Source organism: Amblyomma maculatum, chromosome 3, assembly GCF_055883805.1.
Source record: "Amblyomma maculatum isolate TAMU_Amacu chromosome 3, ASM5588380v1, whole genome shotgun sequence".
NCBI lineage: Eukaryota > Metazoa > Arthropoda > Arachnida > Ixodida > Ixodidae > Amblyomma > Amblyomma maculatum.
This window is the reverse complement of record NC_139346.1, coordinates 4,235,494-4,306,643: the sequence shown is the minus strand read 5'-3', so window position 1 is coordinate 4,306,643 and position 71,150 is coordinate 4,235,494. Positions and strand designations below refer to the sequence as shown.

The 71,150-nt window shown below is 49.0% G+C and overlaps 2 protein-coding genes and 1 long non-coding RNA gene across 3 annotated transcripts; all 3 read left to right on the top strand.

Moving 5' to 3' along the window:
- Positions 1-38,096: 38,096 nt before the first annotated feature.
- On the top strand, positions 38,097-49,271 carry LOC146194137 (uncharacterized). The gene is made up of 3 exons (XR_014705428.1): positions 38,097-38,326; positions 40,638-40,723; positions 49,153-49,271. It is a non-coding gene; the product is annotated as an uncharacterized LOC146194137 (long non-coding RNA).
- Positions 49,272-51,145: 1,874 nt separating this feature from the next.
- Positions 51,146-55,119, top strand: LOC146194136 (uncharacterized). Its single transcript, XM_084597258.1, has 3 exons — positions 51,146-51,454; positions 52,116-52,209; positions 52,694-55,119. The coding sequence occupies exons 1-3, from the start codon at positions 51,302-51,304 to the stop codon at positions 55,105-55,107; spliced, it is 2,661 nt and encodes an 886-aa protein (XP_084453384.1). The 5' UTR covers positions 51,146-51,301; the 3' UTR covers positions 55,108-55,119.
- Positions 55,120-59,232: 4,113 nt separating this feature from the next.
- On the top strand, positions 59,233-60,438 carry LOC146194135 (uncharacterized). The gene has a single exon (XM_084596011.1). The coding sequence runs from the start codon at positions 59,233-59,235 to the stop codon at positions 60,436-60,438; it is 1,206 nt and encodes a 401-aa protein (XP_084452137.1).
- The last annotated feature ends 10,712 nt before the right edge of the window (positions 60,439-71,150 follow it).

The window sequence follows — 71,150 nt, the reverse complement described above, 5'->3', positions numbered from 1 at the left end:
AGCAGTTGTTTTGCGATGGCTCGTGTGACTCAGCTCAAATACGTTGTGCATAAGTTGTGCCGTAAACGCCGTGCCTCGATCGGTGATTACTTGGGACGGTGCGCCATGGCGCAACACGATCTGCTGCATAAAAAACTGGGCGATCTCAGATGACGTGCCACGCTTCCCCGCCTTGGTTTCCGCATACCGTGTGAGATAGTCGGTAGCGACTATAATCCATTTGTTACCGACCGATGTCAGCGGAAATGGGCCCAGAAGGTCGATGCCGATTTGGTCAAACGATGTTCGGGGAGGCTCAATAGGTTGGAGCAAACCCGCTGGCTTGAGAGGTGGCGCCTTTCGACGTTGGCACTCACGACAGCCTCTGACGTAGCGATGAACGGCGTCAGCAAGTTTAGGCCAATAATAGGCTTGACGAACTCGGGCGAGTGTGCGTGTAAAGCCCAAGTGGCCGGAGGTGGGCTCATCATGGCAGGCAAAAAGGATATCGGCACGGAGGTCCGCTGGCACTACGAGGAGGAACGCTCGGTCAACAGTGCTGGAGTTCTGTTTGTATAGAACGCCATTCCGGACACAGAAAGCAGACAGGTTTCGAGCAGATTGCCGAGGGATATCAGCAGCGCGACCCTGCAGGTGGTCAATGACAGGTCGAAGGTCCGGGTCAGCCCGCTGTCGGGTCATTATGTCTGAAGCACTCACCAGTGCAAGAAAACTGCTCTCATCGTCCGTGCTCTTATCGACTAAACCGACGGGTGCGCGCGACAGCGCGTCAGAATCTTCGTGCTTCTGGCCAGATTTATACACAATGGTGTACTCAAATTCTTGGAGGCGAAGACTCCATCGGGCTAGGCGCCCCGATGGGTCGCGGAGGTTAGCCAGCCAGCACAAGGAATGATGATCGGTGACAACTTTAAACTGGCGGCCGTAGAGGTAAGGCCTAAATTTCATGGTTGCCCACACAACCGCAAGGCATTCCTTTTCCGTAGTGGAGTAGTTTGTCTCGGCGCGGGAGAGCGTGCGGCTGGCATACGCTATTACCTTTTCGACGCCAGCTTGGTGTTGAACGAGTACAGCGCCAAGGCCGATATTGCTGGCGTCGGTGTGGACTTCGGTGTCAGCGTCTTCATGAAAGTGCGCAAGAACAGGGCTTGTTTGCAGTCGGCTGCGCAGCTCCGCAAAAGCCTCTTGTTGCTCGGCGCCCCACACGAACTGTGTATCATCGCGCGTGAGGCAAGTCAGGGGGGCGGCAACTTTGGAAAAATCGGCGATGAAGCGGCGGTAGTACGTGCAGAGACCCAGGAAGCGTTTCAGACTTCTCTTGTTTGCAGGAACGGGAAATTTGGCGACAGCAGCAGTCTTGTCGGGGTCTGTCCTAACGCCTGCGGCACTCACAAGGTGACCAAGAAACTTCAACTCTTTGTAGCCAAAGTGGCACTTCTCGGGCTTGAGCGTCAAGTCAGCTGACCGGAGGGCATCTAATACTGCGCGCAGGCGTTCGAGGTGGTCTTCAAAGGTTTCAGAGAATACGACAACGTCGTCGAGATAGACTAAGCAGATTTGCCATTTGAGGCCGGCGAGGACGGTGTCCATCATGCGCTGAAAAGTTGCCGGCGCTGAACATCGGCCAAAAGGCAGCACTTTTAACTCGTACAGTCCATCTGGGGTGACAAAAGCTGTTTTTTCGTGGTACCGCTCATCAACCTCAATCTGCCAGTACCCACTCTTCAAGTCAATGGAGGAGAAGTACTGGGCGCGACGAAGCTTGTCGAGCGAATCGTCGATACGGGGCAGCGGGTAGACGTCTTTTTTAGTGATGGCATTCAGCTTTCGATAATCGACACAGAAGCGAAGGGTCCCATCTTTTTTCTTTACCAGCACGACAGGGGATGACCACGGGCTGTTGGATGGTTGTATGACACCATCACAAAGCATCTCCTGAACTTGTGTCTGAATCGCTTCACGTTCTGTCATTGAGATACGGTACAGCTGCTGGCGGATAGGGCGGGCGTCGTCAGGAGTAATGATGCGGTGCTTCACGAGAGGCGTTTGCCGTACTTTCGATGAGGAAGCAATGCAAGAGCTGAACTCTAGTAGGAGGGCACGTAGCTCACGATTCTGTGTGTCCGAGAGATCCGGACTAATATTGTCACGTAGTGGTGACGAGGTTGGCGACACAAATGAAGGGGGGTCGATGATTGCACTAAAGAAACTCTTTATTTGGGCTGACTTGCGCCCGCAAAATAACTAAGCAACTCGGCGGCGGCGATAGAAACAAACGTGCTCGTCGATCGTCGAACAAAGAATGCCCGTCACACTCGGCAGCGCTCAATTTAAAGGCTGCACAGAACAATCTAGATAACGTCGCAAACAGCTACCAGCACGGGCTGGAACATAGTGGAAAGACACCCGAGCGGCCGGAACCTTCGAGACAGATCTCGGTGCGTCTTGCGCTACAACTAAACTGATAAAGGTGTGACTCGCGACATCGAGCTGTAACAAACAAAGATTACCGAACTGATACGCGGTCCAGAATCAGAGTGATAAGCCTGTATCCCGGCGGCTGTTAAAAAACAGCTGTTTTGAAGCTTTCGCGGCATTACTCCCCCCTTAAAAAAACATCGCCTCGATGTTTCAAAACAAAGAAACTTAAACATAAACACTGCAAATTTTAACACCACAGATTCTTTAACGCGCGTAATATGGCTTCAGTCGTACAACATGTACAATTTCTGGGCGTGCGCGTCGCCGTTGTGATGCTGACGTTCCGTCGGGAATGACTTCATAGTCCAGTGGCCCGACGCGGCGAAGGATTTTGTATGGCCCAAAGTATCGACGCAACAACTTTTCACTTAATCCGCGACAACAATCCGTCGTAAATTGTATCGTCGGCTGTCGGTGCGCTGTTGGTCTTTAATACGCAGCCGTGCGAGTCGTCGGGCTTCCTCAGCACGCTGCAGATAGGCGGCAACGTCAAGGTTGTCTTCGCTGGTTACGTGCGGCAGCATTGCGTCGAGCGTCGTCGTGGGCTCCCTGCCGTACACAAGCTTAAACGGGGTCGCTCTGGTCGTCTCCTGGACTGCCGTGTTATACGCAAAGATCACGTACGGCAAGATGGCGTCCCAGGTCTTGTGTTCAGCGTCGACGTACATAGCGATCATGTCCGCGATCGTTTTGTTCAGGCGCTCCGTAAGGCCATTGGTCTGGCGATGGTACGCAGTTGTTCGTCGATGGCTTGTGTGACTGTATTCCAGGATGGCTTGCGTCAACTCTGCCGTAAACGCCGTTCCCCTGTCCGTGATGAGCACTTCTGGGGCGCCGTGTCGCAAGAGAATTTGTTCGACAAAAAATTTGGCAACTTCTGCCGCGGTACCATTTGGTAGTGCTCTTGCTTCGGCGTAACGGGTAAGGTAGTCAGTGGCCACGATGATCCACTTGTTACCCATAGACGAAGATGGAAAGGGGCCGAGGAGATCCATCCCAATTTGTTGAAAGGGCAGGATTCGGGGCGGAATCGGGTTTAGTAGTCCTGCTGGTCTGTTCGGCGGCGTCTTGCGTCGTTGGCACTCACGACACGTCTTCACGTAGTGGGCAACTTCGGCAGGCAGTCGCGGCCAGTAATACTTCTCCTGGATTCGACGCAACGTGCGCGCAAATCCGAGGTGGCCTGCTGTGGGCTCATCGTGCAACGCCTGCAGAATTTCTTGCCGAAGGGTTTTAGGCACTACGAGAAGCTGCGCGGTCTTGTTGGGTGCGAAGTTCTTCTTCACGAGGAGGCCATTGCTTAACGTGAAGGATGATAAATGTCGCCTGAACACACCAGGAGGGGAAGCGGTCTTTCCTTCCAAGTAATCGGCTAGCGCTTTCAGCTCAGGGTCTGATTGCTGTTGTTCTGCGAAACTGCTGGCGCTTACCGGTCCCAAAAAGGCGTCGTCGTCATCGTCCTTCGGGGGAGCATCGACCGGAGCGCGGGATAAGCAGTCCGCGTCGGAATGCTTCCGGCCCGACTTATAGACTACAGTCATGTCAAATTCTTGAAGTCGTAGGCTCCATCTGGCAAGGCGGCCGGAAGGATCTTTTAAATTAGCCAGCCAGCAGAGCGCGTGATGGTCGCTTACTACCTTGAATGGTCGGCCGTATAGGTATGGACGAAACTTAGAAGTGGCCCAGATGATTGCAAGGCACTCCTCGGTCGTCGAGTAATTGACTTCGGCTTTTGTGAGGGATCTGCTAGCGTAGGCGATTACTTTCTCCTGTCCGGCACTCTTCTGGACAAGAACGGCTCCAAGGCCCACACTGCTCGCGTCGGTGTGAATTTCGGTCTCGGCGTTTTCATCAAAGTGGCCAAGTACAGGAGGGCATTGCAGGCGGCGCTTAAGTTCGTCGAAGGCTTCTCCTTGCGGCGCTTCCCATTTAAAAGGTACGTCAGCCTTTGTAAGCTGCGTCAACGGTTCGGCGATCCGCGAAAAGTTTCTGACAAATCGTCAATAATAAGCACACAGCCCAAGGAATCGGCGCACAGCTTTCTTGTCGTCAGGCGGTGGGAATTGTGCGATTGGAGCTGTTTTCTCCGGGTCTGGGCGAATACCGTCCTTGCTAACGATGTGACCTAGGAACCGGAGTTCTTCGTAGGCGAAGTGACACTTATCTGCTTTTAGCGTTAGTCCCGATGACTTGATGGCTTCCAGCACTGTCTGTAGTCGTTTTAGGTGGTCTTCAAAGTTTGACGAGAAGACAACAACGTCGTCCAAATATACCAAACAAATTTGCCACTTCAAGCCTGCCAGGACTGTGTCCATTACTCGTTGAAACGTGGCTGGTGCGGAGCAGAGGCCAAATGGCATCACCTTGAACTCATAAAGGCCGTCCGGTGTGATGAATGCGGTCTTCTCGCGGTCTCTTTCGTCGACCTCAATTTGACAATATCCGCTCTTCAGGTCCATCGATGAGAAGTACCTTGCATTGCAGAGCCGGTCGAGAGTGTCGTCGATGCGGGGAAGCGGGTAGACATCCTTCTTCGTTATGCTATTCAAGCGGCGGTAATCAACGCAGAAGCGAAGTGTGCTGTCTTTCTTCTTGACCAAAACGACTGGTGCCGCCCAGGGGCTGTTCGAGGGCTGGATTACGTCATCACGCAGCATTTCCTCAACTTGATCGCGAATGGCCTGGCGTTCTCGCGGCGATACACGGTAAGGGCTTTGGCGCAGTGGTCGGGCGTGTTCGTCCGTTATAATGCGGTGCTTGGCCAGTGGTGTTTGTCGTACCTTCGATGATGACGAGAAGCACTCCCCGTAACTTCGAAGAAGACTGAGAATCTGGTCTTTCCTGCTGTTTGTCAATGCCGGGTTGATGTCAAATTTGGGTTGACGGAATTGGTCCGGTGCGTCTTGCAGCGTTTGGTCGTGGAGGGCGAATACATCATTGAGGTCGGCTAATTCGTCGAGAAAAGCGATCGTCGTGCCCTTGTTGAGATGCCGGTATTCTTCGGTGAAGTTTGTTACCAGCACCTGAGCTCGACTTCTCCGGAATTTCGCGATGCCTCTTGCGATGCCGACACCTCGTTCTAAGAGCAATTGGGTATTTCCTTCGACGATGCCTTCAGCGGTTTCGATGTTGGCGCTACCTACGCAGACTGTGATGCTTGATCGGGGCGGGACGGTCAATTTTTCATCGTGGACGTTTAGAGCGATGTGTTGCATCGACGTCGTCGTAGCAGGAATGGCTTTGTCTGCAGAGAGCTTGATGAGCTTGGATCGCAGGTCGATGATAGCCCTAAGTTCATTTAGGAAGTCCATGCCTAAAATCACGTCGCGGGAGCACTGCTGCAAGACCACAAAGCTGGTGAGGTAAGTACGTCCATTTACGGTTATTCTTGCAGTGCATCGTCCCGAAGGAGTAATCAGGTTGCCACCTGCGGTGCGAATCAGCGGGCCATCCCAAGCGGTGGTAACTTTTCTTAGCTGAGAGGCTAACGGTCCGCTGATGACTGAATAGTCAGCTCCGGTGTCTACTAGGGCAGTGACTCTGCGACCGTCGATATCAACTTCAAGGTCACTTGTTCGCGTCCTCGCATTGCACGTGGGCCTTAGTGTCCGATCTCGGCTCCTCGTTTCTTCAGGTCATTGCCGGGGCATACCGTAGTTACTGTGCTGGGCGGCGTGGTCTGCTTGCAGTATGGTCGTGATGTCGTCGACGACGTCGTGTGGAGCGGCGGTGAAATGGCTGCGTCTTCGTTAGTGGTCGTCGGCGGCGGAGGATCTTCGTCTTTTCGCCGTTGAGCAACCTCACCTCCAAAGGTTGCTCTGTTTAGTTTCCCCTGCGCGGGCTTGGGGACCTTCCGCGCATACTCTCATCATAGGTACGGCCTGGCGACGCAAAGCGGGCCCTGTACGGCGATGGAGACCTGAATCGACGGATTGGTGGCGCAATCTCACCGCTACGCAGATAGTTGTCAATTTCTTGTGGTCGTTCACCTGGGCGTGGTCGTGGAGCGTCGACTGCAAATCCGCGGAGACGGGCAGTGGCGCAGAATGTGGCCGGCCTCACCGCAGTGGAAGCATAATGGCCGGTTGTTTGCAGTCCTCCAGGCGTCGCACTTCCTGGGGTTTGGGAGTCGTTGGTAGGCTTGGCGGGCGGGGGCCAAGGGGCGGTTTTCAGGAACAGGACGGTTGCGGCGAGGGCTCGGAAAGTCATCACGTCGGGGCGGAAGGCGACGTAATGCACCAGCGTAGTTCATCGCTGTTGCCTCGTGTGCTGGAACAGTCGCAGCCGTCGCTTGAGGAACGCCCAGCGCCTGCTGGACTTTTCACGGACGACGTCCGCGAGCGTCGCCACCTGCGGTTGTTGCGATGATGGCATCAGTCGGCGGAGCTCCTCTCGCACGATCTCCCGGATGAGGTCCCGAAGGTTCTCTCCGCTTGTAGAAGCGCTGGGGTAGTGGATTGAGCAGTCCGGCTGAAGTGGTCGCTCGTAGTGGCGCGTTCAGGTGGCCAACGTCTTCTCAATAGTAGACGCCTCCGTTTCAAATTCCGCCACAGTTCTTGGCGGATTTCGCACAAGACCCGCAAAGAGCGACTCTTTAACGCCTCGCAATAGAAGTTTGACTTGCTCACCTTCGGTCATATTAGGGTCAGCGCGGCGAAAGAGGCGCTTCATCTCCTCAACATACGGAAAGACAGGTTCGTTAGGGAGTTAAAGTCTTGACTGAAGGAGGGCCTGGGCTCTTTCCTTTCGGACGGTGCTTGAAAAGGCAGTCAGAAACGCTTCCTTGAAAATCTCCCAATCCTTTATAGCTGCCTCATGATTTTCGAACCAAACTCGGGCATGTCCTTGAAGAACAAAGTAGACTTGCCTGAGTTTCGCGGCGTCGTTCCAGCCATTGAATTCTGCAACACGGTCGAAAAGGTCCATCCAGTCTTCTGCATCTTTGTCCGGTCGTCCATGGAAGCAGGGGGCTCACGGGGTTGAACGAAAACAACCGGTGCTGTAGGCTGGGCCATTGTCAGCGTCGATGTCTTCCGAAATCGAATGGGGTCAGGTAGCAGACCGTGCTCTGGCTGTAGGCCTTGAAGTCGGCGGCTGGCTCGGTGACCTGTAGGCTGGTCTTCCAGGGCGACAGGAACACGGCTTGGGTCTTCGCTTGAAGGATAAAAGGCAGCACCTCCACCAGATGTCACGTAGTGGTGACGAGGTTGGCGATACAAATGAAGGGGGGTCGATGATTGCACTAAAGAAACTCTTTATTTGGGCTGACTTGCGCCCGCAAAATAACTAAGCAACTCGGCGGCGGCGATAGAAACAAACGTGCTCGTCGATCGTCGAACAAAGAATGCCCGTCACACTCGGCAACACTCAATTTAAAGGCTGCACAGAACAATCTAGATAACGTCGCAAACAGCTACCAGCACGGGCTGGAACATAGTGGAAAGACACCCGAGCGGCCGGAACCTTCGATACAGATCCCGGTGCGTCTTGCACTACAACTAAACTGATAAAGGTGTGACTCGCGACATCGAGCAGTAACAAACAAAGATTACGGAACTGATACGCGGTCCAGAATCAGAGTGATAAGCCTGTATCCCGGCGGCTGTTAAAAAACAACTGTTTTGAAGCTTTCGCGGCAATATCAAGACGGTCAAGGGGGGCTGCACAGTGCTAACAGCCCCAAACGTAAAACATTCAGAAACATCGGCTAAGGAGTCAGCAAACGCGATGGCAGTAGCACGAAAAAGATTCCGGGGTTCGTTGGTGAAGTTAGTCACCAGGAGATCAGACCAGCCGTCGTGGAGGTGGATGAGGCTGCGCGCTGTACAGATGCCGTGGGTGAGCAAAAGTGACTGGTTGCCTTCCGTGACCGCATGCCCGTCACGCAGTTCGTCGCAAGTAACAGTCACAAAAACACTGGCGCGTGGCGGAATCGGAACGCTCTTGGCGGAAATTCGAAGGGCGGCGCGGCGTTGGCGATTCTTGACATCAGTATCAGCAGCTTTCTCGGTTGAAAATGTCACTGTGCGCTTTCGGAGATCGATAATAGCTCCATACTCCCGAAGAAAATCAATCCCAAGGATAACGTCACGGGAGCAGTCAGGTATAACGAGGCAGCTCACAATAAACGTGGAGCTGCGAATTTGCACTCGTGCCGTGCACAGGCCACTAGGAGTTACGACATGTCCGCCAGCGGTGCGAATCTGCGTGCCCGACCATGGTGTCATGACTTTTTTTTAGAAGCGCTGCTAACTTCCCGCTTATAATCGAAAAATCCGCGCCAGTGTCCACCAATGCGCTAACCTTATGGCCATCGAGAAGCACGGGTATGTCCAGCGAGAGTCGATGTTCATGCGTAGGAACTGTCGTCGGTGCCGTAAAATCCAGATCGCTCACAGGTCTCCTTGTCAGGGGGTCTTCGTCACGTCGATTGCAAGCGGCCTCGCCCCCGGAGGTCGCTGTCTAGTTTTCCCGGTGGGGACTTGGCGAGCGTCGCTGCGCCGTCCAGGATGGCCCGCGCTGCGGCGATGGTCGGCGTGGGGACGTGGATCGTGACTGCCGCTGTGAAGTTGGCGCCATGCGCTGCTGCGCTAAGTAGTCTTCAATCTCCCGGGGTATTTGGCCTATTGGAGGGCGACGCATGTCGATGGGAAATCCGTGAAGTCCCAGGTGTCGATAGGGGCACTGGCGATAGAGATGACCTGGCTCCGCGCAATGGAAGCACAGGCGCTGGCGATTTGGGGCGCGCCACAGGTCCGCCTTCGGCTGGGGCGGTCGTCGGTTGTCGACGAACGGCTCAGTGTGTGCGGAATACAGTGAGCTTTGATCGGGTGGCGCTAATGGCGCCGAAGCAGTGGCAGGGCGTCGCGCCATATCTGCATAAGTTGGACGCAGGTAATCCGTGGGGAAAGGTTGTGGATCAGCGGACGCTACCGAGGGCTTCAACGCTTGAAGCTCTTCGCGGACAATGCTAGCTACAGAGCCGACCATCGGCTGTGGAGCACCGAAAAGCTTCTGGAGCTCTTCGCGTACAACTGAGCGGATGATGTCGCGTATGTTCGGGGTAGCCCCGAAGGCCGAAAACGGCTCCACAACTGAAGCGGCGACCACCGGCCTGTCGTAAGTGGTAGACTGCTGCTGGACCATCCTCTCTATTGTGACAGCTTCCGAAAGAAACTCAGCAACAGTCCTTGGTGGATTACGCCCTTTCTGCCCGTTCTCGCCGATCCGCGCTGGTATAGGTCTCACGAATTCGTCGGCAGAACTCACGCCATGATGTTAGGGCGTCTTCTCGGCTCTCGTACCAAGTACGAGCGCCATCTTCCAGGGTGAAGAAGACATTTCGAAGCTTGGCGGCGTCGTCCCACTGATTAAGCGAGGCGACCCGTTCAAATTGGATAAGCCAGTCTTCGACGTCTTCGCTCTGACTGCCGTGGAAGGGCTGAGGCAGTGTGTAGTAAGTTGGAGCTCCTTGCATAGCCGGTCGAGGGGCGCCTGCGGTGTTGAACTCCAACGGCCCGTGCTCAGGTTGTAGGCCTAGGTTCCTCCGGCTAGCGCGGTAAACAGGAGTGTCGATTGGCACAGGACCTGAATCCTGGGTATGCGGAGGAGTTCGGGACATATACTGGGATCAATACCCTGCGCCGACACCAAAATATGTCACGGACAACAGGGCTAGATGTGACTATGACGACGGGACGAAGCTCAACCAGCAGGCAAATTTCCGCACAGCACGCGAGACAACTTCGGCGTCCTTTTCTTCCAGGTGCCACCTAAAAACATCTGGGACACCAGGTGGCAATGTGTGCATAGGCCGAGGAAGCGCTGAACAGCCTTCTTATTAGCTGGAACAGGAAATCGTGCGACGGCAGCAGTCTTATCGGGATCCGGGCGCACCCCATCAGCGCTTACAACATGGCTGAGGAACTTGAGTTCTGTATACCCGAAGTGGCATTTCTGGGGCTTCAGCGTGAGATCAGCAGAACGGAGAGCTTCCAGGACAGCTCGAAGGCGTTCGAGGTGTTGATCAAATGTTTCGGAAAAAACAACTACATCGTCCAAGTACACAACACAGATCTGCCACTTGAGGCAGACCTTTGGAATGTAGCTGGGGCAGAGCACAATCCAAATGGGAGTACTTTGAATTCATATAGGCCATCTCGAGTGACAAATGCGATTTTTTCTCGGTATCTTTCGTCTACTTCAATTTGCCAATAGCCGCTTTTTAAATCAATAGATGAAAAATACTTCGCACGTCGCAATCTGTCCAGTGAGTCATCGACGCGCGGCAATGGGTATACATCTTTCTTAGTCACATTATTCAATTTCCGATAGTCGATGCAAAATCGAAGAGTGCCGTCTTTCTTTTTGACAAGGACTACTGGTGAAGACCACGGACTTTGTGAAGGCTGCACAACACCATCATCCAGCATCTCCTGAACTTGCGTCTGGATCACTTCTCGTTCTTTGGCAGACACACGATAAGGCTGCTGTCGTATTGGGCGAGCATCGTCATAAGTAATGATGCGATGTTGTGTGATGGGCATTTGACGAACCCTCGAGGAAGAAGCAAAGCAGTGCTTGAAGTCTAGCAGCAGTTGCTCTAAAGCCCGCCGTTTCTCCTTTGACAAGTGACAGTTAATGTCGATGTTGTCAAGAGATGGCTCGTTAGTTTCTACTGCCGTGGATGCAAAACAGACCGGATCGTGCACAACATGGTCAGCAAAAGCGATAGCAGTCCCCGGGAACAAGTGTCGGTACTCATTAGAAAAATTTGTGACAAGGAGTGCAGCCCGGCCATTGTGAAACGACAATAAACTTCGGGGAGCGCAAATGCCATGAGCAAGCAGGAGTGTATGGTTCGCCTCCGCTACAGCATCACCGGTACGGAAATCGTCACAGGTAACTTCCACAAGAGCACTGCTTCGCGGCGGCAGCGAGACGCTCTCGGCGGAAACACGAAGTGCGGTATTGCAAGGACTGCTACTATCTTGTTCGGTAGATTGTCCCATCGAAAACGTGACGAGTCTATTTCGCAGGTCGATAACTGCTCCGTACTCCCGCAGAAAGTCAATGCCGAGGATAAGGTCACGGGAGCAGTCACTTAAAACAATGCAACTAACGACGAACGTACGTCCGTTAATCTGAATGCGAGCCGTGCACGTCCCCTTTGGAGTAACTATATGACCGCCGGCGGTTCGAAGGTACACACCTGGCCAAGCAGTGAGCACCTCCCTCAAAACAGTCGCCATGCGACCACTCAGAATTGAATAATCGGCACCGGTGTCCACTAATGCATTGACCGTAGTGCGACCGTCTAAAATAACCGGAATGTCCAGAGAAACGCTTTTTGCTTCACTAGGTGACGGTACCAGCAGCTCGCGGTCGGATCGAAGCGGCGACGATGGGAGGTCTTCAACGCAGCGACTACCAGCGGCCTCGCCCCCGAAGGTCGCTGTTTTCAGTTTTCCCGACCAGGGCCAGACGAACGGGTTTGGTTCTCTCGCGAGGAACCGTGAGTGAACGAGGAGGAGCACCTTGGCGAAGGGGAGCGGGGCTGACGCTGCGAACGAGATGAAGAACACTGCTCCGCCAGGTACTCCTCAATAACTCGGGGTCGTTGACCAAACCGGGGAGGAGGCGAGTCGATGCGGAAGCCGTGGGGACCGAGGCGTCGATACGGACAATCCCGGTAGAGATGTCCTGGTTCACCGCAGTGGAAGCAAAGCGGACGGCGGTCAGGCGTGCGCCAAATGTCGGCTTTGCGTCGGGGCAGCGGACGATTGTCGAAGTTCTGCACTGGCTGCACCGAGGGCAGCGGAACTGTAGGTGACGCGAGAATGGGCGGTGGTGAAGGGGGAGCCTGACTCTGCAGAACTTCCGCATATGTGGGACGATTGTCGGTCCCCGACAGCAATGGCGGGCTCGGAACTACAGGCGAAAGAGGGCTCTTGAGTGCCTGCCGCAGCTCCTCCCGCACTATAGCAGAAACGGAAGTTGGCGATTGCTGCAGAGGGCTCCAGAACTTGCTTAGTTCTTCGCGCACGACGCTGCGAATCAGTTCGCGCAATGCATCGTGATGCCGCTCTGAAGATGCAAATGATTCCGCCATTGTGCTTGTATGAAAAGGTCGGTCATAAGCCACGGCACGTTGGTGTAGCACCTTTTCCATTGTGGTGGCATCCGCAAGGAATCCGTTTACAGTCGACGGTGGGTTTCGCACAAGGCCTGCGAACAACTGCTCTTTCAAACCCTGCATCAAGTGCCTGACCTTTTTGTCCTCGGACATGGCGGGATCGGCTCGCCTGAAGAGGCGCGTCATGTCCTCGACGTACGCTTGGACACTCTCATTCGGACTTTGGATGCGAGAGTGAATGGCACTTCTGCATGTTCGCGACGATCTGCGCTAGTGTAAGCCTCGAGCAGTTGACGACGGAATTCCCGCCACGAAGTTAATGCTTGCTCTCAGTTCTCGAACCAGATACGGGCGCCGTCCTCAAGGCTGAAGTAGACGTTCCTTAGTTTGGCAGCATCGTCCCACTGGTTGAATGCAGCGACACGTTCAAACTGAAGGAACCAGTCCTCCACATCCTCAAAGAGGTCCCCATGGAAAGTCTTCGGTACCCGAGGGGCCTGCAAGGTGTAGTTACAGGCCGGTGCGACGCCCGTCACCTGCTGCGCAGGAGCACTAGATGTCATGGCGGCGGGTGATGGCTGAAACTCCGGAGACAGTCCCTGGAGCCATCGACTGGAGCGATGCACGGGGGTGTCCAATGGTACAGGGCTGGCGCGACGTCTTGTAGATGGAGATTCTTGCATAGGCGATCGTTTTTCCCAGCACCTCCACCAGAATGTCACGTACACGGTGACTAAGGATACCAATGATAGCAGGGGGTAGCCCACACACAAGAACACAGCAGCACAGACGCAAACGTGCAAGCGACACTTTGTCGTCCTCTTCAACTTCGTCCTCCTTTCACACCTCAGTCATGCGCCACCTGGCAACGCTAGGTGGCAGATGGAAAGAGGGAGAGAGGGAAATAAGGAAAGAGAGAGAGAGGGAAAGAGGAAGAGGAGAGTGAAAGAGGGAGAGATGGAGAGGGAGAGTGAAAGGGGGAAGAGGGAGAGAGCAACAGACTGAAAGAGGGAGAGAGGGAATGAGGGAGAGGGAAACAGGGAGCGAGGGAAAGAGGGAGAGAGGCAAAGACTGAAAGAGGGGGAGAGCGAAAGAAGGAAAAATAGAGAGAGGGAAAGGAAAGGAGAGTGAAAGATGGAAAGAGGGAGAGAGGGAAAGAAGGAAAACGGGAGAGGGGAAAAGGAAGAGGGAAAGATGGCAAGAAGGAGACTGAAAGAGGGCGAGCGGAAGGGGAGAGGGAAAGGGAGGGTGAAGAATGAAATAGGGATAGAGACAAAAGGGAGGGAAAGAAGGAAATGGGGAGTGATGGAGAGAGGGAGGGAAAGAAGGAAAGAGGGAGAGTGGAATATGGAAAGAGGGATAGAGGAAATGAAGGAGAGAGAGAATGGGAGATATAGGGATATAGGGAAAGAAGATAAGAGGGAGAGGGAAAGCGGGAAAGGGGGAAGAGGGAGAGAATGAAAGAAGGGGAGAGGGAAAGAAGACTGCATGTAAGAGGAAGAGTGAAAGAGGAAGAGAAGGAAAGGGAGAAGAGGGAGAGAAGGAAAGAAGGAGAGGGAAAGAAGGAAAGTGGGAGAGAGCAAATGAATGTAACAGGGAGAGAGAGAAGGAAGGAAAGAGGGAGAGAGAGAAAGAGGAAGAGGGAATGACTGAAAAAGGGAAAGAAGGAAAAGGGAGAGAGGGAAAGGAAAGGAGAGAGGGAAAGAGGGAAGGAGGGGGAGAGGGAAATAAGGAAAGATGAAGAGAGGGAAAGAGGAAGAGAAGAGGGAGAGAGGGAAAGAATGAAAGAGGGAGAGATGGAGAGTGAGAGTGAAAGGGGAAAAGGGAGAAAGCAAACAACTGAAAGAGGGGGAGAGGGAAAGAGGGAGGGAGGGAAAGATGGAGAGAGGCAGACTGAAAGAGGGGAGAGCGAGGGAAGGAAAGAGGGAGGGAAAGAGGGAGAGAGGACAAGTCAGAGAGGGAAAGTTCCCTTTCCCTCTCTTCCTTCTTTCCCGCTCTCTCTGGGAAACCCCTGGTCCCGCCGGTTACCCACCGGTTCAAACCCCGGCCTCTTGCTCAGCTCTTCTGGGGTGAAATGCTTGGGAAAAGGGCCAGGGAAAGAGGGAAAGGGGGAAGAGCGAGAGAATGAAAGAAGAAAAGGAGAGTGTAGCCGCTTGAAGGGACGACGCGTACAGCAGCGCGGTCAGTGCAAGAATGACCATGTTTATTGCCAGCACAGTTTATAAAGGCACGAACACGCGCGCTGTCTCTACTGCGCATCACTGATACGCATCGGCGCTGATAACAGTCACTACACGTGTCCGATACATCCTCCCTTGGGACGAACAAAAATTACACACTTGTAAAAATATAAGCAGCGATCACAACTATGGCACTTGATTGAATTTTTCGTCATAGTGTAACTTCTTTGGGGGCTGGGTGCTACGAGTTGACCTTCTCACAGGGGGTGGCGATGGGATGCTCGGCGGAGAATCACGGCCACTTGCTGGTAGCGTCGATCCCATGCCGTTTTGTGAAGAGACTCCCGAGGATTGTGGAATTGGTTCAGCTCCGCTCGTAGGCTGCTGTGTCCGGGGCTGGGAGCCTGTGCAACTTTCCTTGTCGTCATTGCTTTCACTACTGCTATACCGCTCCTTTGTCGTAATCAGATGCCGGCGGTTTCGCCGCAACATACGATGATCTTGGGTTTTTACCAGGTATGATCGTGGAGCGCTTTTGGCAATGACCTTCGCCTTGCGTGGCCAACCCGCAGCATCCTGAAGCCGCACTGTTGCGCATCCGGGTCGTACCGCCAAAGGCTTTCCAGCCCTGGCTTGGCGGTGTTTCCTCACTTTGCGGCGGGATACCCTGCCGAAGTCAGGAAGGTTAGAACGAAGGTGCCTTCTCTGAAGGAGCTCACCCGGAGAATGGCCATCTTCGAGTGGTGTAGAGTGGTATGCTAGGAGACCGAGCCAGAAGTCCTCCCTCGCCTCGATGGTCTTTTTCAGGATACGCTTGACGACCTGCACACCCTTTTCAGCCAAGCCGTTGGACTGTGGATAACGGGGACTCGAGGTTATGTGATGAAAGTCGTACGTTTTAGCAAACAGGGCAAATTCGCGGCTCGCGAACTGGGGTCCGTTATCCGTACAGACTTCCACTGGTACACCGTACCTGGCGAACATGGCACTAAGGGCTGTAATTGTGGTTTCCGCGGTTGTGCCTTCTAGAATGTCGACCTCAGGAAAATTGGAAAAGGCATCATAAGCAACCACGTACGACTTGCCCGCATACGAAAAGATGTCCACTCCAACCCTGTACCAAGCACATTTCGGAACTGGTCGCATCAGAAGTGGTTCCTGTGGCTGTCTGTACGCGTATTTTCTGCACGTTGCGCAGCTTTCTACACGGGTAGCGATGTCTCCATTCATACCAGGCCAAAATACGAGTTTTCGCGCCCTCTCCTTGCACTTTTGCAACCCGAGGTGACCCGTATGAATCCTTTCCAGCATGAGTCGTCGCATACTCTTCGGAATTAAAACTTTTGCCCCCTTTAGTACAACTCCATTAACGACAGATAGTTCTTTCGAAAATGGCTTGAGTTCACCTGTCACCGGCTGCCCGCTCACCAAGCATGCAATCACTGTCTGCAGGTAGGCATCTCGACAAGTTTCCAGCTGCAGTGACCGTTGTGTTTCGGGGGTGACCATGTAGCCCAAGGACTGCACCGCATGAACCTCAACATCATTTGTTGTGCGAACTTGGTCTTCGCCCTGTTCCACCATTGACCGTGACAACATGTCAGCGCGCAGCAGCTGCTTTCCTGGAATGTACTGCAAGATAAAGTCGTATTTTAGCAAACGCAAAAAGAATCATTGCACTCGCGGTGGCATGTCAGCAATTTCTTTCCGTGCTATCGCCACCAGCGGCTTGTGATCAGTTTCGATAAGCACATTTCTTCCATACGCAAACTCGTGAAACCTTTCGCAGCCAAAACATATTCCAAGCGCTTCTTTTTCGATTTGTGCATAGTTCTTTTCGGCTTGCGTTAAGACACGAGATGCGTACGCTACAGGTCTCCATTCACCGTGGTAGCATTGCAGTAACGCTGCACCAACACCATCCTTCGATGCATCGCAACTAATCTTAGTTTGTCTCTGCGGATAAAAGATTGCAAGTAGGGGCGGTGGTCAAGATTTGAGTTAACTTTTTCCACTCCAGCGCATGATTTTGGTCCATTGGAACTCTGACCGAGATTTGACAAGCTCACGCAAAAGAGTTGTTCGCTCGGACAATTGTGGCACAAATTTGCTGAAATAGTTAACCACACCCAACATTCGCTGGATGTAAATCTTGGACGTTGGTGTTGGCATTTTCACCAAGCTTTTGATTAGCTTTGGGTCAGGTGATATTCCGGTTCGGCTTATGACATCACCAAGGAATTTCACTTCATTCAACCCAAATTTACATTTCTGGGCGTTAAAACTTAAGCCTGCTTTCTCGGCAGCCTTAAGCACTGCTATCAACCGCTCATCGTGTTCTTGCTTACTGGAACCCCATACTAAAATATCGTCAACATATATCAGTACGCCCGGTAAGCCGTCAAATACTTGACTCATGCTTTGTTGAAATACTTCCGGTGCGGAAGAAATGCCGAAGGGCAAACGGAGAAAGCGGTATCTCCCAAACGGTGAAGAAAAAGTGCAGATTTTAGAAGTCCGCTCATCGAGCGGTATCTGATGATAGCCAGAGTTTGCGTCAAGAGAGCTGAAGTACTTTGCATTGGTTAAACGGGCTTCCAAATCCTCACGCCTAGGAAGCGGGAAATGCTGCCGCTTTATGTACTTGTTGATAGCTCTGGGATCCATGCAAACGCGTATCGCGCCATCTTTCTTTTTTGCCAACACTAAAGGGCTGACCCAGTCAGTAGGTTCGTTCACCCTGACAATTATACCAGCACGTACCATTTTTTCAAGTTCTTTCTTTAGGGGTTCTTCTAGCGCCACTGGAACTCGTCGAGCTGGTTGCACTACAGGAGCCACATCAGATGAAAGGACCATGCTGTACGCCTGCTTCAAACAACCGAGGCCATGAAAACCGTGCCTGAAATTGTTTAGAAGGGCATCGTATGAAGTCTTGTCTATGGCACATACTTTACGCTGAACTAGCCCCAGAGCTTCACTTGCTTCTAGTCCGAGTATGGCCTGCCGTTCGTTTTTCACCACAAAAAACTTCACTCTAGCAGACTTATGCGCTTGGTGTACTTCTAGCGTACATGTTCCAAAACACGTTATAGTGCCACCGTTATACACCCGCAGGACCGAATTAGTCGGCTTCAGCTCTTCTGCTCCCCGCAGTTTTTTGTAAACAGACATGGGAAGCAGGCTTGCTTGCGATCCGGTGTCTACTTTAAATCTGACCTCGCAGTTACAAACTTGAGCCTTGACCATCCAATCCCATTCTCGTCTTGCGGTGGTGACCTCTAGAATGTCAAAGTCCTCGTCTTCCAGTTCCCTTACTTCGCTCACCCTTGCTGACGCACAGGCACTTGCAAAATGGTTCGCCTTGTGACACAAGCGACACTTCTTTCCGAAAGCTGGGCATTGTTTGGGCTTGTGCCAGCGGTTGCACTTACTACAGTGAAAATATGCTTTAACTTCTTTCCGCTCATTTTCAGTAGCCGGGCGCTTCGAAATCGTGTCGACACATTCGTCCCCTTTGCACCATATTTCGTTCCGCTGGGCTACCGTTTCTGCTGCTCTGCACATTTCTTCTGCTTTTTGCAAAGTCAGTTGGTTATCTCGGAGCATTTTCTCGCGTAGTCGATGACTAAGCGTACCGAACACTATCTGGTCCCTTATCATTGATTCTTGCAACATGCCAAAGTTACACTGTGCTGCTTGCTTTTTCAGGTCGCGAATAAACCTTTCAATGGTTCGCCCTCCGCTTGCTTTCTTGAACAGAATACGTATCTCTCATGCACTTCGTTGCTAACTTCGGCACAATAGGCATCAAATTTTCTCACCACGGTGCTGTAGTCCTTTTCTTCATTCAACTCAAACTGGAAGGTGTAAAGACGTCCAAAGCGTCGTCGCCCGCAACGCTCAACAGGAGTGCTGCCTTGGCTGCTTCTGTTTTCGGCTGGTCCGTAGGTGCCGTCGCCTGCAGATATAACTCAAACTTCTGCTTAAAACGCTTCCAATTTTCTGCTACATTACCAGTCAGCCGCAAAGGCTCCGGTGTCTTCAGCAGGGCCATGGCGCACCGGACTCGGGAACGATTTCCTTCAGGCCTCAAAGGGCCACTTCTGACACCATGTAGCCGCTTGAAGGGACGACGCGTACAGCAGTGCGGTCAGTCCAAGAATGACCACGTTTATTGCCAGCACAGTTTATAAAGGCACGAACACGCGCGCTGTCTCTACTGCGCATCACTGATACGCATCGGCGCTGATAACAGTCACTACACGTGTCCGATACAGAGAGAGGGAAAGTGGGAGAGAGGGGCAAAGGGAGAGAGGATAGAAGGAGAGAGGGAAAGTGAAAGAGGGAGATAGGGAAAGAGAGAAATATGGAGAGGGGGAAAGAAGGAAAGAGAGAGAGAGGGAGAGAGGGAAATGGATAGCAACAGAGAAAAAGGAAGGGGAAAATGCAAGTTGGAGAGTGAAAGAGGGAGAGGGAAAGAGAGGAGAGAGGGAGTGGGAAAGAGTGAGGGGAAAAGATGGAGAGAGGGAAAGGGAGAGAAAGGGAGAGATGGAGAGATGGAAAGCAAGAGAGAGAGATAGGGAGAGGGAAAGAAGGAAAGAGCCTCACCTGAAGTGCTCCTTAGAGGCTCAGCTGCAGCAGTCCTAAAATACTGAAGCAGTGGCCTTGTGGTATTAGAGCATCCGCCTCGCATTCGGGAGGTACCGGGTTCAACCCCTGGTGCCGCCAGTTACCCAACGGTTTGTCAGTGGGTACAAGCTTTCCCTCGTCCTGTTGCTCGGCTCTTCTGGGAAAGAGGGAGAGAGGGAAAGAAGGAGAGAGGGAGGGTGAAAAAGGGAGAGAGGGAAAGATAGAGGGAAAGAGAGAGAGAGGGGAAGAGTGAGAGAGAGAAAGACTGGAAGAGGGAAAGAAGAAAGCAGGAATGTAAAGGAGAGTGGAAAGGAATGGAAAGGAATGAAAGAATGGAAAGGAGAGTGAAAAAGGAAGCGATGGAAAGAGGGAGCGAGGAAAAAGGAGAGAGCGAAAAAGGAAAAGGGACAGAAGGAAAGAGGGGTAGAGGGAAAGGCGGGAAGAGGGAGAGAGAGGGAAAGAAGGAAAGTGGGAAAGGAAGAGAGAGGGGGAGTGAAAGAGGGAAAGAGGGATGGAAAGAGAGACAGTGAGAAGGAAAGAGTGAGAGAAGTAGGGGACGACTGAAAGAGGGAAAGAAGGATAAGGGAGAGGGGTGAAATAAGGAAAGCGGGAGAGAGTGAAAGGGGAGGAAGGGGAGCAGCAAAGAGTGAAATAGGGAGGGGGAGAGAGGGGAAATGGAAGAGAGCAAAAAGGAAGAGAGAAATTGCGATATAAGGAAAGGGGAGCAGGAAAGAAGGAAAGAGGGAGAGAGCAAGAAAGGGAAAGAAGGAGGGAGGGAGAGATGGAAAGAGGAAGAGAGGGAGGGACGGAAAGTGGGAGAAAGTGAAAGAGGGAGAGAAGGACTGAGAGAAGGAAAGAGGGAAAGAATGAAAGAGGGCGAGAGGGGAAGAGGGGAGGTGGAGTGAGAGGAAAGATGGAGAGATAAAAAGACTGAAAGAGGGATAGAGGGAAGGAAAGGGGGAGAGAGGTAAAGGAGAGAGTGAGAGAGAAAGGAGAGGGAGAGAGTGAAAGAGGGAAAGAATTAAAGTGAGAATTAAAGAGAAAAATACTGAAAGAAGGAAACAGGGAGAGGAAATGAAGGAAAGAGGGAAAGAAGGAAAGTGGGAAAGGGAAGGAGAGGGTGAAAGGAGAGAGAGGGAAATAGGAAGGGAAAGAGGGAGAGGGAGAGGCGAAAGTGCAAGGAAGGAGAGAGAGAAATAATGAAAGAGGAAGAGGGAAAGAAGGAAAGTGGGAGAGGGAATGACTGAAAGAGGGAAAGAAAAACGGGAGAAAGGGGGAGGGAAGATGGCAAGAGGGAAAGGGAAAGTAGGAAAGAGGGAAATAAGGAAAACGGGAGAGAGAGAATAAGGATAGAGGGAGAGCGAAGGAAGGAGAGAGGGAAAGAGGGAGAGGGGGAAAGAAGGCAAGAGGGAAATGGAAAGAAGGAAAGAGGGAGAGCAAAAAAAGGAGAGAGAGTGGGAGATGGAAAGAATGAAGGAGGGATAGACAAATAGGAGGGAAAGAAGGAAAGAGGGAGAGTGAAAGGGGGAAGAGGGAGAGAGCGAAAGACTGAAAGAGGGAATGAAAGAGAGGGAAAGATGAGGGAGGGAAGATGAAGAGAGGGAAATACTGAAAGAGGGGGAGAGCAAAGGAAGGAAAGAGGGAGAGGGAAAGAGGGAAAGAAGGAAAGATGGAGAGCGAAAGAAAGAAAGAGGGAGAGGGGAAGGAGGGAGACAGAAAGAACGAAAGGGGAAGGAGAGAGGGATAGTGGAAAAAAGTGAGAGAAAGAAGGAAAGAGGGAGAGTGAAAGCGGGAAAGGGAGAAGGAGAGAGGGAAAAAGAAGAGGGAGAAATGGAAAGATGAAAAGCGGAGAGGGAAAGAAAGAGGGAGAGGGAGAGAATGAGAGAGGGAGGGATGGAAAGAGGGAGAGGGAGGGACTTAAATAGGGAAAGAAGGAAAGAGGGAGAGGGGGAAAGAATGAAAGAGCGAGTGAGGGAAAGAATGAAGGATAGTGGAAGAGGGAAATTGAAGAGAGGGAAAGGACAGTGAAAGAGAAAAGAGAGGGAATAAGGAAAGAGGGTGTGAGAAAGAAGGAAGGAAAGAGGGAGAAAGGGAGAGGAGAGCGATAGAGGGAAAGAAGGAGAGAGTGAGAGGGAAGAAATGAAAAAGGGCGAGGGAGATGGAAAGTGGGAGAGTGATAGAGGGAGAGAGGGAAAGACTGAAAGATGGAAAGGGGGAGAGGAAAAGAAGGAAAGTGGGAGAGGGAATGACAAAGAGGGACAAAGGAGAACGGGAGAGAGTGAAAAGGGAGATGGAAAGATGGCAAGAGGGAAATGGAAAGAAGGAAAGGGGAGAGAAGTTAAGGAAAGGGGAGAGTGAAAGAGGGAAAGAGGGAGAGAGGGAAAGAGGGAGAGGAAAAGAGGGACAGGAGAGTGAAAGAGGGGGAGAGGGAAAGAAGGCAAGAGGAAGACTGAAGGAGGGAGGGGGCGATAGACTGAAAGGGGGAAAGAAGGAGAGGAAAAGGGAGAGAGGGAAAGAGAGAGAGCGAAAGAAGGAGAGAGGGAAAGAATGAAAGAGGGGTAGAGACAAAAGGGAGGGAGAGAAGGAAAGAGGGAGAGATGGAGAGGGAGAGTGAAAGGGGAAGGGGGAGATAGTGAAAGACAAAGGATAGAGGGAATGAGGGAGAGGGAAAGAGGGAGGGAGGGAAAGAGGGAGAGGCAAAGATTGAAAGAGGGGGAGAGCGAAGGAAAGAAAGAGGGAGAGAGTGTAAGAGGGAGATAGGGACAGAAGGAAAGAGGGGAGAGGAGAAGGGAAAGAGGGAAGGAGTGAAAGAGGGAGAGAGGGAAAGAAGGAATGAGGGAAGAAAGGAGGGCGAGAAGGAAAGAGGGAGGGAGGGAAAGATGTACTGAAAGAGGGAGAGAGCAGGAAAGATGGAGAGGACAGGAAAGAGGGAGAGAGGAAAATAGAGAGGGGGAGAGGGAAAGACGAATAGGGAAATAAGGATAGAGGGGAAGAAGGAAAGAGGGGAAGAATGAGAGGGGAAAGAGGGAGGGAGGGAAAGATGGAGAGGGAAAGACTGAAAAGGGAAAGAAGGGAGAGAGGGAATTGATGGCAAAAGGGAAAGAGTGAGAGCAAGAAAGGAGAGAGGGATAGAGACAAAATGGAGGGAGAGGGGGAAAGACTGAAAGAGAGAGGGAATGAGGAAAAGAGTGAGGGAGGGAGGATGGAGAGAGGGAGGGGAGGAGGGAAAGATGGTGAAAGGGAAAGAAGGAGAGGGAGAGCAAATAAGGAGAGAGGGACAGAGGGATAGAGACAAAAGGGAGGGAAAGAAGGAAAGAGGGAGAGTGAAAGGTGGAACAGGGAGAGAGCGACAGACTGAGATAGGGAATGAGGGAGAGGAAAAGAGTGAAGGAGGGGAAGGGAGAGAGGTAGAGACTGAAAGGAGAGAGGGAGGAGGGAAAGATGGCAAGAGGGAAAGAGGGAGAGCAAGAAAAGGAGAGAGAGGGATTGAGACAAAAGGGAGGGAATGAGGGAGAGCTAAAGAGGGAGGGAGGGAAAGATGGAGAGAGGCAAAGACTGAAAGAGGGGGAGAGCGAAAGAAAGAAAAAGAGAAAGAGGGAAAGGAAATGAGAGTGAAAGATGGAACGAGGGAGAGAGGGAAAGAAGGAAAACGCGAGAGGGGAAAAGGGAGAGGGAAAGATGGCAAGAAGGAGACTGAAAGATGTAGAGCGAAAGGGGAGAGGGAAAGGGAGGGTGAAGAATGAAAGAGGGATAGAGACAAAAGGGAGGGAAAGAAGGAAATGGGGAGAAATGGAGAGGGGGAGTGAAAGGAGGAGGAGGGAGAGAGCGAAATACTGAAAGAGGGAGAGAGGGAATGAGGGAGGGAGGGAAAGATGGAGAGGCAAAGACTAAAAGAGGGGAGAGCGAAGGAAGGAGAGGGACAGAGAAAGAAAGAGGGAGAGATGGAAAGAAGGAAAGTGGGGAGAGGGAGAGAGGAAAGAAGGAAAGAGGGGGAGATGGAAGGAGGGAGAGCGAGAGGGAAAGAGGGAGGGAGGGAAAGGTGGAAAGGGAAAGGTGGAGGGAAGAGGGAGAGAGAGAGGGAGAGGGGAAAGACTGAAAAGAGAAAGAAGGAAAGAGGGAGAGATGGAGAGGGAAGGGAAAGAAGGAGATTGGAAGAGGGATAGAGGGAGAGGGAAAGGAAAGAGGGAGTGGGAAAGATGGAGCGAGAGATGGAGAGATGGAAAGGAGAGGGAATGGAGAGAGGAACAGAGAAAAAATGGAGTGGGAAAAAGGAAATAGAGGGAGAGATGGAAAGAGGGAGAGGGAGAGGGAAAGGGTGATGGAGAGGGGGAAGAGGGAGAGAGGGAAATACTGAAAGAAGAAAGGGGGAAAGAAGGAGAGGGAGAGGGAAAGAGGGAGGGAGATAGGGAAAGATGAAAAAAGGGTAAGAGGGAGATTGGGAGAGAGGCAAAGAGAGAGAGATGGAAGGACTGAAAGAGGGAAAGTGGGAGAGAGGGAAAGATGGAAAGAGGGAGAGAGGAAAAGAGGGAAAGATGGAGAGGGGAAAGAGGGAGAGATGGAAAGTGTTCTGTACCAGGCATCTACTAGGTTCCAGGTTTGCTCCACCAACAGTCAAGTGAGAATTCGAGTAGTTAAACTGCGCTGTCATGAAAATCCTACGTACTCCTGTTCTTACTTCCAATCTAATGCTATGTTGTCCTCTATTTTGCGATGTCTTTATTGGTGTTTCAAAAACCTCTGTATATTGCCACCCTGATGTTCTCAGGTGGCACCTGGAAGAAAAGGACGCCGAAGTTGTCTCGCGTGCTGTGCGCGGAACTTTGCCTGCTGGTTCAGCTTCGTCCCGTCATCTTAGTCACGTCTAGCCCTGTTGTCCGTGACATATTTTGGTGTCGGCGCTAGGTTTCGATCCCAGTACATGTGACCATGTATGTGGAGGACATGACCCGGCTCTTCAGACGTTCTGATACGGCCATGACCAAAGATAAAAAGGTGCGTCACCTTATGCACGGTATTAAAGAGCAACTGTTCGCTGGCCTCGTGCGTAATCCACCAAGGACGGTTGCCGAGTTTCTTTCGGAGGCTGTCACAATAGACAGGATGCTCCAGCAGCAGTCTACCACTTACGACAGGCTGGTGGTTGCCGCTTTGGTTGTGGAGCCGTTTTCGGCCTTCGGGGCTACCCCGAACCTACGCGACATCATCCGCTCAGTTGTACGCGAAGAGCTCCAGAAGCTTTTCGGTGCTCCACAGCCGATGGTCGGCTCTGTAGCTAGCATTGTCCGCGAAGAGCTTCAAGCGTTGAAGCCCTCGGTAGCGTCTGCTGATCCACAACCTTTCCCCACGGAGTACCTGCGTCCAACTTATGCAGATATGGCGCGACGCCCTGCCCCTGCTTAGGCGCCATTACCGCCACCCGATCAAGGCTCACTGTATTCCGCACGCACTGAGCCGTTCGTCGACAACCGACGACCACACCAGCGGAAGGCGGACCTGTGGCGCGCCCCAAATCGCCAGCGCCTGTGCTTCCATTGCGGGGAGCCAGGTCATCTCTATCGCCCGTGCCCCTATTGACAACTTGGACTTCACAGATTTTCCATCGACATGCGTCGCCCTCCAATAGGCCAAAGACCCCGAGAGATTGAAGACTACTTAGCGCAGCAGCGCATGGCGAACTTCTCAGCGGCAGTCATGATCCACGTCCCCACGCCGACCATCGCCGCAGCCCGGGTCATCCTGGACGGCGCAGCGACGCTCGCCAAGTTCCCACCGGGAAACCTAAAGACAGCGACCTCCGGGGGCGAGGCCGCTTGCAATCGACGTGACGAAGACCTCCTGACAAGGAGACCTCCTACACGGCCAGTAATGTCCGTCGGACGGCCGGTTAAAGTCCGCACGTCCGAAGCCGGAGCGGGACGTCCGGCGGAAGAACGAAACACATCCGAAAACGGATCATCCGAATTGGGACATAAACCGCTAGGAACGAAACACAGCCGAAAACGGACATCCGTATTGGGATGTCCGTAGTATTTACGAGGGATCATCTTTCTGGATCAACATTCAAACAATTATTTCAGAAAAATAGTCTTTCTATACAGACCTCAACAGAACCCGCGCTCATCAGTTCATGTGTGGGCACTTGCACTCATTAGTGGAATGGGCTACCAAGGGAATTGAGCGCGCTTATTATAACATCAATGTACCAGTAAAAAAGCAATAGTCCCTGCCAGTCATTGCAATTTATATGAAGTTATCAATGTCGCGTTTTCTCACGAAAAGCTATCAATTTAAGAAGCTGTCAGGGCAGTGCTGCGGTGTTCAGCAGTGCACTGGCCTTTTCGCACCGCTCCTTGGACGCGCTCACAGCGCTGTGATCCTAATTACTACATTTATGATGTCACTAACCGCAAAGAAGCGTCCTCAGTTCATTAACTTCAATCGCACATGCATTGAGCAAGCGCTTCGAACGCACTACATATTATCCACCTTTTATTCGCCATGTTTGTTTACATATCCTAGATGGCTTCGGCAGCTTCGGCTTGTCTTGACTCAGTGTACAAATAATAATAATAAACTGCCGTTAAAAATTGTTTTAATACAAAATGCTGCAATTATTTATTGTGACTTTATTCATTGTGCAATTATTTATTTATTTTATTTTGGCATAATGGGGTAACATGCCAAATATGCGTTACTGGCGGCTCGGCCAAAGTCTCGGCTAAGCCAGCCTAAGCCTACGCCAGCCATAGCAGCTATCCGCTCAGCACGAGTGGCCGTGTTGTCACCGTAACTTCGCTGGTCGGCGTGCGAGTCACAATCCGGTGCATCTAGCCGTGTCGTGGTAAGTAAACATCTTTTAATGCACCCATCAGGGTTATTTAAGTGCTCTTCAATCTGTCTAGTAATTAACAGCGCAAATTTTGGTTTTGGGAGTGGTTCATTTGGTGCGAGTGTTCCAACGGTCAACACGGACCGCAAAATGCTTCTGTCGGGTAAACCGCTCGCTTATTCACGCTGAAATTCGGCACACGTAAAGCATACAACCGTCTGTCTTTTTTAATACCAGTTTAGATTATGTACTTGCCTGATTCAACCACAAATCATTCGAAATCCTTCTGCTGCATCGTTGCCGCGGCGACCCATAAGCAGCCAAGCCTCGTTATCTGGGTCGCCGACCGTCGATGCTGCAGACACATGTTTCAGCTTGATTCTAATCGTATCAGGCAAGTAAATTGCTGAAACTGATATAAAAAACGATACTGTTATGTACTCTCTGGCAAATAACAGCCGAATAAGCGAGCGGATTAACCGATAGAAAGATATTACGATTCGCGTTTAGCGTTACAAGTTGCAACAGCTGCGTTCTGGTTAAAATCGCATACGTTCCTACTGTTTGCTCCCAGAGGCACTGCTTTTATCTTTTTAGATAGTAATAGTAGTCATCTCATCCCATGATTGTCATTCGCTGTGCAAATGTTTTGCGCGACCAAACAATTTCGAGCTCTCATTGTGATATTTCGAACTGCATTTTTTCTAGCTGCAGTGAGGAGCCTACACTCGGACTCTAGGGGCACCTCTGAGGCTGTCGCGAAATCGTGGCCAAGGCATTCATCGGAACGGTCAGCTCAACCCGCAAGAACACATCTGACTAAGCAAGTTCTTGATGTATGTACATATCGTGTAATAAAACCTTCATTTCACTTACGACTAGTTCTTTTATTAAAAATAGTGGAATGCCACCGTTTTATAAACAAATGAATGTAAAAACCACGCAGATTTGCTAGGTATGCATGCTACTATGAAAAGTCCAAGAATAGTCCGTTTGTCCGCGCTCGGACGTCCGCTGGATTAACTGTACATGTTCTGCGGTCTTGCATCGGGTGGTCCGTAGGACGTCCGAGAGGTGACTTCATGACAAAAACCGGACGACCGACGGCGGTCCGAAGCAGGCGTACCGACGGTCGTCCGTCGGACATCAAATGCCGTGTGGGCTGTGAGCTATCTGGATTTTACGGCACCGACGACAGTTCCTACGCATGAACATCGATAAGGGACAAGGTGGGCAACGTCATCACGAATATGGATAAGATAGTCAAAGTAGCCGAGGAGTTCTATACAAATCTCTACAGTAGCCAAAGTAGTCAGGATCGTAATGAGATTGGCGGTAGGGAAAAACATTCAGACGTTCCACCAGTGACGAAGGACGAGGTCAAGAAAGCATTAGAAACTATGAAAAGGGGGAAATCAGCTGGAGAGGATCAGATAACTACTGATTTGCTGAAGGACGGGAGGGATATCGTGTTAGAAATACTGGCCACCTTCTATAAGCAGTGCCTGGTGTCATCACGGTACCGGAACCATGGAAGAATGCAAACATTATCCTCATTCATAAGAAAGGGGACTCTAAGGACCTTAAAAATTAGACCAATCAGCTTACTGTCTGTTACATCTAAGGTATTTACTAAGGTAATCGCTAATAGAATCAGGACAACCTTAGACTTCAATCAAGCAAATGATTAAGCAGGGTTTCGGAAACGGTACTCTACTATTGATCATATCCATACCATCAATCAGGTGATAGAAAAATGCTCAGAATATAACCAGCCCTTATACATAGCATTCATTGATTACGAACAAGCATTTGACTCTGTTGAAACATCGGCGGTGATGCAGGCATTGCGAAATCAGGGGGTAAACGAGCCGTACGTGAAAGTGCTGGAAGATATATACAGTGGCTGCACAGCAACCATAGTTCTGCATAAAGAAAGTAACAAAATTTCCATAAAGAAAGGTGTTAGGCAAGGAGACACAATCTCCCCAGTACTATTCACAGCTTGCTTAGAGGAAGTGTTCAGAGACATGGAATGGGAGCAGTTAGGGATAAGGGTAGATGGAGAATACCTCTGTAATCTGCGATTTGCTGATGACATTGCCTTGCTAAGGAACTCGGGAGATGAACTACAAATAATGATTGATGACCTAGACAGGAAAAGTAGAAGGGTAGGCTTGAAAATCAATATGCAGAAGACTAAGGTAATGTTCAACAGCCTCGGGAAGGAACAGCAGTTTACATTAGGTAGCGAAGTACTGGAAGTAGTAGGCGAATATGTCTACTTAGGACAGGTAGTAACTGCAGATCCGGACCATGAAAAGGAAATAACAACAAAAAGAGGAAAGTATATAACAGTTGCATCTTACCTGTACTCACCTATGGCACTGAAACGTGGAGGCTAACCAAGAGAGTTTTACTTAAGTTGAGGACAACCCAGATGGCTATGGAACGAAAAATGGTAGGGGGAACATTAAGAGATAGGAAGCGTGCAGAGTGGGTGAGAGAAATAACTCATGTTACCGACATTCTAGTGGAAATTAAGAAGAAATGGACACGGGCAGGACATGTAGTGCGAAGAGAGGATAACCGATGGTCACTTAGGGTAACAAAATGGATTCCAAGGGAAGGAAAGTGTAGCAGGGGGCGGCAGAAAGTTAGGTGGGCGGATGAGATTATGAAGCTCACAGGGGTCAAGTGGATGCAGCTAGCACAGAACCGGGTTAAGTGGAGAAATAAGGGAGAGGCCTTCGCCCTGCAGTGGGTATAGTCAGGATGATGATGATGATGACATTCCCGCGTTTCCTGTGCATTTAGCCCCTTCTATGGAGGGGGTTAAATCCGACGTTGTTCGCGTAGGTACTTAAGTCGCGCCGTAGGCCACGGGGACATGCAGGGATGCTAATTGTGAGATCGGAGAGGGTAGTCGCTCGTGTGACCTCGAGCTAGCCTATCCGCGACCTTATTACCTTCCAGCCCGGAGTGCCCCGGGACTCAAGTGATCTGACGTTGGAGTAGTGAATCTGTAGCCAATGGATTAGTTGTGAAGTGAGCTGATTTTGTAGGTATTCTGCCTGCAAAAAGGAGCTGACGCGCCGCTTGTGAGTCTACGTGAAGCTTTCGGTTGGTCGCGTCTGCATAGGTAATGACCAGCACGATCGCCGCCACTTCTGCTTCTGTGATAGTACAGTGCGGGATGGACATGCTGGAGACTTTTGCGCAAGAAGAGCCCACCACCACGGCTGCTGCTGCGGTCGCTGTACGCTCGTATAGAGCGGCATCCAAATAGACAATTTTCGGACTGCGTTCCACTGCGCGCTTAAGGTAAGTCTTCTGCCTTCGTTTAGGACTGGGGACATGTTTTTTTGGGAGCTGGGCCACATATACTCTTGTTCGGTACAAAACAGGAATGTTAGTCGTTGACTGTATGGCTTGTAGGTCGGCCAAATAACCAACGCGCTCGAGAATGAGCCGGCCTGTCTCAGTTGACAGAAGGCGTTCCCTCTGGGACAGAAGGACAGCCTCTTGAATCTCTTCAAATGTGTTGTGCAGTCCAAGAGCTTCCAATCTGACGTTGGAGGTGTATGGTGGGAGGCCTAACGCGTTCTTGTAAGCTGCACGTATCATTGCATTGACTTTGTTGAGATCTTTTCGGAGCAGAGCGAGGTAGGGTAGTCCATAGGAAAGGCGACTGATGACAAGCGCCTGCACCAGACGGATCGTGTCTTCTTCCTGCATTCCTTTTCTGTTTCTGGCCACCCGGCGGATCATTTTAGAGATCTACTGTGTTGTAGTCTTTAGGAGGTGGAGCACGTGGTCTACTTTCCTATCGCTCTTTTAAGCCAAAGACCTAGGATCCGGATGAGTGGTACTTCCCGGATTGGGACCCCATGCAGGAGGATGCTAAGATTTCCTGGTGATGTGTAGTGGTATCCATGTATGCGGATGACTTCGGATTTATCGGGGGAGCATCGGAGCCCGCATCGAAAGGCCTCTGTTTCCACGCAGGTTACTGCTGCTTGAAGTGTTTCTTCCATCTGACCTAGAAAGCCGGTGGTTGTCCAGATCGTAATGTCATCAGCATACAGGGTATATCCGATGTTCGAGACCTCTTGCAGAGCCCTTGCGACTCTAATTATGGCGATGTTGAAGAGGAGCGCGGAGCTGACTGATCCCTGTGGCGTGCCCTTGTTTGGCATGTCTTGAAGATCCGATCTTATGTCACCCATTCCAATCGTTTGCCATTTCGGTTGGAGAAAACGTTCTTGACATATCGGAAAGTGCGTTCGCCGCCGTTTAGGTTATTGAGCTCAGATAGGTTTGCCTCTTGAGACACATTATCAAAAGCGCCTTTGAGATCTAGCGCCAAATGACGTGATCGCCTCCTCTCGGAATGTTGGAAAGTACCTCCTCCTTGAGGAGAAAGAAAGCGTTTTGAGTGGACAGGCCCGACTTGAAGCCGATCATGAAGGGATGGAAAAGGCCATTATCTTCTATGTAGTGTTGAAGTCGCGTCTGGTTGACTCGCTTGTAGAGCTTGCCCAGGCACGAGGCGAGTGATATGGGTCGTTGCGTTTCGACCACCGGCTTCTTGCCCGGTTTTGGAATTACGATTATCTGCGAGCGTTTCTGCTCACAGGGAATTTCATTTTTCTCCCACAGCGAATCGTTCAGGTACTTGGTGAGGTCGCTGATCTGTGCCTTGATCATGGCGTTGCTGATCTTGTCCGCTCCCGCCGCCGTGTTACGGGTGCATGATTGAACTGCAGCGTACACCTCGGCTTCAGAGATGGGAGCATCGAGTGGCGGATTTTCCTCACTCTGGTAGGTCAAAGAGCAGGGTGGAGTGGTGCTGGTGCCGATGTATTTATCCTTTAGAACCTGAAGCAGCGTGACGTTGTCCCTCGGAAAAAGGTGAGCAATACGATTCAGGGTCCGTGTAGATGTGGATTTTGATTTAGAGGGGTGAATGAGGTTCTGCAGGAATGCTCAGGTACGGGAGGTTCCCAGCGCTCCTCACAATGACTCTCAAAACTGTTGCTAATTTTGTTGTGCTAGGCAGGTGGCGTATGTCTGGGCTTCCTCTGTGAGCTGCGCAAAACCAAGTCGGAGAAGTCTATTTAGGCGCTGTCTTTTCCATCGCCTCACAAGGGGGCTTCACTTCTGCCGTAGCTTGAGAAGACGGCGGTCTACCTCTGGGGCTTCCGGTGCGCTTTGTACTTATTCAGTGGCTTTCTTGTGTGCTTATCTGATGTCTTTGCTCCAGTCCTGTATAGACAGGATTGAACCTGATGAGACTTATGCGTTGCGGAATTTGGGCCAGCCGGTTATGTGGGCGGCGCCCAGATCCCTTCGGATTTTGGTAGATGGTATAGAGGTGCTTAGTATGCAGTGGTCGCTTCCCAGGGTTTCCTCTCGGTTCGTCCATGTAGCCTCAGCAACGTTCTTGATCAGGGTGAGGTCCAGGCAGGAGTCACGGGTGACGCTGTTGCCTTCCCTGGTCGAATATAGAGGGTCGGTGAGGAGTTCCAAGCAAAGGGCTTCTATTTCTAGCGTGACGGTCACTCCTCTGGCTGAGTTTGACTGGTACTCCCTGTTCCGGTTGGGGGGCGTTGAAATCCTCGACCACGATAAGCTGATTTGCTTGCGCAAGTCGGGTGGCTTCAGAAAGAAGGTTGGTGAAATCGGCCTTTGCGAGTCGTGGCGGCTTGTACATGTTGACGACGAATGTGCTCTTTCGGCCCCGTTTGTCAGACACTATTTCTATCGCTAAGTACTCAACATCCGGTTCGGAAAGGAGTGTGCGATTACAGTAATGTCGTTTGCAACGAGGATTGTAACGGACGGCATGTGGGGTTGGCGGACCGTGTAGCAGCCGGCTAGCGCCGGTGACCTGTCGGCTCCTACCTCTTGCAAACAAATGTCAGGTCTGATGAGGGTGGTGCAGAGATATTGTTTCAGCAAACCCTGTTTTCATCAAAAACTCCTACAGTTCTATTGCCACATTTCGATTTGTTCGATGTTTGAGCTACGGTTTGGGATGCCAACGGACAAGCGACGCGAGTTCACCTGAGGGACCGGACAGCTGTACGGGTGGCGCCGCTTCTCGGCGCATCGCTCAAACGCCGGAATGCACCGGCCCCTGCTGGCGCATTGCCAGCGCATTGGAGCATACTGTTTGTCGTTGGTTTGTGTGGAAATTGGAAATCCTAAGGTTTAGATGACGTTGTGCATGAATATACTATCCTCAAGTGAACAGAAAGTTGGGCTAGTTGTGTGAATATGTCCAGTGAAATAAAGTCTGGCCAAACAAGGCTGGCGAAACGTGGTGCGTTGTTGGCTCCACTGGCAGCTACGCAAACTCGTCGGACGTTTTTAAGTTGATTCATTTCTACGGGTTTACACAGAAGCATGAGTGGTGGATGACCTAAGCATGGTTCTTTGAAAGGCAAAGGCACGAATCTACGTATTTGGTTAGTGTGTGGTCATGGAAAGGGCCGAATTTTTAAAATTCCGCTTGCTACCGGATGCTCTGTGCCTTCTGTTCCCCAGGAGTGACGGCACGAGAGTCTCGGAGTCGAAGCCGCACTCCTTCATCTGTAGTCACTTTATTGACAATTGGAAATCGAAGTAACCCAACAACGTAAGTTACAATGCTAGCATTTCCCCCACCTGTGTACAAGAAAACCCCAGCACGGAAAAAGAAAAGGCAGCTCCACCATCGTCGTTCGGGCTGCGTTACGATCTTCAGTGATGGGCAGAGACAATGTTTGTGCAGATACTTTCGCTGACATAGTCAAAGATAATTTACTTTTTTCTCTTAACATAAAGCAGATAGAAGACATGAACAATTCCTATTACCATGATCTTGTCATTTCTCCTCTTTTCGTTTGTCAACCAATGAAAATGCGCTGAGAGCTCTGCGTTGATACTCTTAGCATTTGTTGACATTTGTTTGTGGCATGGCCATTTTGCCTAATAAAATCACTCATTTCATAGCTCAATCAATACCGCATGGTCACAAAATCTGCTATCGGCTTCATATAAAAGTCTAACAAGAAAAAAAATACAATTTAATGTGTGGAAACGAGCATAAACATAGCATTTTTTTCAATTTCGAAGGCCGTGTATCAGTTTTGCACTTTTTCGCATTCACGTTGCACCTGACACGGCTTTACGTATTTTCTCAGCAGCGTCCATTTCCTAGCCCACCTAAATACATGTGTTTCTCATCGGCATTTTAGTGAACGTGAGATTTCCTGATTGTTTTACCGTTTTACCTCTCTCAGAAATTGCTTCTATGGCCAATGTAAACAGATTTAGCAGCAGTCCGGCAAGCTGCAGTGACAAAGTTGTAAAAGGAATGGCTTTCAGTTATCCGGATTCCTTTACGTGCAAATAGAAAACTACATACATGGTCGTGTCCCCTCACACTCATCAGGTATCGAGGTCAGCTAGGTGTTGGCCCCACAAGTTCGTGGTACGCTGAGAAAGTAGACCACCTTAGCGAACGAGCCATCAGAGGGATTCATTTAACGATAGAACGCTCTCTTAGTTGTCGGTGGTTTATCTTACAACACAGCACACTGTGTTTTTTTTTTCAATTGTATTTAACAGTTTGACAGTATTGGACTATTGCCTTCAGATGTTCAAGGCAGGTGCGGTCAATCGCATTGAACTTTCTCCGCTGAGAGAACGCTAGCAGGAAATTTAATTTTTTTTTTCTTTTCAGAACCTTCGCAGCACGTCGGGAGAAAGGCATGTATAGTACAATATTTTTTAAGTCAATTATACGTAGCTGCTCCGACGTGTTCAACAAGAGCATTGTCGTATATGTAAAAATGATGCTGGAGGTGGTAATTCTCGTTTGGCTTATATTATGATTAAGTTTGATAGTCTCAAGGGCGGTTTCAGTGAGCTATTGTAGCGTAATTGTGCAGAAAGTCCTGGAAGTATATGTGTCTTTGCTATTCCAACCATAAATAGGATCCTACTTTTGTCTTGCTTGTTTATTTTTCTCCGTTTACAGCTCTCGTTGCAAAGTTGAAACGGGAATGTCATTTGCTATTATTCTACTCTGAATCGTTTGAGCCTAGCTATTACCAAAAAAGACAGGTGGTACAGCATCTTTTTCATTTTACATGAACGCTGACCATTACAACAACCATTACTACGGCGCCACGGCTATACGGCTCGGCGGTATTTGATCTTCAGGCAGGTTTCGACTAGACCTAATATAAGATAGACGCGCAGTGTAGGCGCAATTCCCGTCTTCGAAGTCGCCTTAACAAGTGCCTAACGAAGGTGTTCCTAGCGCATGGTGAAATCACGCGCGCCGCATTTTCGAGTATCAGAAATACCATGCGCCGGGCGGTTTCAAAAAAAAAAACACGTACGCCCTGCCGAGAACGGCCCTTTTCTTTTTCAAGATTTCCCGGTCAAAAAATACTCCTTGCGATTACTCAACGCAGCTCAAAACTCTCACAGCCACACCGCAAAACGACGGGTAGGAACAGGCTCAAAAATGCCTCGCAGACCGGAAACGACTGCGCCGCTCAGCTGCCTCGGCATTCCGCTGTTTCGGCACTCCGCCGCGGGTGGCGCTGTTTTACCGAGGCGACGGTGGCGCCATACAACGGGCGCCCGGTCCCTGCACTTAGTTCGGGTGCGGATTTTGTCCGAACGTTCGTGCAAAACAGAGCACGACTCATGTCCCGCATGATGATTCGAAGGGTGACCGAAGGCAGCACAGGGGACACACTTAACGTTCGGGTCCCGGACGGAGCTAGGGCAAGCCGCGAAGGCTTGTGGTCCAGCACAATGGGTACAACCCGCCTTTGAAGGATCATTCTTGAGCTTGCACATCGTCAAAGCATGGCCATAGTGCGCACAAAAAGTGCAAAGGGGAACAGGCCGTTGCTGGGCTGGACGTCTCCACGGCTGGCTGTAAATGCTTTGTGCCATTTGAACATTCGCAGTAAACACATCGCCTCATTGCCTTGATCACAACAGTAATTAGTGCCTTGATAGGCTGCAGCCAGGTCCCTGTAGGTGCCCTGTCGTCTGCTCGAAAATGCACCCCGAAAACGTACCAGCCCTCGTGGGCGTCTTGTGGGCATGTGCGCCGCGGCACCGGGCACGCCAGCTGCGCCAGACTCTAGAAGCGGCAGTGTTTTGACGCGTCCGTCGTAGCCGACGTGCCGTGGCTGACGTCGCAGACTTAGCCAGTCGCGTCGAAAACGTCGGACTATATTGGGGCCTTTAGTGCAAGGAATGAGTGCACTCTGAAGGTGCAAGACATTAGTCTGATCTCAGACGATGAGACATTCGGCATGGGAATGCTACCATGCTATGGTGATACTCTGCATGGTTGCAAGGCTCCTACATCACACCTCATGTTTGTGTTGTGCATAATACTAATATGCCAGCTTTAGGCCTTGTGCAAGGCCTCAATCAGTGTTTGCTACAGTTATGACACAAAATGTTTTGCAGAAATGATGCTCTCCATGAGATGAGTCTCAAGTGCAAAGAATGCAAGCTTCCAAAAGATACATGTGGTCACCTGGATTGGCTTTATTGGCTGATACACCGTGGTCACAAAACATCTGCTTTCGGTCCACCAGGTTCGAGCTTGGATACAGGTTTCCTTCTTCAGCTGCTCTTGGTCTGTTGGATTCGAGCTTGGATACAGGTTTTCACTGTGCGACGTCTGCAAAATGCAAAAAAAAAGACAGGACTATATTCCAAAATCCGAAAATTCAGCTGTCTTTACAAAACATTCTGAGAAAGGGGTAAGTAGGTGCTCTATTATTGTTTGATAACAATTCAAAGTTTCGGTTCTGAACTACAGAAATATGAGGAACTGACAAGAATACAGGCTGTTCAGCATCAGTCCATCACAAAATCTAATACCTTAGTCGAAGAGATATTTCAATGGTCTTTGAACCATATCCTATCAATCAAAGACATTTGAGCACTGCTTCATGGAAAGCTACAATAACTAGAGTGAACAGAGCAGTGCAAAACTGGAGATTTAAATGGCCTTTGAGAAATAGAAGTGTACCTTCTAGGATATGGCTTAGCACACAGGGCTAAGGAATAAAACCAAACCTGAAATGAAAGATCATGCAATCCTACATATATGATCATAGAAGGAAAACAAAATTGCACACAGAACAGTGCGGACAGTATATCATCATTGCAACTTGTACAAAAACAGTTGATAACACATCTCCAAAAGTGCACGAGTATTACTTGAGCCCAGCAGCGAATTATCGATGGCAATAGCGGGGTACAAGAGCTTACAGTGAGATGATGGAATCTTTCAATGGTGATCGAGAATGCCATGTAGAAGTGGCACAACTCCCCCCAAGTTTACTAAAAGCTTGGTTAGGATTCATGACGGCCCCTCAGCCTTCCTTCCAATAAGGTCTTGAGAAATACCCTAACCACCCGAGTCAGTGGAAACAGTGCATAGAATCAGGTTAAGTGATATTCACAAACATGCCTTGTCTAACACCTTTACTCCAAGCGGTCCTCGAGGCCCTTTTTTTTTAAATGAAGCTCCACTTGAATTGCTCCTCGAGTGCATGAGAAAACAGAGCATCTATAAGTGGCAATGACACTACTATGGGGACACCTAGACTTCCACTTGCAAACATGGGGCATCGCAGCTTTCACACACTGTGCAGATTTCGTTCTACTGCATACCAAGCCTTTCATGAAAGTGGATACAATAAGGATTCACAGACCCACTCTCTGAAGCATTGGAATGTGGTAGCCATTCATAATCTAGATCCAGACACAACACTAATTCCATGCCAACATCTACCGTTGCTTCTACAAAACATGCATAAATTTAAACAAAAACACCACAATTGAATGATACTTTAAGAAGCAAAGGCTTGTTTTGCTTGGAATTCTGCATGTACTCTTCATTTTGAAACCTGCATGAATTTCATATTCCCACCTCCTCATATTCCTTGAAGAATCAGTGGTATACTGAGTACGGAAAAACTGCACACATTTTGATTCACATTTCATTTCAGAGAAAATGCCAATGGGGCATCTAAACCCTAAGTCAGATTTTTTTTCGCTTCATTTGTAAATAATTAAACAAGAAAATCAATACTATTGGTACTGTTGAATGCATACTTACCTTTACACCTTACTGACATTTCTGGACTGAAGGTCTGAGTTTGGTGTCTGTCATTTATATGCGCTTAGTAGTTTTTGGGGATTACTTCAGTCACGACCAAAGTACGAAAAAGAAAATGTCAAGCCCAATACAGGTGAAAAAAATTCAAAATAGCTCAAAACTTTTTTCCCCTTCTACCCAAGGCTCGACAATGGAGTTTAAAGGGGCCCACAAACACCTCCCGAGCACTCCTCACAAACTATCTCAGTCGCTAGATTATGCTGCGATACACATTTGAACGCAATAATACACGTCTACGCGCAGTGCAGGTCCCACAATCCCATTCGAAAGTTGGCGCGTTCTTTCCTTCGACTTTTGCCAGTCCTCCTCCTCCTCTGTGCAACGCTGCTACGTGCATGCGTTTTCGAATGACTATTGGTCTGCTTCTTTGCGACGTCACACAGCCATTAAACTATCGCTTGTGCCAGAAAAATTGAAATACGCTTAACTTTTAATTATCAGGAAAGAAAATTAGGATGTTCTGTAGACAGAAACATTTTTTCAAAGCTTTTTTTTCCTGCACTTCGGGTCTCGCGCGCGCACGCGCGCATCTTTGCCCTTCGCGCAGGCACCACGGCCCCACGGCAATCGCGGCGCGGTCGCAAGCGGCGGTCTCGTTTCAGTTCCTTGCTGTGTACTTGCGGGGCACTTTCCGCCTGTGAATGTTCTCGTTTCTTGTGTCGCCCATGCGAAATGAACTTCGAAGTCGGCTTACAGGTTTACAGCATTAAGTCGGTGCTTTAAATGTCGGGCCCCAATCCACTGCGCCTTACGTAGTGCAGCAAAATTTCGGAGGCAACCGCTGCTCCGTTCCTGTGTCCACCAAACCAAAATACGCACCTCGGATCAAGTCAAGGCGACAACGTACGCTGGTAAGTAATGTGTTTACTAGCTTGAACATAGTGCACAGATAAGCGACGGTTTCACAGGTGCAATGAGTTAGTCATTGTTGTGATGCATCATTACTGTGGCGGCTATTAAAATCCTACCGTCTTAACCGTTGACTTGATTGCGTGAAACTACTCACGGAGGTTGCATTTTGTCTCGTAGTAAGTTTGTAGGTTGTAAACTTTTGCCTTATAGTAAATTACCCAAGACAACTGCGCCTACCTGGCTCGGCCGTGCGCGAACCCGCGGAATCGTGCGCCGGCGTTGGCGGCTTTCGGCCCCGATCCCGGTACAGGCTGCGGGTTTGCATTGTACGCAGCAGCAACGAATTAAGCACCCTTACCTAACTCCCTACGAGCGAATAAAGTTTACCGTAATATCAAAGCTCCATGCGCAGTTTCACCACCAACGACTGAGCGGTAGAGCCGGAGAGGTACAAGCCGCCGCGGTAAACATGTAGTATTAGGATACGCATGCTGTATCTGGCCCTTGCAAGGTTTCACATGACGTGCAGTGATGAGGACGCACCGAAGAAACAAAGAAAACGACTTTATTTCGAGTTTATTCCTAGAGAATTGCTCTCCTCGGCGAAAAACTGTGCTTTCTTAGTTTTATAACCTTGTTGTTTCTTATGCTTGAGCCGGTGTACATTCGAATGTATGTGACACTTTAATATTTTTTTTTGTCACCATGTCTTTCTTTTATGTTCTGCGCGTTAAAGATACTCAAAGTGTGTACAAGAGTCAGTGGCAAGTGAATGTAAATACATGTACATTTCTCACTTTGTTTCCGACACAGCACCTGTCCATGTTGCACATTTCTTTTACTTGCTGATCTTTTTTTTTCGCTAGCAGATCACTGTAAAAATATAACCGTCTGTCGTCCATGTCAAACAGGGGTAAAAACCTCGTCAAGCTACTGTATTAGTAGCCTTTTGTTCCTACCTTAGCATTTGTTTTTCTGTCGACAGGAGGAAAAAAATCTGAATGAAGTTGATTGAGTCGCTCATCAGTTTAAATTGCCGCTAAGAACACTGTATTATTTCGCGCACATAATAATAATAATCAGCATAACTACACTGTTGTCTTGGAAACTGTGTAGCTTAACGGATGGGGAACAGCAAGCACACGAAAAGAGAGATGTTACATGGTCACTTGTGAAGCCGGCTCACTTGAAATTTCCATTTACTTCTAGTTCGGCCTCAAGAAGCTGAAAAACTCTGACTGGCATAATTATTCGCAATCTAGCCTTACACACCTTGAACCCACAGTTGCTCTGCCTTTTTTACTTTTGTTTCAAGCGGCAGCTTTGATATAATACTTGAAAGGCCTGCGAGCGGTCGCACACCATGTGTAGTTGCCGCGATAAGCAAACAGCAACATGTTTTGTGTGCACTTTTGCTTAGCCGCAGCCACAAGGAAAACGCAGAGATATGGGTACAAGATTGCACTCACTCAGACAACAAAAGTCATATGAAACTGCGCTCCAAATATTGTCAGCCGCAGCAAACATATTGAAACAATTTTCTTGGCTCCAGTGGCCAATGCTTCGCGGTGCTGATGCCAGTCTCAAAAGAACTGTGAGTTGAGCTAGTTGGTGCATCATTTTTTAAAAATACACAGCGCAACAAACATAGGACAAGCGAGTAGACGGGAACAGCGCTGACTATCAACTGCATGATTTATTGAAAGAACACGAATATATACAAAAATGCTCTGACAACCAAGTGCGCATGTTCACAGATAAAACTTGAAATGTTGTTTTATCTGCGAACATGCGCACTTGGTTGTCAGAGCATTTTTGTATATATTAGTGTTCTTTCAATAAATCATGCAGTTGATAGTCAGCGCTGTTCCCGTCTACTTGCTTGTCCTATGTTTGTTGCGCTGTGTATTTTTAAAAAATGATGCCAGTCTGTTTAGCATTTAGGTTAAGCACACTGACAGTTGTACTGTGTAATTGACTAGTCATTGTGAAGAGCGAATCTGTGTCTGTGAGCAGCAATCAGTTCTTCTTTTGACGGTCTTTCATAGGCATCCGTCATAAAGCGACGCTCTGAAGCTGTGCTTGCAGCTGTCTCTCTGTGCGAAGAGCCCTCAGACCGTTTCTCCACATCTTGGAGGAGCTTGTGGACGTACGCTGCATGAAATAGTCATCGAGATTACAACAGTGCACTTAGTTTTTCGTGTAATATTATAAGTAGAACAAACTTTGAACTTACAAAACGTAGGCTGCGTTTTCACTGGAGCCACACTGAAATGTCCTTTCCTTGCTTTTGCCATCTTTACTTTCCAGCGGTCATCTCCTTTTTTTGTCTGTGCCTGGAGCCTTGAGGAATTTTCATCAAAGTGAATTACAGCCAGGTGTGACCTATAAAGAAGGTAAATATGAATTAATTTTTCATACTTTGGAAAAAAATGTGTTTCTTGTTGCCTACCAGCAAAATTATACAGAAGAGGCTACCATAAGGAACCATTATGCATTATATTCACAACACTGCAGCAGAAATTGCTTCTGATTTAGCTACTATGTTCAGTGCCTTTAGAATTAAGAATGTGATGCAATGATCTCCAAGCAGCAAAATGAATGTATGACATGGGCTATACAACATCATATCGTGAATCACCTGTGTTCTCCCTGCTGTTGTATTCTAGCGATCATCATTAGTTCAAGTGATCAAGTGAACCTTGAGCATTCTTGCAGCTTCAATACAGTAGCCTCGGGACATTCGAGATGGTTCTAGAGAGGTCGGAAACTTGCGCTGATAACTTCCAGTTCTTTAAAAACTGCCTTTGTCTTGGGACTGCACTAAGATGAGGAGCACAAAAGAGAGACGAGGTGCTTTTTCAGCCTGCGCTTCACGCTTGTCCTCAACTTCGTTCTTTATGTCATCCCATCTGCCTATTCTAACATAAGAGCAGTGACTTCCAATGAGGACTCTTAGATGGCCTGTGCAGTCTGCAGCCTCCTGTCTCACTTTTTCTATGGAAGGGGATTATAGAATGGCTAGTGCTACCATCCTAGCAAATATGTTTTTACGATATTATATGAAGCATTCTTAGAATGTCAGAAGTGTGCACCGCAGTCCCCTCAAAATGTATGAAAACTACCTTTGACATGGCAGCAGTCTTGAGATTCGAAGAGAAAGACACAAGATAGGTTCAGCTAATTTTACAGCAGAGTATTTAATGTCAGGATGGAAGGATTGTGGAAAATTTTTCATTGGGTGCATACTTTGAGCAGGAGTTGGGATTCACTTGACATAGTGGGTGCCCTTTTTTGGCAGATGTCAGAATTGACTCCTGTGAGTCGTAATTGTAAGGTCTCATATTACCTGGCCTGATAACATGACAGCTCCAGATCAAGCCCTGTACTAAGGGGAGTGCTGGTCATAGTGGCTATTGTAGCATTAACTAAACGCGATATGCTTAGTTGGGCTACTTAGCAAGTTGAAGAATCGAAAGGAGAAAAAGGATATGGTGCGAATGAAGCACAGGCTTTCATAGATGAACTTCTGATTTTTTTCTTTTACTGAGTTCTATTTCCTCTGGCCTCTGTTCCTTTTAAAATGACAATATTATGAACATACATTAAATGCTTCATGCAAGGATTGATTGTTTGCATATGCAATGCAGAAAAGTTGGAATGCGTACTGACACTGGAGTAAAAAATAATGTCGTATCCTTCTCTTTCATTCAACTTACCTTGCTTGCATCCCATCATCCGAATATGCAATTGATTTGGGAGCAAATCTGATGACCAAATTATGAAATGATTCAAGGGAGGATGTTTGGGCTTTAGGGGAGAGTTGTCGAATGTCCTTCAGGAACAGGGAGTTGATGAGAATGCAGTTTAGCTTCCTGAAAGCACATGAATCTGTAAAAAATGTACATATATACATATATAGCATTTAAAGGAGCGAACAGTCTGCGAGTGCAAGGCAAACAATTTTTTTTATGTTTATACTGTTGACATTTACAGGAATTCCTCTGATGATGATTATTGGAATAAAGAGCATTAAATGCAAAGTGGAAGGAAAAACAACGTGCCGACAGTATATATATATATATATATATATATATATATATATATATATATATATATATATATATATATATATATATATTGCCACCTAGCGTTGCCAGGTGGCGCATGACTGAGGTGTGAAAGGAGGACGAAGTTGAAGAGGACGACAAAGTGTCGCTTGCACGTTTGCATCTGTGCTGCTGTGTTCTTGTGTCTGGGCTACCCCCTGCTATTGGTAACCTTAGTCACCGTGTACGTGACATTCTGGTGGAGGTGCGGGGTAAAACGAACGCCTATGCAAGAATCTCCATCTACAAGACGTCGCGCCAGCCCTGTACCATTGGACACCCCCGTGCATCGCTCCAGTCGACGGCTCCAAGGACTGTCTCCGGAGTTTCAGCCAGCACCCGCCACCATGACATCTAGTGCTCCTGCGCAGCAGGTGACGGGCGTCGCACCGGCCTGTAACTACACCTTGCAGGCCCCTCGGGTACCGAAGACTTTCCATGGGGACCTCTTTGAGGATGTGGAGGACTGGTTCCTTCAGTTTGAACGTGTCGCTGCATTCAACCAGTGGGACGATGCTGACAAACTAAGGAACGTCTACTTCAGCCTTGAGGACGGCGCCCGTATCTGGTACGAGAACCGAGAGCAAGCATTAACTTCGTGGCGGGAATTCCGTCGTCAACTGCTCGAGGCTTACACTAGCGCAGATCGTCGCGAGCATGCAGAACGTGCCATTCACTCTCGCATCCAAAGGCCGAATGAGAGTGTCCAAGCATACGTCGAGGACATGACGCGCCTCTTCAGGCGAGCCGATCCCGCCATGTCCGAGGACAAAAAGGTCAGGCACTTGATGCAGGGTTTGAAAGAGCAGTTGTTCGCAGGCATTGTGCGAAACCCACCGTCGACTGTAAACGGATTCCTTGCGGAGGCCACCACAATGGAAAAGGTGCTACACCAACGTGCCGTGGCTTATGACCGACCTTTTCATACAAGCACAACCGCGGAATCATTTGCATCTTCAGAGCGTCATCCCGATGCATTGCGCGAACTGATTCGCAGCGTCGTGCGCGAAGAACTAAGCAAGTTCTGGAGCCCTCTGCAGCAATCGCCATCTTCCGTTTCTGCTATAGTGCGGGAGGAGGTGCGGCAGGCACTCAAGAGCCCTCTTTCGCCTGTAGTTCCGAGCCCGCCATTGCTGTCGGGGACCGACAATCGTCCCACATACGCGGAAGTTCTGCAGAGTCAGGCTCCCCCTCCACCACCGCCCATTCTCGCGTCACCTACAGTTCCGCTGCCCTCGGTGCAGCCAGTGCAGAACTTCGACAATCGTCCGCTGCCCCGACGCAAAGCCGACATTTGGCGCACGCCTGACCGCCGTCCGCTTTGCTTCCACTGCGGTGAACCAGGACATCTCTACCGGGATGGTCCGTATCGACGCCTCGGTCTCCACGGCTTCCGCATCGACTCGCCTCCTCCCCGGTTTGGTCAACGACCCCGAGTTATTGAGGAGTACCTGGCGGAGCAGCGTTCTTCATCTCGTTCCCAGCGTCAGCCCCGCTCCCCTTCGCCAAGGCGCTCCTCCTCGTTCACTCACGGTTCCTCGCGAGAGGACCAAGGCCGCTCGTCTAGCCCTGGTCGGGAAAACTGAAAACAGCGACCTTCGGGGGCGAGGCCGCTGGTAGTCGCTGCGTTGAAGACCTCCCGTCGTCGCCGCTTCGATCCGACCGCGAGCTGCTGGTACCGTCACCTAGGGAAGCAAAAAGCGCTTCTCTGGACATTCCGGTTATTTTAGACGGTCGCACTACGGTCAATGCATTAGTGGACACCGGTGCCGATTATTCAATTTTGAGTGGTCGCATGGCGACTGTTTTGAGGAAGGTGCTCACTGCTTGGCCAGGCGTGTACCTTCGAACCGCCGGCGGTCATATAGTTACTCCAAAAGGGATGTGTGCGGCTCGCATTCAGATTAACGGACGTACGTTCGTCGTTAGTTGCGTTGTTTTAAGTGACTGCTCCCATGACCTTATCCTCGGCATTGACTTTCTGCGGGAGTACGGAGCAGTTATCGACCTGCGAAATAGACTCGTCACGTTTTCGATGGGACAATCTACCGAACAAGATAGTAGCAGTCCTTGCAATACCGCACTTCGTGTTTCCGCTGAGAGCGTCTCGCTGCCGCCGCGAAGCAGTGCTCTTGTGGAAGTTACCTGCGACGATTTCCGTACCGGTGATGCTGTAGCGGAGGCGAACCATACACTCCTGCTTGCTCATGGCATTTGCGCTCCCCGAAGTTTATTGTCGTTTCACAATGGCCGGGCTGCACTCCTTGTCACAAATTTTTCTAATGAGTACCGACACTTGTTCCCGGGGACTGCTATCGCTTTTGCTGACCATGTTGCGCACGATCCGGTCTGTTTTGCATCCACGGCAGTAGAAACTAACGAGCCATCTCTTGACAAAATCGACATTAACTGTCACTTGTCAAAGGAGAAACGGCGGGCTTTAGAGCAACTGCTGCTAGACTTCAAGCACTGCTTTGCTTCTTCCTCGAAGGTTCGTCAAACGCCCATCACACAACATCGCATCATTACTTATGACGACGCTCGCCCAATACGACAGCAGCCTTATCGTGTGTCTGCCAAAGAACGAGAAGTGATCCAGACGCAAGTTCAGGAGATGCTGGATGATGGTGTTGTGCAGCCTTCACAAAGTCCGTGGTCTTCATCAGTAGTCCTTGTCAAAAAGAAAGACGGCACTCTTCGATTTTGCGTCGACTATCGGAAATTGAATAATGTGACAAAGAAAGATGTATACCCGTTGCCGCGCATCGATGACTCACTGGACAGATTGCGACGTGCGAAGTATTTTTCATCTATTGATTTAAAAAGCGGCTATTGGCAAATCGAAGTAGACGAAAGAGACCGAGAAAAAACCGCATTTGTCACTCCAGATGGCCTATATGAATTCAAAGTACTCCCATTTGGATTGTGCTCTGCCCCAGCTACATTCCAAAGGATGATGGACACCGTCCTCACTGGCCTCAAGTGGCAGATCTGTCTTGTGTACTTGGACGATGTAGTTGTTTTTTCCGAAACATTTGATCAACACCTCGAACGCCTTCGAGCTGTCCTGGAAGCCCTCCGTTCTGCTGATCTCACGCTGAAGCCCCAGAAATGCCACTTGGGGTATACAGAACTCAAGTTCCTCGGCCATGTTGTAAGCGCTGATGGGGTGCACCCGGATCCCGATAAGACTGCTGCCGTCGCACGATTTCCCGTTTCAGCTAATAAGAAGGCTGTTCAGCGCTTCCTCGGCCTGTGCGCATATTATCGGCGTTTCATTGCGGACTTTTCTCAGATCGCAGAACCTCTGACGCGCCTTACAAGGAAGGACACCTCCTTTGTGTGGAACTCTGAGCAGCAGATGGCCTTCTCTTTGCTCCGTGAGCGCCTTCAAACATCCCCTGTTCTGGCGCACTTCGATGAAACGGCTGACACTGAGGTACACACTAACGCCAGTAGTATCGGTCTTGGCGCGGTCCTTGTTCAGCATCAAGACGGGTTTGAGCGAGTAATAGCCTATGCTAGCCGCACTCTCTCTCGTGCCGAAATGAACTATTCCACCTCAGAAAAGAAATGCCTGGCGGTCGTATGGGCTACTATGAAGTTTCGTCCCTATCTTTACGGCCGGCCATTTAAAGTCGTCACCGACCATCATTGTTTGTGCTGGCTGGCAAATCTGCGAGACCCATCTGGACGACTTGCACGCTGGAGTTTACGGCTTCAGGAGTTTGACATAACCATTGTTTACAAGTCCGGCCGCAAACACGAAGACGCCGACACGCTGTCACGAGCACCCGTTGACACTGGCAATACTACAGCCGATGACGATAGCGGTTTTCTAGGAGCCCTCAGCGCATCTGAGCTCAGGGATCGACAAAGAGCTGATCCAGACATCCTTCCACTCATCGATTATCTGGAAGGGCGTGATACGATTCTGCCTCGACACCTATCTCGGCACCTTGGTTCCTTCTGCATACGGCAAGGCGTCTTGTATAAAAGAAACTCCCAGAGCCAAGACAGAACTTACCTTCTGGTAGTGCCATGCGAGCTCCGTGAGGATATTCTCCTTGCTTGCCATGATGAACCAACGTCTGGTCATTTGGGTTGCTCACGGACTCGTGCTCGAGTGCGCAACATGTATTACTGGCCAGGACTTTCCGCAGCAGTGAAACGCTATGTACGAAGCTGTCGCGAATGCCAGCGCCGTAAAACACCGCCCCAGAAGCCTGCCGGATTTCTCAAGCCCGTTAAAGTACCCCGCATTCCGTTCGACCAAATTGGAATGGATCTCCTTGGCCCTTTCCCTTTGTCGCAGGCCGGAAACAAATGGATAGTAGTCGCTACTGACTACCTGACTCGATACGCTGAGACAAAGGCAATCTCTCATGCCACAGCTTCCGAAGTAGCAGAGTTTTTCATGCACAACATAGTCTTGCGGCATGGCGCCCCTTCCTACGTCATTACCGACAGAGGGACAGCTTTCACTTCACAGCTGATCGACCGCATATTTGAGCTGAGTTGCACGACCCATCGCAAAACCACAGCGTACCATCCACAAAGCTATGGCCTTACAGAAAGATTGAATAAGACGATTGCGGACATGTTGGCAATGTACGTCGATGTGCAGCACAAGACCTGGGACGAGGTGCTGCCGTACGTTACATTTGCGTATAATACAGCCTTACAAGAGACAACGCGCTTCACACCATTTCGACTTGTTTACGGACGCGAAGTTCAGAGCATGCTCGATTCCATGCTCCCTTGCCCAGATGATGACCAGCTATCCTCAGATGCCCAGCAATATGACATCCGCGCTGAGGAAGCCCGCCAGCTCGCCCGTGTGCATATTGGGCAGCAGCAGACCACTGACGCGCACCGTTACAACCTCCGGCACCGCCAGGTTGACTACAAGCCTGGAGACCAAGTCTGGGTATGGACACCAGTTCGCCGTCCAGGCTTGTCAGAGAAACTCCTTTCCCGCTACTTCGGGCCGTACAAAGTGTTGCGCCGTGTGAGTGACCTCAGTTATGAAGTTATCCCAGACGGTGCCACACAACCAAAACGTCGAAAGCACAGCTCGGACATTGTGCACATTGTGCGACTGAAGCCGTACTACCACCGATAGCGTATGGCCACCCGCTGTGACCACTCTCTTGCTTTTCACACCATTTTTACCGGCCCTTCTCATTTTTTTTCGGAGGGAGGGGGCAATGCCACCTAGCGTTGCCAGGTGGCGCATGACTGAGGTGTGAAAGGAGGACGAAGTTGAAGAGGACGACAAAGTGTCGCTTGCACGTTTGCATCTGTGCTGCTGTGTTCTTGTGTCTGGGCTACCCCCTGCTATCATTGGTAACCTTAGTCACCGTGTACGTGACAATATATATATATATATATTTGACTGATGAGTTGGTAGTGTTGGTGTGTATTCTAGTTAATCATAGATGCTGAACCTGCTTACAGCTGCTGCATTGCAGTTGAAAACAGTTTTAGCAACATATTCGTTAAAAGACACCTAGTCCTGTACTGCTATTTTACTGTGACAAGAAATCTAAGAGGTGTTGTTGACCAAACAATTGTCAGTATAAGCAAGTATAGAACATCCAATTGTTTTTGTGTTTCTTACTGGCATTATAACCAAGCTGCCTCAGTATTAAATTAGTCTCGCAGTCTCAGCACTCACATTTACATTATGTTGTTTCTTCACTTCATTATGGGTTTCTTTCTTGGCTATGTCTTGCTGTAATGTGCGGATGTGAAAAAAATTTTTTCCGTGAAGTTCTATTTGCATTACCTATCTCTTAAATATATCATTGGTTGACAAATGCCACAAGTGTGAGCCGTTCACCTTCCAAACCACATCAAAGTGAAAAACTTTAGAAAAAAAAAACCTATACAAAACAGATTACCTCTGCTCATTCATTGCCTGTTTGCAAGGAGCTAATGCAGGCATTTGCTGTATGGTCTATCATGGCCATCACGCTTATCGCATATGTGGTTCAACAGGCTGCACTACATGCTGATGATCAGGTCATCATTACCCTGGCCCAGGGCAGCAACATAGACTTGTGATTGTCTGGATCCATGGTTTTATTGCTTCACAGCCCTTTGACCTGCTCACAGCTTTTAACTTAGTAAATGCAGTATAGAATAATGTTATTACCATGTATTCGCCCTAATTATTAAAGCAAGCAACTGCATGCATCTTTAGTAATGCGCCAAACATCAAAGTAGTGCTGTATGGGCGATTTGCTGCTCTTGCAATATGTCCAGATAGCTGGGTGGCAGTTTGTAGATAGATGAAATTAAAACCTCATTACATAATAATATATGTCAGCAAATGTACCTCTTCCCCAATGGTTTGCAACGATGAAACACTTTGTCATTCAATTGTTTGTATTATATAATGATTAATTTGATTCTTTTTTTATATAGACATGCAAGCAGCACTTGCCAAGGGCACTCTTGGTGAGGCTGAAATAAATTTCTCCTAATAATATGCAGAAATTGGCGCCTTTTGTTAAAGACTGCACTGAGACTCGTTAGTTGAGGCCAGGCCCCATGTTCGCACTATTGGGCACTGCAGCTGACTTCACACAGTTAATAGGAATTGCAGCTTGCCAATTTTCGTATCGCAGCATTGCCTTACCTCTCCTATTCTTACCTGTTCCCATTGTAGAATATGGTCAGTCTGAATGATAACAACGTTGTACGTGCAGTACTTGGCGCTGTAGCCTGGGGAGTCGCAACGCCCATCTCCTGCGAGGTCCACTTCCATTCCATCCAGCTGGCTGATGATCTGTACCCGCTGTTCCTGGAAAATCTGGGACAAAAATAAATGTGCGTTTGTGAGCCACTTGTAACATTGTGCCGAACTGTGTCACTCGATCGTTGCACTACTGCATGCGCGCGCTGTTTTTTTCTTTTTTTTTTATTACGCAAGCTTGCCATAAGGCATATTATAAGAACCCGTGTGAATTATTTTCCGTTAGGAACCGGAGAAGGCTCCTACTCTTATTGCTGTCGGTGAGCCATTTGGAGAAGTCCTCTTCCTTTGTTGCGGTTTATCTCCCCCCCCCCTGCCCTTTCCGCAGGAAAACTCTAGCTGTGTATAACTCCTGTCTATGCTCCTGTCAAAACCAACTCTTACACTTCCGATCGGCAGCTGATCGCTTAGGGATAAAGAGGCACAACTTTGAGCGACTAAGCCAGTTCACGCGAGTGATAACGTTTATTTTGCGATCCCCCCCTCCCCCCTTTTTGCTGAAGGGTAAAGCCTCTTGGTACTTTTTTTTCTGTTTCCATCTCTTCATTCCTGACAGTGTCCCTCCTTTCTTATCTTTCTTCTTATCAATGCCCATCTCGGTTTCACGTGTTTCTTTCCTGGCTGCCTCGGTTGGTGAACTTGGACCCGGCTCCATTCGCACGACCTTTCAGAGTGCGCTCTGTACAAACACCACATAGCGTAAAAAGAAAAAAAAATGCTACAGGGCGGGAGTCATGCTGCGATAATAATCGGGCACCGAACAGTTTGTTTACTTCCTGTCGGCGCGCGCGTTCTCCGTTGCAGTCAGCTGACGCCGAACCGCGGCTGACAAACTACACCACAGCGCACAACTACGCAGTCACCTTCTTCTCACCCCCTTCCTTTTTTTTTCTTTACAATCGATCGTTATCTTTCACGAAGGGGCATCGTATAGTCAAACGCAAGAGGAGCCTAAACACGAAGGTTTCAAGGTTCGGGCAAGGTGCATGAGAGAGTTTCCATCCGCAACGCCCGGAAGACCGCTCTCTGTGATCTCGATTCTGAATTTCTAGTCTTCCGCTAACATCTCATGCCCTTGCTGCGGTACGGATATTATGGACCCCGAGCTCGAAAAGCCACTTCGGCGAATGAGTACCGAGAAGGGACTCGACCCCCATAAGTACACGCCGTTGAAGAATCCGCTGCTGAACCCCGACGATGATAGTATACGGCTTGTATGGGTGCATTGGTGCGTGGGGTCGACTAGCGTAACATTAAAAAATAAAATCCCATCGTAAGCTCGCCACTGGTTTATTTTGAGCAGTGTAGTTCACAGTGATCATGACAAATCTTGCTATATGCATGCCACAACGCCGAGCAAGATCGCCTGAGTTAAAAAAAAAATCCACACTACTGTGATAACGCGTCTAAAGCTAATATTATCACAATCTTTTCATTTTACACTTACCGGCAGGGTTGGAAGAAACAGCGTTGGTACCGCTCCTTCACGCAGACTCAGTCTTGTTGGGATCCCCCAATCGCGAACCACATATCCTGGTAAAGCAAACGTAGATAAACGCTTTGTTCACCGATGCTGGCTATCCGATGAGCTGTAGCCACTGTTTCCGGAGGTTGGCGTTTTGAAGCACTTGATGCAGAATTTTTTTCCTCCCGTCACTAGCAATACTTTCGCAGCCAGGGACTGCACACAACCTCCCGCTCATGTCCCGTCAGCGCTTCGATAACTGCCTTCGCGAATTCAAGAGAGCGACCAGTCTAGCCCAAAACTGTCCTGCACCCGTCGCGCACACGACGTAACACAAAATCAAAGGTGAGATCAACGCCAGGGATGTATAGCGTGGCAACAAAACTTGCGAGTTCGTGCCGAAGGGCGATGACGATGAAGCAGACGACAAGAGGCCCCCGGCAGCGCGTCGGTAGGGTGCCTCGATGCGCGCGCCCCCGCTTAGGGTGAGGTCACCCTTTGAACCACTCGACGCCGCCTCAAACTGTTTTCGCGCGCTCCCTCCGCCATTGTGTTGCCCGCGCCGACCTCGCCGCTCTGCTGTCGTGCGGGCGTCACTGCTAAGTGCCTGCGTTCGCGCGGCTTTCATCGCCGTGCAATGCCTGGATGTTGTGTTCCTCAATGCTCCAACCATGCGAGAAATGGTTGGAGGATGTTTCATTTTCCAAGATACCCGAAAAGAAGGCTTCTGTGGCTGGTCCGGATCAAGCGTGACAAGTGGCAACCGACGAGCTCCTCATGTGTCTGTAGTGTAAGTGCCGCATGTTGGTTCAGTGCTGTTTTTGTTGCGATTTACCGCTTTTGCGTTTAGCCAGCTAAGTGTAGTACAAGATTTGTATTGGTCAGATGTCATTTTCGCACTATTCGTCTTGCTCGGCGTAAATAAAAAGGCACGCTTCCGCGCCGAACCGGTCATTGTCTGCTGCTTGCCTGTTTGCATCCGAAATTGCATGACACAATGTTTAAGCTCGTGAATGCGTACCAAACGTGCTTTCGCCGCTTCTGTTCATTAAACAATAATTGCCTTTACGAGGCGCTTGTCAGAGAACCGCGGCCGGCACGAATCAAGGCACAGAGCACGACCACAAGCGAGGGCACATAAGCTGTGGCAATTACTCTGCATCTGGGTCGTCTAGGAGCCAACATGAATTCATTTACTTACGATTTTTTGAGTTTTTGACACGTATGCTGCGTTGGGTAGCTTGCGCTGCCTGTTAGCCCTATGCTTCGCCCAACGACACCGCACTAATTCAGTGAATGAGATAAACAGTATATGTTGTTATGTGCAGATTAAGGAGCTCATTCGATTGATTCGACTGATATATTTGGACTACGCTGTTGTCTTGCGTGCTGTTGTTTTCATTCTCGAGCAGGCAATGTGGGGCTAATTCCAATAACACATTCATCTGCAGGCTCATTTCGAAGACAAGAGCTTCGAACAAAACCGCGCGGACGGTTGGAAAAAACTCAAGCCCAATGCTGTCCCAACGGTGTTCCCATTCAAAGGTCAGATACCTCCTAACCTTGGTGTTTGCTACCATGTTGCTTATCGCCTCGTCGTCTACATTTGAAAATTTTACGTGATGAAGTGGTTGATTTGCATACGTGTTAAATTTTCTGCCGCGTCTTCTATGGACCCTTTTCAAAACTTTGGAGGTCAGCTTCTTGGCACAGCAAAATTCCTTCACCTTGGCCGCCAAACCAGCTTTGGAGTCAGAAAAATGTAGAATGCTGCAAACATATATAGTCTGAACAATGCGGCGTTCCTTTCCTTCACACGATACGCTGTCGGGATAAAGGGATTAGAACCAGTTTTGCCTAGCCACTCCTTTTTTTGAAGGAGGGTGAAAAACAGCTGCACCTGACGTTTAGGATGGGCCGCCATGGTGAAGAGTCCTTTGCAATGCAGAAAAGCTTACTTCCGAGTTTTGAAAAGGACCACTATTTTAAATATGTAATGTGCTATTTTTCCTTATTTATATGCTTCCAGAACTTCCTAAAGAGCGAAGACCACCGAGGGACCGAAGTGTGCACATGCCTGCATTATTTAGTGATGACGCTGCCGCACAAGGTTCTTCACCAGAAGTGACAAACGTCCTTCCCTTAAATACGCAAGAAGATCCTCCAGCAGATTCATCGTCAGACGGAGTGATAAATGGGACATTGGTGGCTACAGAAAAAAGCAATGCTAGTGAGCAATTTACTTCGACCACCACGGATGTACGGCCTCAAGAAACTGCAGTGGCTCGTGCGACCCAACCCTTTGATTCTGGGGCAGCAGAGCTTTGGAAGAAGATAGCAGATCTCACAGCAGCCAATAATAAGCTGAAACAACACCACAGAGAATCTAAGAACACTGTAAAAAAACTACAGAAGCAGAATCGTAAGCTGCAGAAAGAGGCAGCTAATTTCTCACGAAATACGAAGTTTTTAAATGAAGACCAAATTCGTGCCCTTTCTCGGAACAACAATCGTGGCAATTCATGGTCAGCGCAAACAGTAAAGCAAGGCCTAAAAATTAAATTTGCGTGTGGAACCACTGGGTATGAAACGCTAAGAAAGATTGGCTACCCTCTCCCATCAAGCAGAACGTTAGCAAGAAGAATTGAGATCCTGAAGTTTCTGCCAGGTATCCTGCATGAAGTGATCGACGTAATGAGGTCCAAAGCAGAGGGAATGGAGGATGTGGAAAAAGACTGCGTTCTCTTTCTAGATGAAATGGAGATAGCACCCGGATTTGAACTCGACCGTGGAGAAGACGTGCTTTTGGGAGGAACGACCTTGCCCTCGAAGCCTGAAGAGGCAGCCAACCATGCTTTGGTCTTTATGCTAGGTGGGGTAAACCAAAGATGGAAGCAAGTGATAGCCTATGAATTTACTGGTAGGCACGTGGACGGCTCTGTACTCAAGACATATGTCCTGGAAATAGTTCAGATATGCAGCCAGATTTCTCTAAGAGTACGGGTAGTCACCTGTGACATGGGTGCAGCAAACCGCGCTATGTGGAGAGAATTTGGCTTTTCGAGTCACCGCCATTCAACAACTTCGTGCTCAATACCCCACCCAACCCTAGATGGGAAGGAACTTTTTTTCATCTCTGACCCAGCACATGTCCTTAAGAACCTGAAAGGACAGCTTCTAAGCTCTAAAGTTTTTACACTGAGTGATGATACAGTAAGCGAGAACGGATTGCCTTCCTCGAAGGTGAAACTAGAGCATGTACAGGCCGTCTTGGATTATGATGCTGCCAATGAACTTAAGGTAGCACCGAATTTATCAGAAAACCACATTAGTGGTGGACACTTCACCAAGATGAAAGTTGGAGTCGCTGTCCAGCTCTTCCGCGAAGCCCCGCCAGCTATTCGGTTCCTAATAAAAGAAGGAGTGATTGAGCCAGAGGCCGAAACAACAGCGTGGTTTATGGACCTCGTTTCTAGGTGGTACGCCCTTATGTCAGCGCGTCATCCCACCATGGCGCTAAGCCGCAGAAACATGACTAAATATCATGCCGCCTTAGACACACTGCGTATGGCAATAGACACGATCAAAGAACTCAAAATGGGCACTGGATCTCAGTGGAAGCCATCGCAAGCAGGGGTCCTAATTGCAACAACGGCTGTCCTTCGCCTTCAAGATGTGCTTCTTGGCAGTGAAGGGTATGAATTCCTTCTCACGAGCAGGCTGTTGCAAGACTGCCTAAAAAACCTTTTTTCTGTGGTGCGGCTCATGAAGCCAGTGCCCACTGCGTACGACTTGAAGTGCGCATTTCGACTCATCAGCGTCAGCCACTTTCTTCACACTCCTAGGTCGACAAGTTACGAGCTTGACGACCGGGAATACCTTGTCGATCTGCTTGCACACGCCAAGCAGGAAGGTACAGAAAACGAAATCGATGAAATCAATGATTCGGAAATCCTGTTCATTGAAGAGCTCACGTCAACCGAGTGCCGTATCTTGTTTTACCTTGGCGGTTTTATTTTGAAAGGAATTCTAAAATGCATAACTTGTGCGCAGTGCAAGGCTGCTCTCCTTGGCAACCCTGAAAATGAGTATGCTTCCCTCACTGCACTCAAGGAGTACGTCAGGGATGGACAAAACCTCGTATATCCTAGCAGGGATGTAATGAAAACATTGAAAAACTATGAAGAGCATTTTACCGCCGTCAATTCATGGTGTACCGGCACATTTTTCACCATGAAGTCGCCACTTCGTTCTTTGATCGCATATCTTGAACAGATAGACAAGCCCCTTGTGAAGACTTGCATGGCTCACAAAGAGCGAATAAGAAAAATGTTGACTGCTGCGTATGCCAGAGTGAGGCTCCGAATTCATCTTCGCCAAATTCCGAGCCCTCATTCTAGTGGCCACGGAAGCAAAACTTGTGCTGGAGTCAGCCTTGCGTAACCAAGCCGGAATATGAAGTTCAGCGAAAGTTTTGCTTCGAAACCTGAATTCTGCATCTATGTATATATGCAATCACAACTGTTTCGTCAATTACAGTCATCTATTTAACATAGATGTCTACTTTGAAAAAGTGCAATAATGGTCGCGTTCCCATAAGCAGAAATATTGGTAACTTTATTGTGTGTTTTCATAACCACTGAATAAACGATTTCATGTTTGCTTGGGTAACAGTTTTTGTTTTCATCCAGGTATACCAAGACGAACAGGCGAGTGCTTATATTTTATTACCGTTGCTGATAATCGTTTTTTTTTTTTCAGAACGTGCGAAACCAAGACGCTGTGTCATTGACCGCGTCTGCTCAGTTTTCTTACCCATCCATTGCAGTCACCTGTATTGGGACATTCATAGCTACAAATTTTATAAAGAACGCCAAAGAAGCTTGGGCAGAAATCACCGAATGTGTTCCAGCAGTTCTAATAAACTTAGTAGTTTGAAATTAACTACAAAACAAGTGAACAGAATTAAATGCTTTCAATTGAGGGAGATGTGATCTAAAATAAATGTTCAACCCCCCCCCCTCCTCCACGCAGTGGATTGTGGCATTTTTCAAGCGTTTTGTTCTCGACATTAAACATGCGCAGGAATGATAACACCAACAGGGCTGCCAATGCCCGTGGTGGTATGCAGAATACGCCTTGTCATAACCGTCATCGAGATTTAACTGAAAAGCGACTCAAAACATTTTATTTCATGATCCTCTGCTTAGTAACGGTTCCTTTCATCGGAATCTATCGGAAACCTCGGTAAATAAACGTTTTCGGGATTTTTTTTCCTTCTGCTTCTCTAGGAGTATGGTGGCTTCACTCGAGTAAGCGACCTGACGACGCAAATTTTTGTTGGGACGGGCTGCTGTTTCCACGCACCAAAGGGTTCAGTGCATAAGAGATAGGTTTTGAACTCTAGCGATAGATTCTAGGAGAGCTTCACTGACATATTTGGCGCATATCTTGCATACCCGCTTTCATTGTTACTGTCGACGCCTTGATGTTGGCTGCTTGTCCTGTTTTTAAAAGCACAAGGCAGGCTCTCCAACAAAATTAAGTATTATATTCTCATGTAAAACAAAAGCGCACCAGAATATTCCTTATTTTTCTTACTTTAAGCGCCCGCGGCAAGCCAGAAGCGAGCAGACCTCCCCCCACGAGAACGAAACCTGTATGCCGCGGGCGCGAGAATGGCGGCCGCCGTAGCAGACGACGCAGCTGTCCTCACCCTGAGCGGAGGCGCGGGCATCGAGGCACCCTAGCGTCGGCAAGCAAGCGCGACAAAACGGAAGTTGCGGCGTGCGGCGCTAAGCAAAAAAAGTAAAAGCGCAGATGCGTCAGTTGTGACGTGTCAGTGGGCGAGGCCTTGGAGGAGGGCCAGCCTTTGCGCGCGCTAAAAAGTTGAAAAGAGGAGGAAAGCCGCGAAGGCGCAGATATTCAAAATTTGATTGCAAATAACTCTGCTTCCAAATGCCGCATTTAAAAAATTTTTGCGGGAAGGTTATCTTACATTGACATTCTTTCACATACTAGGCATAGGGAAACTGTATTGCTATGGCTGTTTTGGGCCCCTTTAAGTACGGTTGCTGCTGAATCATAATGCCGTCGCATGTTCGCCGGCTCCATATCTCATAATCCGCAATATTTATGGAACATATAATAATTATCTAGCCCTGTTGTAACGCAGGTAGGTTTTACCGCTTATTCAATCCGTGTAGTTGCAACTGCACAAGCGCCGGATCTTCAACTGCAGCGCCACATAAGGCCGGGGTCGAGACACTTGGAACTGGCCCATTCTAAATTCTTGACGAAGGCTGAATTGCAGTAGGCGCCAGCATCGTGCATCCCGCAATGGTCTTACGAGTGATGATTTGTACGGCATATTCTACTCTGAGCGTGCAGCCCCTGGCACTGTCTCTTTTCCAAGACACTGCAAACGCATTCACCCTTCCCTCGTCAAAAGCAAACTACCGTATGTTATAGGCACCGTGCAGAAACCCAGGGGGCAGCACTCGCGGCGAACAGGCAGCGCCCCGAGTGAGCGCCGGAACAGTTTGATAGGGAGACGCGCAGCCGCCTAGGCAGGGCACGCGCTTGAAAAGGCGGTCTGCGCAATGAAATGGTAGCAGTTTTAGCCAGCTCGAGCGACGTAGCGAAGCACAAACGATGCGAGAGCCACACGACACAAGACGCAGAGACAGAGACGAGCCCTGGTCGCCCGCTGGGCGTTTATTTCTAGGCTGGAAACACACGAAACGGAAGACGACAGGAGAAGCGCGCGCAGTTGGAAAAGGCCCAGCAAAAAGCGAAGAGGGTGGGAGGGTTGGTGCGTAAAAAACACGGTAAAATGTAGAAAAATACAAAAAAAATTGTGGCGAACGCCCCTCCTCCCAAGTGTGGTACAGCTTCACAAAGGCCAGCTCGAACGCCTCAAGCTGGGGTGGGTGAGAGAGAAAAAAAAAGAGAAAGAAAGCTGCGGGGAATCGAGCGGCCGAGAAGGACGGAACGAGTATAGAAGAATAGGAATGAATGAAGCTGTAGTCGAAGAGAAAAAAAAAAGGGACAAGCCTGAAAACTCGAGAACGTGATTACCGGGGTCTGAAGATGCCGCAGGCACTGATATTACGCAGACGGATTTTGAAGAGCTTAAGCTGTTTTGTGGTGAGGCGGTTGCCACTTTTCTCGACGATAAAGGAAAGGATGGCAGATGGCACGCGGTCGCTGATACAGCGACACAGCTATGAGAATCGAAACTGCCTTACAGCACCGCAAAAACGATCTGCAGTTTCTAATACACATTCATGTCTTCCTCTCTGTCACATGTCAGAATTGTACCATGCTTAATTTTCTTTTTCGTTGAAAGAACGTCCTGCCTCATCCCGACTTGAATGCTAGTTTTCTTTCGTTTTTTTTACGATCCTTAATGCCTCTTTACCGGTACTTTCAAGTCCTCTGCCACAAAATTAAGTTTTGACAGGGGAAGGTAACAGGTGGCAGCCAGCCGCTCGACAAATTTTTTGGAGCAGGATGGCATGTAATGAATGCAAGATCTGTTCAAAGTGTCCACGAATAAGTAAAAAAAAAACTTTTTTTACTTATTTTTTATTATAGTCTCGATTGAGCAGTATCGCATGAGAAACAGCTTATCATTCGAGGTTCAACAACTCAGTAGACATCAAAATGTCATTAACACAACTAAATGAATAAAGCGTATGGAATGGCACCTCCTGAATCACATCTACAGAGGAGGGCGAAGTGGACAGCGAAGGATGGCGAGGAAAAAAAATATCAGGCTGGGGGACGGACAAAGGAAGCCGCCGAAGAGGAGAAGGAAAGTAGCTGCATAAGCGTGGAAGGAAAGGGTGTGGAAAGAAAAAAAGGAACGAGCTGAGAGGGAGGAAAAAATAATGAAAGCAAGCAAAAAGAAAAAAAAGTTGCCAAGGTAAATTCGCGAAACCAATGCGCAAGGCATAGTAAATGCGCCATTAAAACGCTCCATTCCTGTTGATTACTCTCTGCATTGTACTGGTGCTTATGCAAGCTATCGTAGACAGGTAAATGTAGACCACAGGACAGCATAAATAAAAATTATGCAATGAACAACTGCATCCACTAGCGCGGCCCACTGGGCGCGCACGGCGGTCCCAGACTCTCAGTAGCGCTGGTGCCTATGAGTTGCCCAATTTTTTTAAATATTTTTTTTGCGGGTTGAGAAAGGATGCTAATGCAGGTGAAGGTATAGTGTGTCCCCTTTCGGAAGAAATGCTTCGCGATAAATCTGGATGCGGCAATAACCGGGCATGATTGCCATATCTCGCTTCTCGTTGGAAGGCAGCGATTCACACTTAGCGTCGCTTTGCTTCGTAAAGCTTCGTAAAACGGCGCGGCGGCGAGGGAATTTGCCAGCGACGTCGTCCGAAGCTAAGTGCGCTTTTATATTTATTGTTTAGCTTTGAAAGCGTATTCTCCTGCATGCGTTAAAGCACTAATTTCAAATCATAGGACCAGGGAAAGCGGAGGTAACCGATTTTCCCTAGGTAGGTGGGCGGGCTGCCTATGGGTCGTAAAGTTAAGGAAGACATGGGGGGCGAGGAGCTGGTGCAATGCGACGAGTGCAGGCGCTGGTGCTACATGGACGAAACTGGTTTTGAAAGCTTAGATGACGCGGGGGAGACTAGATTCTCGTGCAAGTTGTGCGTTAGGTTTAAGGAGACCATTCTGAGGCTGGAGGGTGAATGGGCCGTAAAGATTCAGGAGCTCGGGAGGGACCTGAAGGTTGAGAGGGAGAAAAGGATGGCGCTGGAGGCACAGGCAGTAGAGCTGGTTAGGATGGAAGGGGCAAAGACCGACCAGCTAGAGGAGATAGGGTCTCAGCTCAGGGAAGAACAAAAAAAGCGAGCCGAGCTGGAAGGTCAGGTGAAGGCGCTTATGGCTCGGACAGCGAAAGACCCCGGGTCGGAGCAAAGTCAGGGGGTGGATGAGGCCAGCGTTAAGACCCCTCAGGATGAAGGAGATGGAAAGGAGGCGGGCAGAGAAAATCACCCGGTGGAGGTGGAGTCGCAAGAGGCGGCTACGCGAGGCTACAGCGAAGTAACAAAACAGTTCGCGGGAGGGCTAGCGACAAGCCCGGAATCGCGCGAGAAAGGTGAAATGCCGCTACGACAAGAGAACCAACGAGAGCGAACCGGGCGGCAGTTGGTGCAAGCTGGAGATGAAAGGCTAGATCGTAGGAGAGTTCTGGTGGCGGGGGACTCAAATGTAGCAAGGTTTGAGGAAGCTGTCCTAGCAACAGTGAAGGGTGACAGGCGTTTGAAGGTGGAGGCCCAATCGGGGAAAGGTATGGTTGAAGCGATGACCAAAGCCCAGGAGGTGGTAGGGAACAACAGGGATGTAGAAACCCTGGTCATCATCCATGCTGGACTCAATGATGTCTTGAAGGGGACGAGCCGGAATCTCGGGAGGCAGTTAGAAGTAGGTATAAATAACATAAAGGAGCCCTCTGAGAAAGTACACGTGACTGTATGCACAATCCCGGAAGTAGAAAGGCAGTCCAGCAGAACAGAGGGGAGAGTAGTCGAGGCTAACCGGGTCATTAGGAGCCTAAGCCAACGACTTGGGTACACCACAATGGAGGTTAACAGGGATGTGTACGAGGCCGGCCTCCACCCGTTTACACGACAAGGCATCCACTACAGCCGGGCCACCGGTAGGAGGGTAGGAGGCAGAATAGGCCGCCAGGCAACAGCTTTTTTAGGAGGGCCCAGGGCCCTGAAGCCACCAGTGTAAACAAAGGCGACCAAAAGGACGAACATAGACTAGGGAAACATAGAAGCCATAGGAGAAGCAACAGGCATAAGCGCAAGAGCCAAATTAATTCAGACATAGGGTATATTAACATCCAAGGAGGCAGGAATAGGCTAAAATGGGGGGAAATAGAAGAGCAGCTTAGGCAGGAGAAGTTAATGGTTTATGGATTTGTGGAGACGCATCTTCGGGACATGGAGCAACCACCCTGTAACCCTGATTATGCATGGGAATACTGCAACAGAACAGAAGGCAGCAGAAAGGGAGGGGGAATTGGGGCATTCATCCATAAAAGTACAAATTGACAAAGAGTCAAACAGGAATGTAAGGAACATTTATAGCTAAAAGGAAAAGTGGCAGGGGAGCAAACACTCCTTGGCTTTGTATACCTGTGGATCGGAGCAACTGCCAAAGAGGAAAACAAAAAAATGGTAGAATGTATAGCAGGTGACATTAATGAGCTAGGAAACGGATGCGAAATAATTATAGTAGGGGACATGAATGCTCATATGGAAGATATAGATGAATACACAGACTCGACAGGTACCATGCTGCTGGATATGTGTGAAAGAAACGACTTAGTTGTCTGTAACAGTACTGAGAAGTGTGACGGGGTCATAACGTGGGAGGTAGGGAGTCTGCATTCGACAATAGATTATGCGATTATGTCACACGGGATGTACGATAGGCTAAGGGTCATGAACATAGATGAACATGGTGCCAGGAGTCTAGGCAGGGATCATAAACGTATCAAGATGAGTTTTGGAATAAAAACTAATTCAGGAATGAAACATGATGACCAGCCAGATGGGATATTTTACTCGGAGCAGCAAATAGAAACAGCAAGCACCCAAATTGAAGCAGTAATCTCTAAGGATAATAAAGCAGAGTGGACAGGGACTGTTTGGGATAGAGTTGGCTAAGGTGCGAGTCAGGAAAAAAAGGACAAGACGAAAACCAAAGAGCTGGTGGGATGGGGAGGTGAAGAAGGCCATAGAGAAATGTCAGGAAGCCTCCAGGAAACAGATATTCTAAGCATAGGGGAGACCCAGAAGCAGACGTTGATAGAAAATGGGATAAATAGATAAAATGTAGAAGGGAGGCATCCTACTTAATCAATGAGAAAATTAGAAGACAAGGGTCCCAGTGGCTGTCAGAGGTCAACAAAAGGGATAAAAGTGCAGCTAAGAAGTTCTGGCAACACCTGAATTCCCTTAGTAATAAGGCTAGCCTAGAGCAGAGGTCTATTGTTACAGATCAAGATATTAGGCTAGAAGGGGAAAAGGCAATAGAGCATATACGACTAACGATGTCAGAAAAGTTTAAAGAACAAAGAAATGTAGTAGGTGGCTTAGTAGAGGACGATAGACCGGTTAGTGCAATTGTTCCAATTGGACAAAGAGAGTAGGAAAGGGCTGAGAAGAGAGTGCCAAGTAGAACATCAGCAGGCCCAGATGGTATTCCTATTAGGTTGTTAAAGATGTTGGGCCCAAAGTCTAAGGAAACGTTAAGAGAGGTGGTGAGCAAAATGTTAATGGATGGCAAAGTTCCTGATGAATGGAGACTAAGTAGAATGAGCATGATATATAAGGGAAAGGGGGACAAAGCTGACATAGGCAACTACCGTCCCGTAACAGTAACATCAGTGGTCTACAAGGTGGTGATGCAGATTATAAAGGACAGACTGCAGGCATGGGTAGAGAGCAAGGGGGTGCTGGGAGAGCTGCAGAATGGCTTCCGGAAACAAAGGAGGTTAGAGGACAATCTGTTCTCATTGACACAGTGTATCGAGGTAGCAGAAAAGGAACACAGACCCCTATGGCTAGCTTTTCTAGATATCAAAGGAGCCTATGACAGTGTACTTCAAGAAGACTTATGGAGTATTCTGGATGTGTTAGGTGTTGAAAGCGGAGTAACTAATCTTTTAAAAGATATTTATGAGGATAACCAAGTGCTAATAAAATGGGAAAAAAAGGTGTCGAAGCCTGTAGAGGTAAAGAAGGGGCTTAGACAAGGATGTCCCCTGTCACCTTTGTTGTTCATGCTGTACCTGCAAGGATTAGAGGCTAAACTAGAGGGGAGTGGACTCGGCTTCAACCTTTCTTTATTCAAGCAAGAAGAATTTATCCCACAGTCATTACCAGGACTAATGTATGCAGATGATATAGTACTGATGGCTGACAACAGGGCAGATTTGCAGGAGTTGATGGATATCTGCGGTACAGAGGGAGATAAGTTAGGTCTGCAGTTTAGCAAGGAAAAATCGGCAGTCATGATTTTTAATGATAATGAGGCCGGCGAACACAGGATACAGGAGGACATGCTGGAAGTAATGGATAAGTACAAGTATCTTGGGGTGTGGATAAATACTGGAGCTGAATACCTAACGGAGCATGAAAAATATGTGGCAGCTAAGGGAAGTAGAAACGCAGCCGTCATGAAAAACAGGGCGCTTTGGAATTACAATAGGTATGAAGTGGTGCGAGGGATTTGGAAGGGGGTGATGGTTCCTAGTCTGACTTTTGCCAATGCAGTCCTGTGTATGAGATCAGAGGTCCGAGCACAGTTGGAAATTAAGCAGCGTGGGATGGGTAGGCTTGCTTTCGGAGATCATGGGAATACGCCAAACCAAGGTGTGCAGGGTGACCTGGGATGGTCTTCTTTTGAGAGCAGGGAAGCTGGCAGCAAGATAGCGTTTGATCAACGAATGAGAAAAATGGGAGAAAAGCGGTGGGCTAGGAAAGTCTTCAGCTACCTCTACATGAGGAATGTTGACACAAGATGGAGAAGGCGGACAAGAAAATTGGCAAGCAAATATTTGGACAGCAGTAGAGGGACCAGACAGGAATTATCAATTAAGAAAAAGGTTAAGGAAACAGAGAGAGGTCTGTGGAAAACAGGGATGGAGACTAAATCAGCATTAGAAATGTACCGAACGTTCAAGCAGGAAATAGCCAAAGAAAACATTTACGATAATTCTAGGGGCAGCCCATTGTTGTTCGAGGCTAGGACAGGAGTATTGCAGACTAAGACGTACTGCGTCAAGTACCAAGAGATAGACACGCTGTGCAGGGTGTGTGGGGAGGATGAGGAAACGCCTGAACACTTAATAATTTCCTGTAAAGGGCACCGCCCTATAGTTCAAGGCAATGGGCCAGATTTAGCCAAAGCATTGTGGTTTAAGGATAATGAAGGGAAAATAGACTTTAAAGGGTAGAAATAACCAAACGAAGGTTAGCTGATTGGTGACTGAAAGGAAGGCAAGAATAGGTCTACACTATATATTACTATTCACGGCTAGGCGGCCTGTGGCACCGCCGCCCGATTCAAAGGGTTCAGCCTTATCTATCCATCCATCCATCCTTATTCGGTGGCGCGAAAAATATTTTATCAGGCCAGTGAAAATGTGTGCAACAGCAGCAATCCAAGGACTGCAACCTAGCAATTCATTTGTGACCATAGAATGCCGCGAATCGAAAGAACGAACGACGAATGCGCCCCACGCACAGCAGATCCGCCGCGTCTCCGCTGCACGGCCGGGCGCACGTCTTCCTACCAAACTGTTCGTCCCGCCGCGAGGGGTGCGCGCGTCGCACCGAGAGTTACTCCTGCACGGTGCCTATAATGACATGCGCGTCTTGATGTTTACGAACTAGCGCTGTGTTGGCATGCATCATCAGTTCTGCGCAAAGTTTTTAGGAGAATGTACAGGGAAGATGGAAATTAACTTACCTCCGAGATGTCAAATGTATGCCGAGTGGTGGCCGCCCTCCAATAGTCCCGTCGTCAGCGTAGTGTTTGTAGTGAGAGCGCACAAAGGAAACGCACTACCTGTCGGGCACGCGAGCACACTTTTTGCACAGGTATGCACACAACCTTACCACGCTTCTGCACATCGCACGAGCTATTTTGTTGCGCTCTGTGCCTCGTATATCTCGAAAGAATGAAGCCGCCAGCAGCAAAGCCATGGCAAAGCCCCCAGCAGCACACAAGAGAACAAGGCGCGACGCCAACTCATAATGGCTACGGCTAGCACTTCGATCCGCTTCGGCTGCCTCGTCTGGTTTAGACTTGTTTCGGTTTCGGAAGTCGCTGACTTAACGACTTTGCTGCTCGCCGAACAGTGGCAAGCACGATGTCGGGCGTCTACGCGCTAACGCTGCATGTTTGTCGTGTATGCGCGCCTGTAGTTTGTACATTCAGAAATGTAGCAGTGCTAGCGAAAGACCACCGTGAGTTTCGCTTCTTTTTTCGCGATGCTGGACAAACTAACTGCGTGCTTTGCTTGTCATGGACGTTAGGTTGACCGCGGTCTGTGGTTCGGCGAATCGGAGCTTTGGCCGAAATTCATTGCCAAGTTCCTTGCGAAAACTCCTGTTCATAAACAGTTACAGTGGCAATTGTTTGTTTGTTTGTTAATATTGGAAGACTATACGGCGTTTTACAGATCAAGTGATTTGTTTGGAAACAGAAGATGCTGAATTGTGCTCGCTCATAAAGAACAGTGGGCGAGCCCAATTCGGCTCGCCCGCTGTTCCTTATTTTATGGGCGCCACATCTATGACTGTCAGCTCAAACAGGTCACCTGAGAGCGATAATTTCTTGTGTGATATGTCTCACTACTTCAGTGTTTAACTCTTGAATGGTGACAAAATTTTTTAATGCCTGTAGCTTAATTATAGCAAAAGCAAGGACAGTTGGGTGAAAGCCTGAACTCTCAGTCAGGAAAGATATGCGATATGCAAAAATAGCTTAACGGTCAAGCTTCAAGTGAAGGCAGTGTGGGGTGAAATTTGCACGCTCTTTACTTCAATTAAGAGACGGACCATACAAATATTTCAACTTATCTCTGTGGCCTACAGCATACAGTAAAGAAGCTAAAGCAACCACGCTGCTCTTTCCATGCACCATAATGATTATGCACTGCTGGTGGAAACTGCACAACATATATTCGTGGAGTTGCACGTGCAGCTTTCCTCAATGCATCTCGCGTGACGCAGCCTACAGTGACACTGAAAAATATGCCATCTAAAAGACATTTCCTTGCAATATGATGATTCAGCATACATGTGTATAGTGTGCATAGCTTCATGCAACACATACTGTTGGTATCACCTCTCATAAAGTACTAGGATTTGTGTATCTCTTCATTAGTCTAAGATCACCGATTCAATCCTTTCTTTTTTTTCTTTTTATTTGACAATGAGACGGACAACATTTGCAAGTGTCATTACGCAGCAGAAAGCTTCAATTCATAGTGCAGTTCAGCAAATGTTTGCTATAGTCTCAGGAAACTTAAAAATGGTGTATATAGATGTAGATGTGCAAGTCAAAACTCAAAAGGCTGTAGGAGCTGCTTTGCACAGCCTATCCTTGTGCTGAAAAAGAGAGTCAGGCTGGTTGGTTATAATGAGTCGATTGAGTGAACAGGGCTCTAAGATAGTAAGGGAGATAAAGAAGCAGAATTGTTGTCATCTTCTCTCCCATCCAATCTGTTTAGTCATTTGAGAATTGTCATTCTGTGGTCTTTGCAAGTGAATATGAGCTCGTGAAGTTCAGTATTGGAGTTGGCTTTCACATTTCTGCTATCACATTTACTTTTCCTTCTACAGATGAAACTCCAAGCCAGTTCTTCATACAAACTTGTCATGCCTGATGGTGGTAATAGTGTGCAGTTATAGTGTATTGCCTCCATTCATATGCAAAACACAATGTAAGGGTGATTTTGATCGCCAGTTTGACTGTCATCTACATGGTAGGCAACACATCAATGTTGTGCACACAGCCTTTGTTGTGCATCTATGGCTGCGTCCAACTTTCAGAAACGAATGATTGAAAGAGAAGCAAATGATGCTATTAGATCTAGTTTAAGTATCTCGCTTTTGACATTGTTTTACAGTGAGCTCGATATGTCGAGTAGTTGTCATATAAAGATTTCTGCATAATGAAAGGAAGCAAACACTTTTCTACTAATGTTCAAAATGTGCTGCAAGCCAAGACCAAAATTGTGAAATATGAAAAAGTGTACCTGTTGCAAATAATCATGAAGTAATCATTAGATGAAAGCTCTAACTTTGATCTCTTTCATATTGGAAGGACCTACACAGTCTCAACGACTAATTTTTTAGCATGCAAGCATGTACATGGCCACGTAGTTTGCATGCTCTCTTAGAGCATCTGTTCACGCACTGGCTCCATGTGCTTCTACAAGCTCGCACAAATACGTGACCAGCTCATTCTCATTCAATCTTGCACAGTGGCTGTGCGTGCTTCTGTGAGCTCGCTCATGGGCTCATTCAAACTCACAAGAACTTGTACAATCTCATGCGTTCCTGCACAGTGGCTCTACGTGCTCTCATAAATCCACTTTTAATCTCCCAAGAACTCACATATTCTTATACATTCTCATTCATTCTCACACTTTCTTGTACAGCTCACATACAGTTTTTTCAGTAGGGTGTACATGCTCCTGGTGATAAAGGAGCAACGCAGACATAAAATTCAATGCCTCAATTGGAAGATGCTGACTGCGGTGGTATAATATAACCACCAATATAGACCACTAATTAGAGATAGCATGCGGTCGGGAATGTCAGAAAACGTCATAGGTTTCTGAGCCATCATAACGGTCGATGCTTCAGCCGTTTCGAGTTCTTATGACGCGCCAGCACGGCGCTGCCGCTGAGTTAAAGCGAAATTGATGCTAAAAATCTGCTTGTTAACTGTTTCTGAGTTGTAATTTGGGTAATTGGGCTAATGGCTGCCTGGCCTGTTGGGGCCTTTCAGAGCACGCACAAAAAAAGAAGACTAAAACCCTTTTTGTCCACTGCTAAGGTGGTGAGCGGTAGGCATTTTCTAATGTTTTCCACTAGGCGGTTTGGAAATCGAATAAAGGTTTGATGCAATGGAACATATCAGATAGAGAAGAGGAGGTTATCCTGTCCGATCAACTGAGGAAAAACGCGGCGGAGGAGAGCATGGTCAGCCAGGAGCTCCGTTTTTCCTTCTATCGTTTGTTGTCCTCCAACTGGTGTTCACACTTACTGTCATCACCATACTGTCTAGTCTTCCTTTCTTTCTTTTTTTTTTTGCTCTAGCGTTCGTAAGACGATAGGACCTATCCAAGGTCCTGCGTGCACTCCGTCGCCGCTCCGCGACATTATCGATTTGGGAGCACCACTTCGGGGCTCCGCTTTGCATGCGGGAAATCGTCCCCATTCCGCAGTCCTAATTACCGCTGACTACTTTTGATAAATATGCGGCAAATGTGGATCTTTGAAGGTTGAAAGGGCCACTGAGACTGCAAAGTGGAACTATTTTGCGACATTGCCACTTGTGCGCGTGGGGAACGCCACCTCAAGACGCAAACAGTTGTGCTTCAAGCAAAGGCTGCTACAGAATAATTAAAGGCTGGCACGCATGCAAACGAAGCAGACGTGGCCTCTGGGATGGCCTCCTAGAATGCGCATGCGATCGGCAATGAATGGTTTCGAGTATCGAAATCCAAGAAAAGCCAGGCGCGGTAGACATGCGGCTCTGGCGGCCGTGAGCTCAAACGCACAAGACCCTAGGCCGCGAAAATGTACTGGCGGATTGCGCCCCGTCGGGTGAGGAGGACGACAACACTCGCCCGATGCTGCCGCCCCAGACAAAAGACTTGTTTTTACTCTAGAACTTTGACTCGAGTTTTGAGGCCGTTAAGCGGCCGCCTTCCTGGGCCTCCCGACCACGCTCCAAATCGTCTAGAGGCTTTTTCGGCTACAGAAGCCATTGCGAGATCCCTCACCAGCATCAATATTAAAGTACCAACTGAAGTCTTTCCGTTCTTCATTTGGTTTTCGTGGGTTCAAAATATTCCTCTTGGGACTATTCGCCGCAATTTAGAAGACCACATACGTGTGGGGATTTTTCTTTACGTTCATGTTACTTTTTGTGATATCACTTATTTTCGCTTTGTTCTGGTTGCTGTTGATTGTTTCAGTAAATTGTGTCTTCGGGGACTTTGATCTCTTCGTTATTTTTATTGTTTGACAACACTAAAGGGCTCACTCGACCACAAGAGATATTACTCAACAAAGTAATAACAAACGCAGCCTACACACCACGCATGCCTGACAAGTGGTTTCTCGGCAGACACGAAACACTCAAACACATGTGCACCCACTGTCAGGAACAGCGTACAGCAGACCTAAAACATCATATATGGATGGTAATGCGCATCGTTTTCACGAGGAAAAAAGAAAATTACGCATATCCCACAGGACGACATGCCCATCCTAGCAGATCAGATTCTATCAAGCACCGCAATACAACATTCACATACGGCAGTGAGAGCGGCCTGCTTCGAGTAGATTGAGAGAGGTCGACTTACAGCGCGCAGATCGGCAGCATGGCAAGCAACGAGAAACAGCTTGAAGAACCGTGGAGAAGAAGCTACACTCCCATCCCTCCTAATTCCCGAATTACCGAAACAGCGGCCGAGAGCCATCCCTCAATTCAAACAAAGGATTCATTCATTGATTCATTCATTCTGCATAACTGTTAGCACATGATTCAGATTTCATGCCCCTCGGAAGGGGAAAAGGGTCTGGACAAAAACGTCCCCCTGATTCCAGCGACGTGTATTAACAGATAACCATGAATATTGTCACGGACAACAGGGCTAGACGTGACTTAGACGACGGGACGAAGCTCAACCAGCAGGCAAAGTTCCGCGCACAGCATGCGAGCCAACTTCGGCGTCCTTTTCTTCCAGGTGCCACCTAAGAACATCAGGGACACCAGGTGGCATTACTCCCCCTCCTAAAAAAAACAAAGCACAGACTGGGCGCGAGCGACGGGCGATGCAAGTCAGTACAGAAAACGAATATAAAACGGAGGCGGTGCCCTACACAACTAAACGAATGCATAGTACACTGCACATTACTGCGTGAAATACGGTTTCATGCGGACAACGTGCACCACCTTGGAGCGTGGTTGCCGACGCGAGGTCTGCACAGTACCCGCTGGAAGGACTTCGTATGTCACTTCTGTGACACGGCGCAGAACCTTGTAAGGTCCAAAGTATCGCGACATCAGTTTTTCAGACAAGCCGGGCCGGCGCACCGGTGTCCACACTCAAACGTGCTCTCCTGGTTGGTATGTGACGTGTCGATGACAGAGGTTGTAGCGACGCGTATCCTTTCCCTGCTGTTGCTGAATGTGGATGCGGGCAAGTTGACGTGCTTCCTCAGCGCGCTGAGCAAACTGCTCAGCGTCTGGGATGAGAGGATTATCCGTGCAGCACGGAAGCATGGCATCTAACATCGTCTGAACGTCGCGTCCATAGAGCAGGCGAAATGGCGTAAAACGCGTAGTCTCTTGGATGGCAGTGTTGTAGGCATATGAGATGTACGGGAGAATCTCGTCCCAGGTCTTGTGCTGGGAGTCTATGTACATTGCAATCATGTCGGCGGTCGTTTTATTGAGTCTCTCCGTGAGGCCATTCGTCTGTGGGTGATAAGCAGTGGTTTTGCGATGGCTCGTGTGACTCAGCTCAAATACGTCGTGCATAAGTTGTGCCGTAAACGCCGTGCCTCGATCGGTGATTACTTGGGACGGTGCGCCATGGCGCAACACGATCTGCTGCATAAAAAACTGGGCGATCTCAGATGACGTGCCACGCTTCACCGCCTTGGTTTCAGCATACCGTGTAAGATAGTCGATCGCGACTATAATCCATTTGTTACCGACCGATGTCAGCGGAAATGGGCCCAGAAGGTCGATGCCGATTTGGTCAAATGGTGTTCGGGGAGGCGCAATAGGTTGGAGCAAACCCGCTGGCTTGAGAGGTGGCGCCTTTCGACGTTGGCACTCACGACAGCCTCTGACGTAGCGATGAACGGCGTCGGCGAGTTTAGGCCAATAATAGGCTTGACGAACTCGGGCGAGTGTGCGTGCAAAGCCCAAGTGGCCAGACGTGGGCTCATCATGGCAAGCAAAAAGGATATCGGCACGGAGGTCGGCTGGCACTACGAGGAGGAACGCTCGGTCAACAGTGCTGGAGTTCTGTTTGTATAGAACGCCATTCCGGACACAGAAAGCAGACAGGGACAGGTTCCGTGCAAATTGCCGAGGGATATCAGCAGCGCGACCCTGCAGGTGGTCAATAACAGGTCGAAGGTCAGGGTCAGCTCGCTGTCGGGTCATTATGTCTGAAGCACACACCAGTCCAAGAAAACCGCTCTCATCGTCCGTGCTCTCGACTAACCCGATGGGTGCGCGCGACAGCGCGTCAGCATCTTCGTGCTTCTGGCTAGATTTATACACAATGGTGTACTCAAATTCTTGGAGGCGAAGACTCCATCGTGCTAGGCGCCCCGATGGGTCGCGGAGGTTAGCCAGCCAGCACAAGGAATGATGATCGATGACAACTTTAAACTGGCGGCCGTAGAGGTAAGGCCTAAATTTCATGGTTGCCCACACAACCGCAAGGCATTCCTTTTCCGTAGTGGAGGAGTTTGTCTCGGCGCGGGAGAGCGTGCGGCTGGCATACGCTATTACATTTTCGACGCCAGCTTGGTGTTGAACGAGTACAGCGCCAAGGCCGATATTGCTGGCGTCGGTGTGGACTTCGGTGTCAGCGTCTTCATGAAAGTGCGCAAGAACAGGGCTTGTTTGCAGTCGGCTGCGCAGCTCCGCAAAAGCCTCTTGTT

Coding starts and splice junctions, on each gene's coding strand:
- LOC146194136 (XM_084597258.1), top strand. CDS start 51,302: ATGCCTGGATGTTGTGTTCCTCAATGCTCCAACCATGCGAGAAATGGT. Junction 51,455..52,115: donor GCTCCTCATGTGTCTGTAGT/GTAAGTGCCGCA, acceptor ATTCATCTGCAG/GCTCATTTCGAAGACAAGAG. Junction 52,210..52,693: donor AACGGTGTTCCCATTCAAAG/GTCAGATACCTC, acceptor ATATGCTTCCAG/AACTTCCTAAAGAGCGAAGA.
- LOC146194135 (XM_084596011.1), top strand. CDS start 59,233: ATGGGGGGCGAGGAGCTGGTGCAATGCGACGAGTGCAGGCGCTGGTGC.